The 72089-nt window shown below is 40.4% G+C and overlaps 1 protein-coding gene, 1 long non-coding RNA gene and 1 pseudogene across 6 annotated transcripts in view; 2 read left to right on the forward strand and 1 right to left on the reverse strand.

Annotated features, from left to right (window-relative positions):
* Positions 23033-55284, forward strand: PAPOLG (poly(A) polymerase gamma). Of its 4 annotated transcripts, none has more exons than XM_005686632.3 (23): positions 23033-23279; positions 25219-25380; positions 26820-26886; positions 33098-33179; positions 33407-33516; positions 35586-35639; positions 37483-37594; positions 39770-39859; positions 40474-40612; positions 41151-41223; positions 41920-42040; positions 42380-42464; positions 42845-42898; positions 44649-44768; positions 45350-45459; positions 47141-47262; positions 47502-47677; positions 48087-48175; positions 48257-48474; positions 49039-49104; positions 49278-49334; positions 50965-51059; positions 51229-55284. In XM_005686632.3, exons 1-23 carry the CDS (start codon positions 23263-23265, stop codon positions 51437-51439), a joined length of 2430 nt encoding a protein of 809 aa, XP_005686689.1. In that variant the 5' UTR covers positions 23033-23262; the 3' UTR covers positions 51440-55284. The 4 variants fall into 4 exon arrangements, with proteins under 4 accessions (XP_005686689.1, XP_017910770.1, XP_017910769.1 ...); XM_018055281.1 differs by having other exon boundaries at positions 54094-55284; XM_018055280.1 differs by having other exon boundaries at positions 26820-26871.
* LOC102168358 lies at positions 29843-30220 on the forward strand (annotated as a pseudogene). Its single transcript, XR_001296266.2, has one exon. The product of XR_001296266.2 is annotated as a 60S ribosomal protein L39 pseudogene (transcript).
* LOC102169110 overlaps positions 71455-72089 on the reverse strand; it is a 3565-nt gene continuing 2930 nt past the window's right edge. Inside the window, exon 3 of the long non-coding RNA XR_310376.3 lies at positions 71455-72063. This is a non-coding gene — a long non-coding RNA (uncharacterized LOC102169110). The remainder of the gene's footprint in view (positions 72064-72089) is intronic.

The following is a 72089-nucleotide window of genomic DNA, read 5'->3' on the forward strand; positions in this document are numbered from 1 at the left end:
GGGTTGCCATTTCCTTCTCCAATGCATGAAAGTGAAAAGTGCAAGTGAAGTCACTCAGTGTCCGACTCTTCGTGACCCCATGGACTGCAGCCTACCTGGCTCCTCCATCCATGGGATTTTCCAGGCAAGAGTACTGGAGTGGGTTGCCATTGCCTTCTCCGGCATTATCTCTATATTAAAGTAAATCTATCCATTTTCCTCACTGTCAAGAACAATGCATACCCAGTGGCACTGTGCTTACAAGTCTCCATTTCACTGTATTGGGCTGGAGGGAGATTTCTTTGATATGAAGCCTCTTTTAAGAGAGCATCTTCCAGGCCTTGCTTGTTTTTACACCCACGCAGAAGCACACATTGAAGAAAACCTACAGTGGAATGGAGTTTGTTTTTCTCAGTTCAGAAGACAGAATTCAGAATTATAATAGCAACTACTTTCCCTTTTTTTTGCCTTGCCACGTGGCTTGCAGGATCTCAGTTCCCCAACCAAAGATTGAACCTTGGCCACAGCAGTGAAAGCCTGGAATCCTAACCGCTATATCACCAGGGAACTCCCAATCTGCTAAAGAATTTACTCCCAATCTAGAGTTTTCACCATCCCAACAGATAAAGGCTAATTCGATTCACTAGCTATGAAAAATAGGCATAGCAACATCCTTTTAAAAATACTTGGGTCTGTTAAAAATGCCAGGGATACATTCAGCAAGAAAATCCTATGAAAAGTCATTACAAAGGTTCTGTTTTCCGCATCGCCTTTTGTCGAATCCAGAGTGGCAGCAGCAATTCCTGGTAGGACTGTCTTTTCCTGCACCATAACCTATATTGGACAAGGAAACTGTATATCTGAATGATTCAGGAAATCAAAGTAATAAAACTGCCAGCAACAATGCAGCCAAGTGATTAGAAGAAGGCTGGTTGAAAATTGAAACACCCTTTCACTCATTAATCTCCAACTGCTAAAGACAAACAAAAAGCAAAATTAACATGATTGTAAACTAAGCACTTGCGTCCTGTGGCTACCGTGTTGGCCTGCTGAGAGGGAATGAGCTGATCAAAGCCAGTGCGTCCACAGAGAACTGTAGGATGAATGCTGCTTGGGGGAGCACACAGCTGGGATCCATTACCGGGCCTGTTGCAGGAACAGGTGAATACCGTAATTAATCTTGGCTTCAATTTGGAGGGAAGCGGGGAACCTACCTGCCCTGTCCACTGAGTTTATATATTAATCCCCCCCAGCTCTGGGGAAAAGTTTTTAAATTGGTGTAAAGACTTCTTCTGCCCTTCCGAAAGTGTAGAGAGAAGAAACAGTTGGGGTGGGTTGCTGAGATCCCTAACTTCAAACAGTTAAGACATTTTCCAGGAAAGCTGTTGATTGCTACCATCCTTGGTTTGATGCATCTAAGCACACAGAGCCAAGGCTTTCCAATGAAGCTCTCGGGGTTTTAATGCACGAAAATACTTGAAGATGCAGGGGGCCTCACCCCACAAACAGAAACCAGGAAATTCAGGTACTTGGAATTGGAGTTGCTATCAGGGCAAACATCAGACCAATGGGTTCTTGAATTGCCTAAAGCCTGTCCAGGACTTTATATATTATTCTAGATAGAGAAAAATGAATAGGCACCTGCCTTGCCCCTCCTTTGCACCAAATTCTCTTTTTTTAATGCAATAAATTGTGCAAACAAAATATCTGCATCAACAATAGAAATTTCACAGTAAAAACACAGAAATTTCACAGTAAAATTCATTGCAGAATGAACTGGGTAGCAAAATAAAACCAGCGCACAGAAGCAATCCTTCTTTGAGACAACAAATTAGGATGTAAGCAAAAGATACTGAACGGTGCCCTCTGACACCCCTAACGTGGGGCAGTAGAGACTGCTCTGTCACAGAGAACTGAAGAAAAGCCAGTTGAGAGGCCTGCTAGGAACTGTAATACATGGATGCCCCTCCTTCAACATGGCCTCTGTGGCAATAGGCTGAGGTCCCACTGAGACACAAACTAGTCAGCCAAGCACAAAAACTTGAAGAGTAGGGTCCTTTTCCCAGAGACACTACACATATGGATAGAAACGTAGCTTCACTGTGACTGCCTCCCCCATTCCACTCTCTCTTCCCCCACAATTCAATAATCAAATAGTACTACAGTTCTGAAATGTCATTGTTGCCAGCTTTTTTTCCTTTTAATTTCATTTGGATCTGATGCCCTACTATTAAAATTTTGTTTGGGGATCTGCTTGATTCAGTCTGTTACAACAAGACACCATAAACTTGCTGTCTTAAACCACAGAAATTTTTATCATAGTCCTGAAAGCTGAGAAGTATAAGTTCAGGGTGCCAGCAGATTTGGTGTCTTCTTTGCAGGGAATGATGCTAAAGCTGAAACTTCAGTACTTTGGCCACCTCATGCGAAGAGTTCACTCACTGGAAAAGACTCTGATGCTAGTAGGGACTGGGGGCAGGAGGAGAGGGGACGACAGAGGATGAGATGGCTGGATGGCATCACTGACTCGATGGACGTGAGTCTGAGTGAACTCCGGGAGTTGGTGATGGACAGGGAGGCCTGGCGTGCTGTGATTCATGGGGTAGCAGAGTCGGACACAACTGAGCGACTGAACTGAACTGAACTGATGTTAGGAGAAACACTGAAACCGTCCACCCTGACCAGTCCCATTTGCAAGAGTTATTTTATGACAGGAGGTCCTGGTGAGGAACATGGAACTAACAAGCCATCACCAACCAGAATTCCAGAAAGGTCAAAAGGAAACACTAACCTATATGTCCTACCAACATGCCAGAATCCTGCTTGCTGGAATCCATCTTGGCTCAGTGATGCGTGTGCCACCAGGAAGGACCCTGAATCAGAATGATTGGCCAATGACAACTCAGAAACTAATCCTATTACCTAAAATCTGCAAGCCACCTAGCAGAGTAGCCCTCCTGGGTTCCCTTCAGTTCAATTTGGTTCAGTCACTCAGTCGTGTCCAACTCTTTGCGACCCCATGGACTGCAGCACACCAGGCTTCCCTGTCCCATCACCATCTCCCAGACCTTACTCAAACTCATGTCCATCAAGTCAGTGATGCCATCCAACCATCTCATTCTCTGTCGTCCCCTTCTCCTCCTGACTTCAATCTTTCCCAGCATCAAGGTCTTTTCCAATGAGTCAGTTCTTCGTATGACGTGGCCAAAATATTGGAGTTTCAACTTCAGGTGCTCAGCTTTCTTTAAGGTCCAACTCTCACATCCATACATGACTCTCCATGCATAACATAGCAAAGCTCTAAGATGGTGGAGTAGGACATGCCTTCATCTTCTTCTATAAGAACTCCAAAACTGCAACTCACTGCTAAACAACCATCGACAGGAGAATGTTGGATCCCACCAAAAAAAAAGATACCCCATGTCCAGGGGCAAAGCCCCAGCAAGACGGTAGAAGGGACAGAATCATGTTTAGAATTAAACCCCACACCCACCAGAGAGGCTAGGAGGGCTCAAACAAAACCTTGTGTGCACCAGGACCCAGAGAACCCTGGGTTCCCTTACCCTCCTGCTTTCTGCTCCTCCCCTCCCTGGGGGCGGGGGGCGGGGGTGGGGGGTGTCCTTTCCCCAATAGTCTCTTTGTCAGCACATGTGTCTCCTCTAACAACTTATTTCTGAGTGTTAGCCCACTCTTGAGCCCTAGAAGGGATCCCCTTTCCTACAACAGTGAGAGCTCTCTTACTAGTTTGCAGATGTCAATCTTCTCATTGTATCCTCATAAAGCAGAGAGAAAAGAGAGAAGAAGCTTTTTCCTGTTTCTTCTAAGGATACTAATCCCATCATGAGGGCTCCACCCATATGATCCAGTTACCTCCTAAAAGTTCCATTTCCAGATAGCATTACAATGGGGATTAAAGTTTTAACATATGAATTGAGGAGTGTGTCCAACTCTGCAACCAATGGACTCTAGCCTGCCAGGCTTCTCTGCCCATGGAATTTTCCAGGGAAGAATCCTGGAGTGGTTGTCATTTCTTACTCCACAAGGAGTAACAGGCACAAACAATCAGAACCCATATCAACTTCCAACAGCATCCAACACCTATTTTTTCAAAATTAGCCGAGTGAGACGACATGAATGCATGAAGAACAAATTTAACCATATATTTTGTTGTTGTTGTTCAAAGTAGGGAGGGAGTCTGTGCATGATTCACCTATCATGGTACAGGCCTCGAGGTGAATTCCACATGGTCATGCACCTTGAGTTAAGAACCACTCTGGTGGCTCAGAGGTTAAAGTGTCTGCCTGGAATGCAGGAGACCAGGGTTCGATCCCTGGGTCGGGAAGATCCCCTGGAGAAGGAAATGGCAACCCACTCCAGTACTCTTGCCTGGAGAATCCCATGGAGGGAGGAGCCTGGTAGGCTACAGTCCATGGGGTCGCAAAGAGTAGGACACGACTGAGCGACTTCACTTTCACTTTAATGGGAAAACACACAAGCTGAGGGTCAGGAAGAGAAGATGGCATGGCCTCAGGTCTTCCCATTATCCTAGAGAGAGAGAGATGCTGTGGCTAGGTGCTGTTGCATTTCAGTAGAGGGGCATGTACCCTGAGATGATACTTTCTTGGAGTAAAATTGTGAGAAATCAGCCTTGTCCAAATGTGGAAACAGAGACTGGAGCCAGTGTGACTATGTTTAGGTGCCAGCTGCCCAATACCTGGGGATTTCAGGGGTCCTTAGGAAGTTGCAACCCCTTTTGTTAGGGGTAGAAAGTTATCCTGGGAAGCTAAGTTTGGGCACAGCCCATCCTGCTGGCAGAAGGGGAGACTCTTGTCCTTCCTGGCATGACACATAAGGCATCAGGGCTAACTCTCACAGACTCGAGGCACCATACTCATCTATTCATTTTTCAAGAAGTGCTAGTCATAAGCTGCTAATGGCCAGTGTGAACAATACTGTGCTACAACAATCTGCTAGGTAAAGAAAATGTTTAGAGTTAATGGAAGACTGCTCAGAGGTGGAAAAGTTTCAGTGGCATACCTGTATTACATTCAGACACCTCAGAATATTAAGTTACAGAAAGAAGGCAATTTTGAAAATGAATAACCAACAAGGACCTATTGTATAGCACACGGAACTCTACTCAATGTGATGTGCCAGCCTGGATGGGAAGGGTTTTGGGGGGAGAGTGGATACATGAGTATTTATGGCTGAGTCTCTTCAATGTTCACCTGAAACAAACACAACATTGTTAATCGGCTAAGTGTTAGTGTTGGTCGCTCGGTGAACAGGGAAAAGGTCAGTAGCTCAGTGAACAGTGAAAATGTCAGTCTCTCAGTTGTGTCTGACTCTTTGTGCCCCCATGGACTGTACCCTGACAGGTCCTCTACGTGTGGAATTCTCCAGGCAAGAATACTGGAGTGGGTAGCCATTCCCTTCTCCAGGGGATCGTCCTGATCCAGGGATCAAACTGGGTCTCCTTCATTGCAGGCATTCTGCTCAGTCGTGTATAACTCTTTGCGACCCCAAGCAGATTCTTGACCATTTGAGCCACCAGGGAAGCACTAACCAGCTATACCCTAATACAAAATAAAAAGTTTTAAGTTTGAAAAAAAAAAGAAAGAAGGCAAAATGGAAGTCTATTAGGGCTAAAAGATGAAGATATAATAAGAAAAAGGAAGATATGCTAAATAATACTTGAAATAAATTAATTCAACAAATATTTATTGAACACCTGTGCTAAGTTCTGAGGATAAGCTGATGAATAAGGCAGATATAGTCCCTACTTGTCCTACGGACAAGTAAAGTGAAGTGAAATGAAATGAAGTTGCTCAGTCATGTCTGACTCTTTATGACCCCATGGACTGTAGCCTGCCAGGTTCCTCCATCCATGGGATTTTCCAGGCAAGAATATTGGAGTGGGCTGCCATTTCCTTTCCCAGAGGATCTTTCTGACCCAGGGGACGAACCTGGGTCTCCTGCATTGCAGGCAGACTCTTTTACCATCTGAGCCATCAGGGAATCCCATAGATGAGTAAACAGCCCAGTACAATCTTAAAAAGCTAAAATATTAATTTTTAAAGTTTTTTTCCTGAAATACTTGTACTAACAAAACTCTCTCAAGGTGAAATCCTATTTACGTGAATGAACTGGAAAAAAAAAAACTGATGGATAAACAGAGGCAATGATAAATTTTAAAGTAAAAATAAATTTTATGTAATCTTTAAAAATGATTCAGAAATTATTTGAATGTTTATTTTGTGCTAAACTTATTTTAGGAAAAGACTGCCTTGTTGTTGTTAAGTCACTAAGTTGTGTCTAATTCTTTGCAACTCCATGGACAGCAGCACACCAGGTTTTCCTTAACTATCTTCCAGAATTTGCTCAAACTCATGTATATTGAGTCAGTGATGCCATTCAACCATCTTATCCTCTGTTAATGTCATCTCCTCCTGCCCTAAATCTTTCCCAATATCAGGATCTTTTCCAGTGAGTCATTTCTTCACATCAGGTGGCCAAAGTGTTGGAGCTTCAGCTTCAGCATCAGTCCTTCCAATGAATAACCAGGGTTGATTTCCTTTAGGATGGACTGGTTGGATCTCCTTGCAGTCCAAGTGACTCTCAAGAATCTTCTCCATTACCACAGTTCAAAAGCATCAGCTCTTGGGGGGCTCAGCCTTCTTGATAGTCCAATTCCCACATCCATACATGACTACTGGAAAATCCATAGCTTTGACTATATGGACTTCTGTCAGCAAAGTGACGTCTCTGCTTCTTAATATGCTGTCTAGGTTGGTCATAGCTTTTCTTCCAAGGAGTAAGCGTCTTCTAAATTTCATGGCTGCAGTCACTGTCCACAGTTGCAGTGGAGTCCAGGAAAATAAAATCTGCCACTTTTTCCCCATCTATTTGCCATGAAGTAATGGGACTGGACGCCATGTTCCTAGTTTTTTGAATGTTGAGTTTTAGATTTTCATAGAAAAGCCTATTTGGGGAAAATTTTTAAGATTTAAAAATAAGAATCTTATAAGTACCCAAGACTCTTCAGGTAACAATAAAGCAACATTCACCAAGCTTTTAAGGACATGTTATTATTTAATAGAAGGGCATTTTTCAAATATGCCAGAACTAATGAAATGTAGCCGCTCTATGAATAAGCTATTTCAAGACACATTCTAGAGCAAGAGATGATCAAAAGAAAAAATTCAAACATAAGGAAGTTGCAGTTGGAAGAGACTGGCAATAAGTACTGAAAACATTTCATTTGTAGAGATGAGACTTGGTAATTGGTGTAAATACATTTATACCAAGAAAAAATAGACAAAAATATGAATAAACAAGCCCCAAAGAAATACAAATGGCTGATAAAACATGAAAGATGATCACCTTCACCACTGATCAGAGAGATAAAAGTTAAAACCACAAAGAAATACCACTTTCCATGGATAAACAACAAGGTCCTAATGTATAGCACAGAAAATTATATTAACCATATATAAACCATAATGGAAAAAAATATAAAAACAGAATGTATATATGTATATAACCAAGTCACTTTGCTGTACAGCAGAGATTGGCACAACATTGTAAATCAATTATACTTTAAATTTTTCTAATTTAATAAAAAGAAATACCACTATCCAACCTATAATATTAACTTAAAAGGACACTTTTTAAATACTGACAGAAGAACCAGCTTGACAGAGGAAACTACTGGCCAAAGTTGGAACAGTTTTAGTATCAAAATAACAATGACTGTAATTAACTGAAAAACACTGACTATACAAGATCTTGAGTTCATATGATACTCAAGAAAAATAAAGTAAGGGAATGAAACAAGCAAGCAAGCAAAGAAGATAAATTTTGCAGGTAACCATTACACCAAGTTCTTTCTCTGAAAGGGACAGGAACATTTTTCCTTTGCAACAGTAATTACATCTCAGTGTACCTAATATTCCCAGTTGATGAGGAAAAGCACTTCTTTCAAGAAAAATGTCAGTTATAAAAGTAGACAGAATTGGAAAATCACAATTTACAGTCCCTTGGTGGCTGAGACGGTAAAGCGTCTGCCTGCAATACAGGAGACCTGGATTCGATCCCTGGGTCGGGAAGATCCTCTGGAGAAGGAGATGGCAACGCACTCCGGTATTCTTGCCTGGAAAATCCCATGGATGGAGCCTGGTAGGCTACAGTCCCTGTGGTCGCAAAGAGTCGGACACGACTGAGCAGCTTCACTTCACTTCAAGGACACAATTAAGCCCAAGAATTACCAACAGATGCTAAAAACACCAGGTAAAAGGTTGGATAGTCACCTGGTGGCAAAATTATCACCTCACAGATCATTAGCTGGTTCCAAGGTGATAGTCACTACAAACACCCTGTGATCAATCTCAACATCACAAACAATGGAATAACCCCAGAGCTTCATTATGTGGCTCCTAGTTACATCATTATGTGATACAGTGTTCAACCTGAATTTAACTAAGCCTTTAGATTCAACTTCCAATAACAGAAAATTATCAGGGTTATTTTTAAATGATAATAAGAAAAATCCAGAAATTAGGACATTCTAGGGAAGAAGCACAATCTGGAATCAAGATTGCCAGGAGAAATATCAATCACCTCAGATATGCAGATGACACCACCCTTATGGCAGAAAGTGAAGAGGAACTAAAAAGCCTCTTGATGAAAGTGAAAGAGGAGAGTGAAAAAGTTGACTTAAAACTCTACATTCAGAAAATGAAGATCATGGCATTTGGTCCCATCATTTCATGGGAAATAGACGGGGAAACAGTAGAAACAGTGTCAGACTTTATTTTGGGGGGCTCCAAAATCACTGCAGATGGTGATTGCAGCCATGAAATTAAAAGACGCTTACTACTTGGAAGGAAAGTTATGACCAACTTAGATAGTATATTCAAAAGCAGAGACATTATTTTGCCAACAAAGGTCTGTCTAGTCAAGGCTATGATTTTTCCAGTGGTCATGTATGGATGTGAGAGTTGGACTGTGAAGAAGGCTGAACGCCAAAGAATTGATGCTTTTGAACTGAGGTGTTGGAGAAGACTTTTGAGAGTCCCTTGGACTGCAAGGAGATCCAACCAGTCCATTCTAAAGAAGATCAGTCCTGGGTGTTCTTTGGAAGGAATGATGCTAAAGCTGAAACTCCAATACTTTGGCCACCTCATGTGAAGACTTGACTCATTGGAAAAGACTCTGATGCTGGCAGGGAATGGGGGCAGGAGAAGGGGATGACAGAGGATGAGATGGCTGGATGGCATCACCGACTCGATGGACGTGAGTTTGAGTGAACTCCAGGAGTTGGTGATGGACAGGGAGGCCAGGTGTGCTGCGATTCATGGGGTCTCAAAGAGTTGGACATGACTGAGTGACTGAACTGAATTGAGGGAACAACTGCGGAGAAGGCAAAGGCAACACACTCCAGCCGTCCATGGGGTCGCTAAGAGCCAGACACGACTGAGTGACTTCACTTTCACTTTTTACTTTCATGCATTGGAGAAGGAAATGTCAACCCACTCCAGTATTCTTGCCTGGAGGATCCCAGGGACAGGGGAGCCTGGTGGGCTGCCATCTATTGGGGTCACACAGAGTCGGACACAACTGAAGTGACTTAGCAGCAGTGGCAGCAGGGAGCAACTGACCTGTCTTTCCAAGTGGTGTCATAGGAAAATAAAAAGCTGGAGGGAAGACTTCCTAGTGGTCTAGTGGTTAAGAGTTCATGTGCTAATGCAGAGGAAGTGGGTTCAATCCCTGGACAGGGAACCAAGATTCCACATGCCTGACACAGTCAAATGAATGTGTGTGTGTGTGTGTGTGTGTGTTTTAATTGGGGGTATGAGAAAGATAAAGAGGGACAGGAAAAGGAGTGTCTGTTTTAGATTAAAGTACACTTCAGAAGCCCAACAAACAAATGCAATCAGAGTTCCTGATTGGATTCTAATATGAACAAAGTTGCTGCAAAGACATTTTGGGGCCAAGTTTGTGTTGATATTAACTGTGGTTCTGTAGGGAAGAATTCCTATTTAGATACGCATATCGAAAAAAAAGATCTTCACGACCCAGATAATCATGATGATGTGGTCACTAATCTAGAGCCAGACATCTTGGAAAGTGAAGTCAAGTGGGCCTTAGAAAGCATCACTATGAACAAAGCTAGTGGAGGTGATGGAATTCCAGTGGAGCTATTTCAAATCCTGAAAGATGATGCTGTAAAAGTGCATCACTCAATACACCAGCAAATTTGGACAACTCAGCAGTGGCCACAGGACTGGAAAAGGTCAGTTTTCATTCCAATTCCAAAGAAAGGCAATGCCAAAGAATGCTCAAACTACCACACAATTGCACTCATCTCACATGCTAATAAAGTAATGCTCAAAATTCTCCAAGGCAGGCTTCAGCAATACGTGAACTCCCTGATGTTCAAGCTGGTTTTAGAAAAGGCAGAGGAACCAGAGATCAAATTGCCAACATCCACTGGATCATGGAAAAAGCAAGAGAGTTCCAGAAAAACATTTATTTCTGCTTTATTGACTATGCCAAAGCCTTTGACTGTGTGGATCACAATCAACTGTGGAAAATTCTTCAAAAGATGGGAATACCAGACCACCTGACCTGCCTCTTGAGAAATCTCTATGCAGGTCAGGAAGCAACAGTAAGAACTGGACATGGAACAACAGACTGGTTCCAAATATGAAAAGGAGTGCATCAAGGCTATATATTGTCACCAAGCTTATTTAACTTATATGCAGAGTACATCATGAGAAACTCTGGACTGGAGGAAACACAAGCTGGAATCAAGATTGCCAGGAGAAATATCAATAACCTCAGATATGCAGATGACACCACCTGGAGAAAGATATGGCAGAAAGTGAAGAGGAACTAAAAAGCCTCTTGATGAAAGTGAAAAAGGAGAGCGAAAAAGTTGGCTTAAAGCTCAACATTCAGAAAACGAAGATCATGGCATCTGGTCCCATCACTTCATGGGAAATAGATGGGGAAACAGTGGAAACAGTGTCAGACTTAATTTTTTTGGACTCCAAAATCACTGCAGATGGTGATTGCAGCCATGAAATTAAAAGACACTTACTCCTTGGAAGAAAAGTTATGACCAACCTAGATAGTATATTCAAAAGCAGAGACATTGCTTTGCCGACTAAGGTCCGTCTAATCAAGGCTATGGTTTTTCCAGTAGTCATGTATGGATGTGAGAGTTGGACTGTGAAGAAGGCTGAGCGCTGAAGAATTGATGCTTTTGAACTGAGGTGTTGGAGAAGACTCTTGCGAGTCCCTTGGACTGCAAGGAGATCCAATCAGTCCAGTCTGAAGGAGATCACCCTGGGATTTCTTTGGAAGGAATGATGCTAAAGCTGAAGATCCAGTACTTTGGCCACCTCATGAGAAGACTTGACTCATTGGAAAAGACTCTGATGCTGGGGAGGGATTGGGGGCAGGAGGAGAAGGGGACAACCGAGGATGAGATGGCTGGATGGCATCACGGACTCGATGGACGTGAGTCTGAGTGAACTCCGGGAGATGGTGAACAGGGAGGCCTGGCGTGCTGCGATTCATAGAGTGGCAAAGAGTCGGAAACGACTGAGCAACTGAACTGAACTGATATCGAAACATTTAGGAGTGAGGTGGGGATGGGGGGGAGGGAATTGGAGGAAGGCAGTCAAAAGTTACAAACTTCCAGTTACAAGATAACAAAGTACTAGAGAAGTAATGTACAACGTGATAACTACAATTAATACTGCTGCATGTTATATATGAAAGTTGCTAAGAAAGTAAATCCTGAGTTCTCACCAAAAGAAAATTTATTTTCTATTTTATAAAATTTGTTTAAATGTGAGATCATAGATGGTTAATAACCTTATTCTAATAATCACTTCATAATGTATGTAAATCAAATCATGCTGTACATCTTAAACTTACAGTGCTATTTATCAATTGTATTTCAACAAAACTGGAAGAAAAAATAATAGGAGTGAGATATTTAGGAGTCTATATTTATTTTTAAAAACTTCTACTTAAAAAAAGTGAAACATGACAAATGTTAAAATAATTATTAAATCTAAGTGGTAAGTTTATGGCATCTGCTACTCTATTCTCTCTACTTTCCTGTACATTTATAATTTTCATAGTAAGGATAAAAAGTATTTTCAATATCTAGCATTTGTGAGAGTTTAACGAAATAGACCATCCCATACACATTACTTGGAGAAGGCAATGGCAACCCACCCCAGTGTTCTTGCCTGGAGAATCCCAGGGACGGGGTAGCCTGGTGGGCTGCCATCTATGGGGTTGCACAGAGTCGGACACGGCTGAAGTGACTTAGCAGCAGCAGCAGCATACACATTATTGGTTAGAGTATAAACTGGTATAACATTCTTAGGGGACAACTTGGAACACATAAATTTATTTATTTGTTACTGAAGTATAGATGTTTTCAGTTCAGTCACTCAGTTCAGTTCAGTCGTTCAGTCATGTCCAACTCTTTGCGACCCCATGAATCGCAGCACACCAGGCCTCCCTGTCCATCACCAACTCCCGGAGTCACTCAAACTCACGTCCAGCAAGTCGGTGATGCCATCCAGCCATCTCATCCTCTGTCATCCCCTTCTCCTCCTGCCCCCAATCCCTCCCAGCATCAGAGTCTTTTCCAATGAGTCAAGTCTTCTCATGAGGTGGCCAAAGTATTGGAGTTTCAGCTTTAGCATCATTCTTTCCAAAGAAATCCCAGGACTGATCTCCTTCAGACTGGACTGGTTGGATCTCCTTGCAGTCCAAGGGACTCTCAAGAGTCTTCTCCAACACCACAGTTCAAAAGCAGCAATTCTTCGGCACTCAGCTTTCTTCACAGTCCAACTCTCACATCCATACATGACCACTGGAAAAATCATAGCCTTGACTAGACAGACCTTTGCTGGCAAATTAATGTCTCTGCTTTTGAATATGCTGTCTAGGTTGGTCATAACTTTCCTTCCAAAGAGTAAGCGTCTTTTAATTTCATGGCTGCAGTCACCATCTGCAGTGATTTTGGAACCCCCCGAAATAAAGTCTGACACTGTTTCCACTGTTTCCCCATCTATTTCCCATGAAGTGATGGGACCAGATGCTATGATCTTCGTTTTCTGAACGTTGAGCTTTAAGCCAACTTTTTCACTCTCCTCTTTCACTTTCATCAAGAGGCTTTTTAGTTCCTCTTCACTTTCTGCCATAAGGGTGGTGTCATCTACATATCTGAGGTTATTGATATTTCTCCCAGCAATCTTGATTCCAGCTTGTGCTTCTTCCAGCCCAGAGTTTCTCATGATGTACTCTGCATAGAAGTTTAATAAGCAGGGTGACAATATACAGCCTTGACATACTCCTTTTCCTATTTGGAACCAGTCTGTTGTTCCATGTCCAGTTCTAACTGTTGCTTCCTGACCTGCATATAGGTTTCTCAAGAGGCAGGTCAGGTGGTCTGGTATGCCCATCTCTTTCAGAATTTTCCACAGTTGATTGTGATCCACACAGTCAAAGGCTTTGGCATAGTCAATAAAGCAGAAATAGATGTTTTTCTGGAACTCTCTTGCTTTTCTGATGATCCAGCAGATGTTGGCAATTTGATCTCTGGTTCCTCTGCCTTTTCTAAAACCAGTGTGAACATCTGGAAGTTCATGGTTCACGTATTGCCGAAGCCTGGCTTGGAGAATTTTGAGCATTACTTTACTAGCATGTGAGATGAGTGCCACTGTGCGGTAGTTTGAGCATTCTTTTGCATTGCCTTTCTTTGGAATTGGAATGAAAACTGACCTTTTCCAGTCCTGTGGCCACTACTGAGTTTTCCAAATTTGCTGGCATATTGAGTGTAGCACTTTCACAGCATCATCTTTCAGGATTTGAAATAGCTCCACTGGAATTCCATCACCTCCACTAGCTTTGTTCGTAGTGATGCTTTCTAAGGCCCACTTGACTTCACTTTCCAAGATGTCTGGCTCTAGATTAGTGATCACATCATCATGATTATCTTAGTCGTGAAGATCTTTTTTGTACAGTTCTTCTGTGTATTCTTGCCACCTCTTCTTAATAATTTTGGCTTCTGTTAGGTCCATACCATTTCTGTCCTTTATTGAGCCCATTTTTGCATGAAATGTTCCCTTGGTATCTCTAATTTTCTTGAAGAGATCTCTAGTCTTTCCCATTCTGTTCTTTTCCTCTATTGCTTTGCATTGATCACTGAGGAAGACTTTCTTGTCTCTCCTTGCTCTTCTTTGGAATTCTGCATTCAGATGCTTATATCTTTCCTTTTCTCCTTTGCTTTCCACTTCTCTTCTTTTCACAGCTATTTGTAAGGCCTCCTCAGACAGCCATTTTGCTTTTTTGCATTTCTTTTCCACGGGGATGGTCTTGATCCCTGTCTCCTGTACAATGTCACAAACCTCCGTCCATAGTTCTTCAGGCACTCAATCTATCAGATCTAAGCCCTTAAGTCTATTTCTCACTTCCACTGTATAATCATAAAGGATTTGATTTAGGTCATACCTGAATGATCTAGCAGTTTTCCCTACTTTCTTCAATTTCAGTCTGAATTTGGCAATAAGGAGTTCATGATCTGAGCCACAGTCAGCTACTGGTCTTGTTTTTGTTGACTGTATAGAGCTTCTCCATCTTGGCTGCAAAGAATATAATCAGTCTGATTTCAGTGTTGACCATCTGGTGATGTCCATGTGTAGAGTCTTCTCCTGTGTTGTTGGAAGAGGCTGTTTGCTATGACCAGTGTGTTCTCTTGGCAAAACTCTATTAGCCTTTGCCCTGCTTCATTCCGCATTCCAAGGCCAAATTTGCCTGTTACTCCAGGTGTTTCTTGACTTCCTACATTTGCATTCCTGTCCCCTATAATGAAAAGGCCATCTTTTTGGGTGTTAGTTCTAACAGTGTTGTATTACTTTCATGTGTACAACAAAGTGATTCAGTTATACATATATGTATAGATTAGATTATTTTTCTAGATTTTTTTCCATTATAGGTTATTAGAAGATATTGAGTATAGTTCCCTGTGTTATACAATAGCTTATTGTTGGCTATCTATTTCATCTATAGTAGTTTGTATCTGCTAATCTCAAACTCCTAATTTATCTCTTCCCCCTTTCCTCTTTGGTAACCATAAGCGTGTTTTTAATGTCTGTGAGTCTACTTCTGTTTTGTAAACAAGTTCATTTGTATACTTTTTTTTAGATTCCACATATAAGTGATATCATATTTGTCTTTATCTGATAAATTTAACTTTTAAATATACATACCTTTTGACATAGTAATCCCATCTTTAAGAATTTATTAATAACTAGTGATACAAGTATAGAGGATATAGGTATAAGGGTATTTATTATAAGCATTATTTATAACATAAACATATTTGTGACAACAGTGAAGTGGTTAAATATATTCTGACAAATATTACATACTATTTATGATAAAGAATGCCATATTACTGTTAAAAAGAACAAAGTAGGTGCATATTTACTATATTGGTTTGCTAGGGCTGCCTTAAAAAAGTAACAGATTAAGTGGGAGGCTTAAAGAATAGAGGTTTATTTTCTTGCAGTTCTGGAGGCTAGAAACCTGAAACAGCGTGTCAACAAGGCCTCTCTCCTTGGCTTGTAAATGGCTGTCTTTTCATGTGCCTTCATGTGGTCTTTCCTCTGTATCATCTGTGTCCAAATTTTCTCTTCTTATAAGGACATCAGTCATATTGGAGTAGGGACCACACTAACAACTTTATTCGCACTTAACTTTGTCTTTAAACTCTATTTCCTGGACCTTCCTGGTGGTACAGTGGATAAGAATTTGCCTGCCAATGCAAGAAACAAGGGTTCAATCCCTGGTCTAGGAAGATTCCACATGCTACGGGGCAACTAAGTCCATGTGCCACAACTACTGAGCCTGCTCTTTAGGACCTGCGAGCTGCAGCTGCTGAGTCCATATGCTGCCCATGCAACTCGAGCCTGTGCCCCACAGCCAAAAAAAGCCATTGCAATGAGAAGCCCGTGCACCACAAGGAAGAGAAGCCCCCACTCGCCGCAACTAGAGAAAAGCCGTGCACAGCAACACTCAGAGCAACCAAAAATAAAAACAAACAAACAAATAAAAACAGCCTATCTCCCAACACAGTCACATTCTTAGGTGCTGGAAACTAGAACTTCAACATATAAAATCTGGGAGACACAATTCAGTCCATAACATTAGTAACATAGAAAGATGTTCATGATTTTTTAGGTTAAAAAAAAATTTGAGCAGAATAGCACATGCGGTACAATCCTGCTTTTTTCAAACTTAAACACTAAAAACAAACCTCTGGTACATGCTTATATGCAGTTTGGGGTACATTGCAAACATTCTGGAAGGATGGATACCCAGCTGTTAATAATGGTGCCTGGAGAATAAAACTTGAGTTAGGAATGGGCAGGAGGGACAGATTTTCACTCTCTCTCTCTCTCTCTCTCTCTCTCTCTTTTTTTTTTTTTTACAAACATGGGTTACATTTGTAATTGGAAAATTTGAGTTTAAAAAATAGAGATACAGGGTAGACCCCTGATCAAAGGAAAACATGTTTCCTTGAAAGAAAGTGTCCTTATTGAAATGAGGGTTGGGGACTGGCATTCAATCCAAGGTAGATTGACAAAGACAGGAAAATGGGAAGAAAAACAACTAAAACTGAGGTGAATTTAAAATAACAACATAAAAGAGAATTGAAAAGTATTTTTCTGATATTGACTTTGATAATTACATAAAGGTTTAAAGCTGTGTTTGAAACACTGTAGGATTTCATTGAACTAGTAGAATTAAAAGCAGAGTTTTCCTTTCTTCCGAAGTACTGCAGTAGATAAGAGCAAACAAAGCACTCTATAAGAGGGAAAAAAAAAAGGAAAGAAGGAAAATAAGTACTTGAAAATTAAATACATAAACAAAGAAGAAAATTAAGAGATAAGAGTTTTGGTAATCAATGTGAATAAGAGTTAAATTTACTGACTCCTATGCGCCTGGCTCTGAGCTAAGGACTTTGCCCTGTGAAGATGACAGAATCTGCCTGCAATTCTTTTCTGGCTTTTTTATTTGAAACAAAGCTGAGCCTTAAAGAGAATTCTATGCAGCCAGCAACAAGTATCTTGGTAAGAAAACTTGAGGAAAGGAGATTTTCTATATCCCAGCCTGGCAAGATTCCCTAAACTGTTGGGAAGATGTAGGAAGAGGTAGGAAGAATGAGCTCCGTGGTGCTTCTGGGATGAGACCACCAGCCCGCCCAATGAGCCTGAGATGAGAACTGGAGGTAGGAGAAACCCTTGAGGCACAGGTGCCAAAAGGACCAGAAGGTGTATTTACCACAGCCCAGGGCCAGATGTACACAGTCTGCCATAACTCCCTGAATCCTTAAGTCTCAAGAAGTGGGAAGAGAGAGACTCAGGATGCCCAAGATTGACTTTACCTGCCAGCTCAGAGGAATGAGGGGCTCAGGGTCAGAAATTCTGTCTTAGAAAATAAAGTGACATTTCTTGCATATCTGAACTTTTGGATAGAGATTCATACTGGCTATACATGCTCTTCTCATTTAATTCTCTTGTAATTCTATTAACTTCATTTTACAGATGAGGAAAGGGCTTTTTAAGGTTAATTTCTCTCTGGTCACAAAACTAGTAAGTAGCAAAACTAGAATTCAAATTTGGGTTTCCCTCACACTGAAACCAATGCTCGCTATTACCATATGCTGCTTTGGATAGGTTTTGCCTTCTCTCTCCCACCTGGACCCAATGCCTACTTCCAAATCTTGCTCATTTAATTAAGGGCATTCTCTATTCCAAGAAGTCACTTTTGAGCATTCCTGCCCTCAAGTTTAGGCAGCCTGCTGTAGGCCTCCCTAAATCCCCTGACCCCATCTTATCACAGACCATACCACATTTGATCTTGTGTAAGTGTGTTCTCCTTCAGGAGACTGTGAACTCTCCAGAGAGGAATGAAATAGTTCCTGTGCCTGACACATAGTAGACTTTTTAGTTCTATAACACGAGAATATCACTTCTTTTTGATTGTTTCCTCACTAAACTTTGAAATTCATAAAATTAAAGAATACATCTGGTTTTATGCATGATTAAATCACTGGAGTCTGACACAGAGTTTGGCAGAGTCAGTTCAGTTCAGTTCATCAGCTATGTCCAACTCTTTGCGACCCCATGGACTGCAGTATGCCAGGCTTCCCTGTTTATCACCAACTCCCGGAGCCTGCTCAAACTCATGTCCATTGAGTTGGTGATGCCATCCAACCATCTCATCCTCTGTTGTCCCCTTCTCCTCCCACCTTCAATCTTTCCCAGCATCAGGGTCTTTTCAAATGTGTCAGTTCTTTGCATTAGGTGGCTGAAGTATTGGAGTTTCAGCATCAGTCATTCCAATGAATATTCAGGACTGATTTCCTTTACGATGGACAGGTTGGATCTCCTCACTGTCCAAGGGACTCTCAAGAGTCTTCTCCAACACCACAGTTCAAAAACATCGATTCTTCAGTGCTCAGCTTTCTTTATAGTCCAACTCTCACATCCATACGTCACTACTGGAGAAACAATAGCTTTGACTAGACGGACCTTTGTTGACAAAGTAATGTCTCTGTTTTTTAATATACTGTCTGGGCTGGCCATAACTTTTCTTCCAAGGAGTAAGCATCTTTTAATCTCATGGCTGCAGTGACCATCTGCAGTGATTTTGGAGCCCCAAAAAATAAAGTCTGTCACTGTTTCCATTGTTTCCCCATCTATTTGCCATGAAGTGATGAGACTAGATGCCATGATCTTAGTTTTCTGAATGTTGAGCTTTACGCCAGCATTTTCACTCTCCTCTTTCATTTTCATCAAGAGACTCTTTAGTTCTTCTTCACTTTCTTCCATAAGTGTGGTGTCATCTGCATATCTGAGGTTATTGATATTTCCCCTGGCAATCTTGATTCTAGCTGTGCTTCATCCAGTCCAGCATATCCTTTTTTTTAAAGAGGGAAATAAAGTTTATTAGAGTGGGAGATGCTGTTAGAACATTGGGCCAGCTCAAGGGAGAACCAATCTCGAATAGGGGTCCTTAGTTCACTTTTATACTCAGGGTACAAGGAGTGGGATAGGGGTCTTGTGGGTCATTTGCTAATTGGATGAGGCATGCATACCAGGTGGAGGGAAGAGTAAAGCACCTTCTCCCTATGAGGTAGGAGGGGAGACAAGTTATACTGCTCAGGAAGACCTGAAATCCGTTAATAGTTAGAACATGGGGGAGAGAAGGACAGTGAGCATCTGGTTTATCTGTTCCTGCATTCCAAGACCCTCCTTGGTTTCATCTGCTCTTTTGCCCTTGGGTCACCACATTCTGTCCTCTCTTTATTTTTAGGGCCAACTCTTTGGCCCCTGTTGATACCCTGCTCATGTCTAACTATCTACCTATTTACCTTCTCAGACATTTGAGAACCCAGTCTCAAAGAAAAAGGGACGATGACCACTCTGTCAGTCCAGCATTTCTCATGATGTACTCTGCATATAAGTTAAATAAGAAGGGTGACAATATACAGCCTTGACATACTCCTTTACCTCTTTGGAACCAGTCTATTGTTCCATGTCCAGTTCTTTGCTTCCTGACTTGCATACAGATTTCCCAGGAGGCAGGTCAGGTGGTCTGCTATTCCCATCTCTTGAAGAATTTTCTACAGTTTGTGGTGATCCACACAGTCAAAGGCTTTGGCATAGTCAATAAAGCAGAAATAGATGTTTTTCTGGAACTCTCTTGCTTTTTTGATGATCCAGCAAATGTTGGCAATTTGATCTCTGGTTCCTCTGCCTTTACTAAATCCAGCTTGAACATCTGGAGGTTCACATACTGTTGAAGCCTGGCTTGGAGAAGTTTGAGCATTACTTTACTAGCATGTGAGATGAGTGCAATTGTGCGGTAGTTTGAACATTCTTTGGCATTGCCTTTCTTTGGGATTGGAATAAAAACTGACCTCCTCTAGTCCTGTGGCCACTGCTGAGTTTTCCAAATTTGCTGGCATATTGAGTGCAGCACTTTCACAGCATCATCTTTTAGGATTTGAAATAGCTCAACTGGAATTCCATCACCTCCACTGGCTTTGTTCACAGTGATGCTTCCTAAGGCCCACTTGACTCTGCATTCCAGGATGTCTGGCTCTAGGTAAGTGATCACACCATCATGGTTATCTGGGTCATGAAAATCTTTTTTGTATAGTTCTTCTGTGTATTCTTGCCACCTCTTCTTAATATCTTCTGCTTCTGTTAGGTCCATACCATTTCTGTCCTTTTTTGTGCCCATTTTTGCATGAAATGTTCCCTTGGTATCTCTAATTTTCTTGAAGAGATCTCTAGTCTTTCCCATTCTATTGTTTTCCTTTATTTCTTTGCATTGATCATGGAGGAAGGCTTTCTGCTCTCTCCTTGCTATTCTTTGGAACTCTGCATTCAAATGGGTATATCTTTCCTTTTCTCCTTTGCCTTTCACTTCTCTTCTTTTCACAGCTATTTGTAAGGCCTCCTCAGACAACCGTTTTGCCTTTTGCATTTCTTTCTCTTGGGGATGGTCTTGATCACTGCCTCCTGTACAATGTCACACACCTCCGTCTATAGTTCTTCAGGCACTCTGTCTATCAGATCCTTTGAATCTATTTGTCACTTTCACTGTATAATTCTAAGGGATTTGATTTAGGTCATACCTGAATGGTCTAGTGGTTTTCCCTACTTTCCTCAATTTCAGTCTGAATTTGGCAATAAGGAGTTCATGATCTGAGCCACAGTCAGCTCCTGGACTTGTTTTTGCTGATTGTATAGAGCTTCTCCATCTTTGGGTGCAAAAAATATAATCAATCTGATTTCGGTGTTGACCATCTGGTGATGTCCATGTGTAGTGTCTTCTTGTGTTGTTGGAAGAGGATGTTTGCTACGACCAGTGCATTCTCTCGGTGAAACTCTATTAGCCTTTGCCCTGCTTCATTTTGTACTCCAAGGCCAAATGTGCCTGTTACTCCAGGTATTTCTTGACTCCTACTTTTGCATTCCAGTCCCTTATAATGAAAAGGACATGTTTTTGGGGTGTTAGTTCTAGAAGGTCTTATGGGTCTTCATAGAACCATTCAACTTCAGCTTCTCCAGCATTACTGGTTGGGCGACAGACTTGGATTACTCTGATATTGAATGGTTTGACTGAGATCATTCTGTCATTTTTGAGATTGCATCCAAGTAGTGCATTTTGGACTCTTTTGTTGACTATGAGGGCTACTCATTTCTTCTGAGGGATTCTTGCCCACAGTAGTAGAGATAATGGTCATGTGAGTTAAATTCACCCATTCTAGTCCATTTTAGTTCACTGATTCCTACAATGTTGATGTTCACTCTTGCCATCCCCTGTCTGATCACTTCCAATTTGGCTTGATTTCATGGCCCTAACGTTCTAGCTTCCTATGTAATATTGTTCTTTACAGCATCGGACTTTACTTCTATCACCAGTCACATCCACAACTGGTGTTTTTGTTTTGGCTCTGTCTCTTCATTCTTTCTGGAGTGATTTCTCCACTGATCTCCAGTAGCATATTAGGCACCTACCAACCTGGGGAGTTCATCTTTCAGTGTCCTATCTTTTTGCCTTTTCATACTGTTCAAGGCAAGAATACTGAAGTGGTTTGCCATTCCCTTCTCCAGTGGACCACGTTTTGTCAGAACTCTCCACCATGACCTATCTAACTTGCGGTGGCACGGATTAGGTTTTCAATAAATAGTTTTTAATAAATGAGTCTATCTTCTCTATGTATTGTTACATTCCAAGAAAAAGCAGCTTCTTAACATTCCTTTCCTTGTAACCAATTTAGTGTTTTAAATTAACTTTTTAAAATTTGTCATCATTTTCCCATTTTCATCCTCATTCGCATGAAACATGATCTCCACTGTTTGAACACATGTGATTTTGATTCAGCTGTGTATTTATCCCTATATTGCAGGCTACCAGCCTACCAATTTCCCATACCTGACTGCTGTGCTGTGCTGTGTTTAGTCGCTCAGTCGTACCTCTTTGTGACCCCACGGACTGTAGCCCACCAGGCTCCTCTGTTCATGGGATTCTCCAGGCAAGAATACTGGAGCAGGTTGCCATGCCCTCCTCTACAGAATCTTCCCAACCCAAAGATTGAACCCAGGTCTCCCTCGTTGCAGAAGGATTCTTTACCATCTGAGCCACCAGGGAAGCCCTACCTGATTGCTAGAAGGTCATAAATCAGGGGGAGGTACTTCGAGGTGAACAGTTAGTCTCCAATTTACAAGCTCGCTTCACTCCCAGGTAATTATAAAGGCACACGTTCGTAGGTGTGACCTTCTCACAGCATAATCGCCTCAAGGAATAGATTGATTACATATAAGTGATTAAAATAAAGGTGTGGTATAATGGAAGAGTTAAAATAATATTTGCTAGGCAAGGTTGTGTAGTTTTTTAAAAATATATGACATAGGCTTTCACAAGATAAACAAGGAATACATGTTCCAAGTTACCTTCCAAGCAGTTAGCCTGGATAGCAGTTAGCCTGGATAGACAGTCCCACGGACAATGAAGGGAACCAAGCACTATTCCAGACCGGCGTTTGCAGCCCAAGCCTGCGCCTCTCTGTGCGGGGCCACTGAGCCTGCTGCAGCTGCTAAGTCGCCTCAGTCGAGTCCGACTCTGTGCGACCCCATAGACGGCAGCCCAACAGGCTCCTCCGTCCCTGGGATTCTCCAGGCAAGAATACTGGAGTGGGTTGCCATTTCCTTCTCCAATGCATGAAAATGAAAAGTGAAAGTGAAGTCGCTCAGTCGTGTCCGACTCTTAGCGACCCCATGGACTGCAGCCTACCAGGCTCTTCCGTCCACGGGATTCTCTAGGCTAGAGTACTGGAGTGGGATGCCATTGCCTCTTATCCGGACCTAAAGCAGGAGGGGGCGGGGTCGAGGGCGGGCCCAGGCCCCCCATGGGCGGGGCCGCAGCGGCCGAGGGGCAGGCTGGGAAGCGGCGCCATATTGGCGTCGGCCGCGCTGTATTGTCATAAATAGAGCCGGTTTTGTGGTGTTTTCACTACTCGGTTGGATGCCTCGGCTGTAGTAAGTGAGAGAGTGAGCGTGCAAGCGAGTTACAAGCAAGCGGAGGAAACTGGACAGGAGGAGAAGGGAAGAGCAAGAACAGGACTCCAGAGCGAAAGACAACTCGCCGGTGAGGGAGACGCAGGAAGCGATGAAAGAGATGTCTGCGTAAGTGGTGGGGGGCGGCGGTTGGGGGTGAGGCAGAACTGGGTGGGCTGCGGTGGCCTGCACGGACCCTGTTTCCGTTCCCTGCCTCTCGCGTCCTGCCCAGAGCTCTCGTGTAGTCTCCTTTCTCCCTCCCGACCGGTCGGCAAGGGCACCTCCCCTACACCCGGCGGCTCACCTGGCCAGACTCGGGGACTCTAGAAGTCCCCATCTGTTCCCTGGCTGCCCTGTCTCCGAGGACGCCCCCAGACTAGGTTGCGGCGGGAGAAAGGCCCGTGTGTCTGTGGGGAAAAATTGTCGGTCACTCTCCTGCCCCCAGCGCTGTCTGAGCCGGTCTCAGCTCCTGTCTGCATTGGCGCAAATACCATCCCCCTACCTCCCCCGCCTCCCTTCCTGACCGGCTGTCTCCAGGTCTTCTGGAGTGCATTCACCCCTATCCCAGCCCATGGGTTTCTCTTTTTAGTCAAGCTTTGGTTTTTTCACCCTTCCCTCATCTCCCCACCTATCCACAGTACATCTGCCAGTCTATACCTCCTGGTCATACTTTGATAAGTCAGAAACAGTGTCGGTGCTTGGCAAGATTTTGTTGTAACTTCTTACATTTTGGTTTATTAGGAAATAATTTAAACATACAGAAAAATGCCGAAAATAACATAACAGCATCATTTACGTAGCCATCTCCCAAAGCATAACGTTCCGTGTGTGTGTGTGTGTGTGTGTGTGTGTGTACACATATCTTTAGTTAAAAGAAACTGAACATACTGAATACATATGAAGGAATTCTGTTATCTCCTCCTCTAGACCCACTCACCTCCCTGCCTGGAGTTCCCCACAGTTCTGAATTTGATGCTTATGCGGCATATTTTTTTTTAAATGCTATTACTGCATATGTGTATGTCCATAATCTGCATTGTTTTACCTGTTTTTAAACTTTATATGACTAGTACCACACTTGTTATTCAACAACTTCTTTAGCACAACATATCTTTTGAGATTTGTCCATGATAGTATTTTTCAGCTCTAATTAATTCACACTAATACTGTATTGTTTTCTTTTGTAGAGATACATTCTGATTTAGTCCATTTCCTGTTAGTGAGTGTTTTAGGTTTTTTCTAAGTTTTCTTTATTTTTTTTAATGTCACAGTGTGGTAGTGAACATTTTTGTACATGTCTCTTTGTGCACTTATCCTAGAATTTTTCGAGTGTTTACTTCTCCAGGGATTGTGTCACTTGCTTTTGTTTTCCTGTCTAGATGAGAGAGGTTCAGAACCGTGGATTTGGAATTTTAATGCTAGTAGGGACCTTGATAGCCAGCATTTTCAGCACAGAGATAAGAAAGTGGGACTCAAGATCATAGTTGGTATCATAGACTTCACTTAGTGAAGAGAACAATTCAACTAGAGTCACAGAATGTTAGGACTATAAACTCTGATGGAAACAACGGATGTTAATAAGTTTCTCTGGAACACATCTAGTGATTTCTTTTTAAAAGCTAGAGTATTTCATAAGGACCTTCTAATGAAATAATTTGTTTTTTAATGAGGTTGGGGGCATTGTTTTTTACGTAGAGCTTTCTTTCAAGTGGCTGACTGCTTTTCAAAGGTGGTACTTGACTTAAGTCTGCAGGGTGTAGTCAAGGTGGCCCTGGCCCAGCTCCCATTCAGGCTCTTTGCATTTGAGCTGAGTGGTGTTGGCACAGTTGTCCTGATGCCAACACAGGCTGCTTTTGACTTGAAAACGCATCCTAACCATGAAAGCTTGAAGTAGAATGAATCTCCATAAGCACAAAATATCCTTTTTTTCCTTAAAAAAGGGGTGGGGGGCAACCAGTAGTACTGAGTAAACTTTTAAAGTAGCTAAATTAATGAGTGGATTGAGAGATTTAATGTATCAGTAAATGAGACGTTAAATTTTTTCTGCTCTTTCATTTTTCTTGAACAGAAACACTGTGCTGGACAGCCAGCGTCAACAAAAGCATTATGGAATCACCTCTCCAATTAGCTTGGCATGCCCTAAAGAAATTGATCATATTTACACACAGAAATTAATTGATGCCATGAAACCATTTGGAGTGTTTGAAGATGAGGAAGAATTGAACCATAGGTATGTCATTTAAAAATGCAAAGTATTTTATAGTACATTCTTTAATAATTACTTCTATAAACATATATTCATGTACCAGTGATATCCCTGTGTAGGGATATAAAAATGACAAAATGAAGAGAAAACTTGGCCTTCCTAGAGCTTAGAGGAGGAAACTTAACAATTAGCCAAGTAAGTAAAATAAACACAGTGTTACATGACAGTTGCCGGCTGAGAAAAATGAAGCTGGGAGTGGAGGTTGTCAAGGAAGTCTTCATTGACATTTGAGGGAAATTTTGAAAGTGAGGAAAGAGCTATGTGGATTTGATGGAAGAGCAGTCTAGGCAGAGGCTTGCGTCAGGACTGAACCTGGTATATTTTAAAAAGATAGCAAGATAACCTAGGTATATGACAGAGTGAATAAGAAGGGGAATGTGGGCTTAAAGAAAATGAGATGGGAAGGAGCTTGGAGGGAAAGGTCATTTAGGACCTGAAAACCATTATAAAGGTTTTGGCTTTTACTCTGAGATGGAAAGCTGTTAGGGTTTTGAGCAGCAGATTGACATGATTGATTCATGTTTAACACGGTCACTCTGGCTGCTTTACTGAGAGTAGTCTGCAGAGGGGTCAAAGTCAGAAACAGGGAAACTAATTAGGAGACTGTTCTAATAACCCAAGGAAGAAATGGTGACCGGAACTAGGGGGATGGCAGTGGAGGTGATAAGAGATAGTAGAATTCTGGATGTCTTGTTTAATAACTGGAATGGGGGTTGGTGGGGGGCATCAAGGATGATGCCAAGATTTTTGGTCTCAGCATCTGGAAGGATGGGGTTCCATTACTTGAGAAAGGCTGAGGGAGAAGCAAGTTTGGACAGATCGGGAATTCAGTTTCTCATGTGTTATCTTTGAGATGCCTAAACTTTTTTTTTTAATTTGGATTTGGATATTACGTTGGTTGCAAGTTTGTTTTAATATCAAATTGCTTTTATTAAGTTAAATTTTATAAAAAATTAGCCAATAAATAATTTGCCTGTTTTTATTATCCAAAAACTTGTAACTGTCAATGAGAGTGCTGACTTCTACTGTTACCACACTGAATTGATTTTATTCCATAGTAAGGCCAAGAAAGTTGACAGTTCAGTTGGCCTCTGCAGCCTTATTGAAGGTAATTTTGATTTTTTTTTTAACTAGGCTTTTTGAATTTTGAAAAAATAGCTCAAAAACCAAAATACTATCATCACATTTATCGTCTCTTTGGAACTCTTAGGAACCTAAGAATGCCAAAGAGATGTGCCTTGTGTCAACAGATGTGATAGCATTAGCACGTGTATAATATGCTTTTACTCTAGCACCAACATAAAGGTACTGCCTATAAGTTTAATTACTTTTAAAAATACTGTTTGTTTTTGGTGGGGGTTTTTTGTTTGTTTTCATCTAAAGCATTTTATTTTTTGTTATAGGCTGGTTGTTCTTGGTAAACTGAACAATCTAGTAAAAGAATGGATTTCTGAGGTCAGTGAGAGTAAGGTAAGACTCTGAATTGAATTCATAGTTTCATTGTGTCCTGGTAACAAAATGCAGAGTTAGAATAATCAAAAACAGACGAAACGTTTTTAGTATACTTGGAGATGAATTGTTCTAGACAGTTGAAGTGAAGAGAAAGTCACTCAGTCATGTCCAGCTCTTTTTCACCCTGTGTACTATATAGTCCATGGAATTCTCCAGGCCAGAATACTGGAGTGGGTAGCCGTTACCTTCTCCAGGGGATCTTCCCAACCCAGAGATCAAACCCAGGTCTCCTGCATTGCACGTGGATTCTTTACCGGCTGAGCCATCGGGGAAGCCCTCTAGACAGTTGAGTCCTAAATAAATGAGGATTTACCCCAGAGGTAGCCAGTGTCTGACCACATTTCCACATAAATGTCTTCCTTGACTCACATGTAGTAAACCAAACTTTAAATACTGAAATTTTAAAAGCCAGATTTCAGAAATCTGGTGAAATAACAGGTGTGACAGCATTGGGCCTTTCTTTGGGCAAGGCCAGAAGAGGCTTGAATGGAATTGGGCTACTCCCCTCTGGTGCCTCATGGTCCCCATTACTCCCTGCTCTCTCAGACATAGCAACTGTCAATTATTAGTTTCTGTGTTTCTTATGTGTATACTTTCCTCATTTGCCTACCTGCCTGGCCTGTGAGACGTTGGAGTTTGCAAACCCTAATTTATAATTAAACTGCTTATTTCCCCTCTAGTAGCTTAACTTTTTTCCTTCTAAAATCAATTACATATCTCTTTGCTTTCTTAGAATCTTTTGAATTCATTTGTTTGGGAATCTTCATTGGCTGTAGTAAAATGAGATAGGGCATGTTCAACTGGATAATACTGTTTGTTCCTTTACTAAGTGGCTCAAACTGTTGTATTTTAAATTTTTAGTTTTAGTTGTGTGTGGTTTTTTAAATAGTTTTCCCATCTCTTAACAGCTATCAGCTGAAAGTTAATGGCTCACAGCAGTAGTGTCTCTGTAAAATCCCTTTCTGCCCATTAATTTTCATCAGTTTAGAAATTACACACCTGTTAGAATTCTTTTACAACTTTTATTTCCTTTTATAACCTTTAATATGTGTATAAAATTGGTTCTTTCAAGCAGTGGGCTCTCAATAAGGTTATGAGGGACTGTGCTAAGTCTATAGTCATTGAGTTTATATAAATGGTCTTTACACTATTGACTTTTTCTGCCAAATGACTATCTGGCTCATGTTTGAGCTCACAGCAAGGTTATCAATAGTTAAAGTTTTCTGTTAAGTTGAATTCTGAGCAGATGAAATGCTAGTCATGAGTAATTAAAAAAATCATGCTTGTTTCTCTGCTACTAGCTGATCAACTCTTTAATAATCTTGTCTTATTCACTTGCACAACCTCAGGACAGAGCTCAGGCATTGAATGAATGTTGGGGAACCTGTTGTCTCTGTCTATAATCAGCCCATAATTGCTGTGGGTATGCAAACCAGATACACAACTTGCTAGAACTGATTTAAAATCAGAGTAACAAGCTTTTTGACTTCTTGTGTTGTCTTTATGTCATGTAATGTGGTTATACTGAGGTCTTTGCTCTCATACATATTCCAGGATACATCAAGGGAAGTCAAGTGTTAACTATTCACAAAAAAGGGCTAGATACTTTATTCAGAGATGCACCTAACTAATTTTCTTACTGGGTGGATTTTTTGCACCTAAAAGAAAAATTAGTAGAATCTGTTTCAAGGTCAAAGGTTTTTTTAAATTTTTAAAAATTGCTTTCCCCTCATTTTATTTACATCAGTACTTTAATTTACAAATTTCACTAGCTGGTTTCCATTTAATTCCTAGGCATAAAACCATTGTTTAAAATTTGAGGCATTACCACTATTTGATCTTTTTTTTTAAGCAAATAAAACAGTTTTTTTTAAAAATTTAATTGGTTTTAGCATCTTCCTTTGCATAGACATAGTGATTAGTCATTTTCAACATCATAATTCTGTCATTTATACCTATTTTATATGGGAAATATCCAAAGGATTTGAGTTAGATCAAATATCATTTTAATATTCTGTGCATAGTTGCAATATTTAAACAATCTAGAACTCCAAATCATTTTAGTTAAATACTGTGGTTTGTGGTGAAAATGTTTTGCTCTGTTTATCACTTTCTCATAAATCATGAAAGAATCATGCTTTTCAAAGTGGGAAGGTAAACTCAACAGGGCTTCTCTATCCTTTTGTTTCATGTTAGTCATTAATAATTTTATTAACTCCTTTCTAGCTATAAAATTTGTGGTACTCTTGAAACATACCTGTTAAACAGAGAAAGTAACAAACATAATATCCTGTTATACAGATGTTTTAATCTAATTAGCATATACTAACTACTCTTTGGAACTTGGACTAGGCATTTGGGGGAAATGCCTAGAAATAGTAGATATAGTTCTCACCTTCAAGGAATGTAAATATAGTTGAAGTGATGGAACTAACATACAGGGAAGAAGAAAAGTAAATGTAGTACGAAAGAGCACATGGGAAAAGAGCTTCTTATAAAGAGGTGGATAATCAAAGAATGCTTCATGAGGAACATGGGATTTGAAGTGAACTTTGAAAAATAGGTGGAATTGAGATAGCAGAAAGGAGAGCAATCATTTGAGGCAAAAGTGAAAGTGTTAGTCACTCAGTCATGTCTGACTCTTTGCAACCCTGTGGACTGTATGTAGCCCGCCAGGCTCCTCTGTCCATAGGATTTTCCAGGCAAGAATACTGGAGTGGGTTGCCATTCCCTTCTCCAGGGGATCTTCCCAACCCAGGGATCAAACCCAGGTCTGCTGCATTACAGGCAAATTCTTTACCAGCTGAGCCACCAAACGGTTGGCCCATTTGAGGCAAGGAAAATGGCAAATGCAATGGGAAGGAGACTAGGTTATGTAACATGTTGGCAGTTGGAGCTTCAGAAGGGAAGATCAAGAAACAAGGCAAGAAAGATCCTACTTTTCTCTTCTCCGCCATCCTATGTGCGGTTGAGTTCTCTCCTCACCATGTCTTCTCACAAGACTTTCAGGATCAAGCAATTCCTGGCCAAGAAACAAAAGCAGAATCGTCCCATTCCTCAGTGGATTCGAATGGAAACTGGCAATAAAATCAGGTACAACTCCAAGAGAAGACATTGGAGAAGAACCAAGCTGGGTCTGTAAGAAGTGGTCTTAACGTGTGGCACACATGTTAAGACCACTTTTTTAAGCAGCCAAATCACAGTGAGAACATCACTACTGTAATGCTTGGCTCCTGATGTTTCTTATTTCCTCGCTATCAGTCTGAGACTCAGTAATAAATATGAAATATTGGGAAAAAAATGAAAGATCCTTAAGAGCATACCATCGAAGTCCTTGGGATCCAAGGATCAGTATCCAGAAAAGAATGCATTGGCAAGTTTTGAGCAAAAGAGTTATGTGATAGAGTTAAAAATATCAGCCAATGAACTTTTTACAAAATGGGATTTAGAAATAAAGACTAATGGCAAGAGAGTAACTTATGATACTATTAAATAGCACAGAATGGAGGTGGGTGGGGAGGAAGTGACATGTAAGGGATATAATTTAAGACTTAGTAATCCAGGAAAAACAATAATGACTTATAGGTACGGTCAGTAAGGAAAATGAGGAACAGCAAAAGTGAACTCAGAAGGAGGGATACCTGGTTTATCATAGGATGTTTTTTGTTAGGTATCAGTCATGGTTACTGAAGTGAATCAGAAAGTGTGAGTGAAAGTATCTGATGGGCAGTTAGAACTGGCTCTACAGAGAGATGAAAAGTAGCATTGTAATTCTGATACACCCCAAAATATGTAAAGTTGTTAGATTACGTCTCATGAGGAGATCATTTTAAGAATGACCCCACTTTCTTGCAGAAATATTATGGAGCTAGAATCAAGAAATTAAGCATATCTGTCACAAAAACTAAAGGGAAGATGGAATTAGTCAACTATGGTAACTAGAGAGCTGAAAGTGCATTAATTTAGTAGTTGAGGGTTCTACTGTTGAGAGTCACCAAGGAGTCAAAGACAGGCAGTTGAAGGGGACAAGTAAGGTCAAATGATAGGAAACATTTTTCTTAAGATAGGGATATATGCATCTGTGTGTGTGTGATATATGCATCTGTGTGTGTCCCCTCAGTCGTGTCTGACTCTGTGACTCCATGGACTGTAGCATGTCAGACTCTTCTGTACATGGGATTTACCCAGCAAGAATACTGCGATGGGTTACCACTTCCTCCTCCAGGGGATCTTCTTGACCCAGGGATCTTGTATCTCCTGCATTGGTAGGCAGATTCTTTACCACTGTGCCACCAAAGAAGCCCATGTATGCATGTATACTAGAGACAAATCTGTTTTGTCTGTCCTCTGAGCATACCTTCACTACTTCAAGCTACAATCAAAAAACTATAAATCTCAGCTCACTAAATTTGACAGATGTAGTTTGTATCAGTAGCATTTAGGCAGTTTTTTTTAAAAAATTGAGGTGTAGTTTATTTACAATATATCAGTGTTAGGTGTACAACATAGTGGTTTGCAATTTTTAGAGGTATACTCCACTTAAAATTGTTTTACAGTATGGCTATGTTCCCTGTGCTGTACAGCATGTCCCTGCACTTTATTTTATACACAGTAGTTTGTACCTCTTAGTCCTCTACCCCTGTTGTGCCCCTCTCCCCACTGGTAACCACTCTTAGTTCTCTGTATCTACAAGTCTGTTTCTTGCTGTTATAGTCACTTGTTTTTTTACATTCGCATGTAAGGAATAACATACAATATTTGTCTTTCTCTGTCTGACTTACATAAGCATAGTACCCTTGAAATCCATCCATGTTGTTGCACATGGCAAAATTTTATTTTTTTATGGCTGAGTAGTATTCCATTATACACGCATTACATCTTTATCCATTCTTCTGTTGATGGACATTTAGGTTGCTTCCATGTCTTGGCTACTGTAAATAATGCTGCTCTGATCATGAGGGTAGTCAGTCTTGTTTGACTCTGCAACCCTATGGGCTGTAGCACGCCAGGCTTCCCTGTTCATCACCAGCTCCCACAGCTTGCTCAAACTCATGTCCATCAAGTCAGTTATGCCATCCAACCATCTCATCCTCTGCTGTCCCCTTCTCCTCCCACCTTCAGTCTTTCCCAGCATCAGCGTCTTTTCAAATGAGTCAGTTCTTCCTATTAGGTGGCTGAAGTATTGGAGTTTCAGCATCAGTCTTTCCAATGAATATTCAGGACTGATTCCCTTTACTATGGACAGGTTGGATATCCTTGCTGTCCAAGGGAGTCTCAAGAGTCTTCTCCATCACCACAGTTCAAAAGCATCAATTCTTTGGCGCTCAGCATTCTTTATAGTCCCACTCTCACATCCATACATGACCACTGGAAAAACCACAGCCTTGACTGTACAGACCTTTGTCAGCAAAGTGATGGCTCTACTTTTTAATATGCTGTCTAGGTTGGTCGTAGCTTTTCTTCCAAGGAGCAAGTGTCTTTTGATTTCATGGCTGCAGTCACCATTTGCAGTGATTCTGGAGGCCAAGAAAATACGGTCTATCACTGTTTCCATTGTTTCCCCATCAACTTGCCATGAAGTGATGGGACCAGATGCCATGATCTTCATTTTTTGAATGTTGAGTTTTAGGCCAGCATTTTCACTCCCCTCTTTCACCTTCATCAAGAGGCTCTTAGTTCCGCTTCGCTTTCTGCCATTAGGGTGGTATCATCTGCATATCTGAGATTGTTGATATTTCTCACAGCAATTTTGATTCCAGCTTGTGCTTCATCCAGCCCCACACTTATGATATATTCTGCACAGGAGCTAAATAAGCAGGTGACAATATATAGCCTTGACATACTCCTTTCCCAATTTATATATGTTACAATTTAGATATGTACCCAATATGAGGGTATATATCTTTTTGAATTAATGTTTTTATTTTCTTCCAATATATTCCCAGGAGTGTGATCCAGTAATTGCTGGATCATATGGTAGCTCTAATTTAGTTTTTTTAAGGAACCTTCCAATTGTTTTCTACAGTGATTGCGCCAATATATTGATAGATTCTCATAAATAGTTTATAAGGATTATTTTTTCACATCCTCACCAGTGTTTATTAGAGCACTTTTAAAGCTAAATAATTTGAATGATTGAATGCCTTTTATATTTTTTATTTTATTTTAGAATCTTCCACCTTCTGTTGTGGCTACTGTTGGTGGAAAGATTTTTACTTTTGGCTCCTATAGACTTGGAGTACACACCAAAGGTAATTCCTTTTCTGTGTTTTACTGGTAAGAACTTTGAATAACAAACTTATTTATTGTTTATAATTAGAAAATACAGGGGGGGAAATTCCCATTATCTCATCACTCAGAGTTCATCAGTGTTAACATTTTCCTATACTCATCTTACATAGTTTCTTCTGTATGTTTTTGTTTATAAAAATGTAACACATACTCAATATACTGTTTTTAATAATACTTTGATTTGCAGGAGCTGACATTGATGCACTTTGTGTAGCCCCAAGACATGTAGAGAGATCTGATTTTTTTCAGTCTTTTTTTGAAAAGTTGAAACATCAAGATGGCATTAGAAACTTAAGAGTAAGTATCCTCTGTTATTTAACATTTTGAATCTATTAACAAATAACAGCAAAAGCTGGGGCTTGTGATGACTGATACATTTAAGAAGTTGCTGTATCTTAAAACGTGGGCTTTTTTTTTTAATTGGAGGATAATTGCTTAAAATGTTGTATTGATCTCTGTCATACAATGTGAATTGGCCATAAGTATAGATATGTATCTTCTCCCTCCCTCCCCATCCCCACCCCATTCCTCTGGGTTGTCATAGAACGCCAGAGTGAAGTCCCTGTGTTACACAGCAGCTCGTGTAGTGTATATATGCCAGGGTTACTGTCTCGGTTTCTCCCCCACCTCTTCCCCACTCTCTGTCCACCACAAGTCCGTTCTCTGTGTCTGCCCTGCAGATAAGTTCACCAGTACCGTTTTTCTAGGTTCCATATTTGAGTTAACATAGGATATTTGTTTCTGTTTTTCTGACTGACTTCACTCTTCACTCACTTAATGGGCTCTAGGTTCATCCACCTAAGTTCAGCTGACTCAGATTTGTTCCTTTTAAAGATTAATATTCCATTATATATAAAAACATGACCTTTTTAGTTCTATAGATCTTGATTGAGTCTAAAATCTGCTGCTGCTGCTGCTAAGTCGCTTCAGTCATGTCCGACTCTGTGCGACCCCATAGACGGAAGCCCACCAGGCTCCCCCGTCCCTGGGATTCTCCAGGCAAGAACACTGGAGTGGGTTGCCATTTCCTGCTCCAATACATGAAAGTGAAAAGGGAAAGTGTAGTCGCTCAGTCGTGTCCAGCTCTTCTCGACCACATGGACTGCAGCCTACCAGGCTCCTTCGTCCATGGGATTCTCCAGGCAAGAGCACTGGAGTGGGGTACCATTGCCTTCTCCAGTCTAAAATCTACCACATATTAAATAGTGGATTTTGGTCAAGTTACCTATTCTCTCTGAGTCTGTTTCCTTAGCTGTAAAATGACAATCTAGTGATAACTTTCTTATAAAGTTTTTTGGAGGATTGATGAGATAATTTACATAAATCAGTTACTGTAATATCTGGTAAATGGTTGTTGCCTATAAAATTGTGGCTCCTATTATGTGTAAGGTTCTATTAGTAACTCTTTAGTGTGTATAGCTAGCTATTCATTCAGCAAATAAAATTTCAGCAGTGATTCATCCGATATGGCCTTGGTCCCACAAATACAAGAGTAAACAAAATATAGTTTATGGGATGGAGGGATTGGGGCAACTAAACATTTTATTTAGTTATTTATTTTTTATTTTTGCCGTGCTGGGTTTTCATTGCTGCTCATGGGCTTTCTCCGTTGTGGCGAGCTGAGGGGCTACTCCTCATTGCAGCCCTCGGCTTCTCACTGCAGTGGCTTGTCTTGTTGCAGAGCACAGGCTCTAGGCACCTGGTCCCAGTAGTTGTGGGGCACAGGCTTTGTTGCTCCAAAGCATGTGGAATCTTCTCCAGCCAGGGGTCGAATGTGTGTCCCCTGCATTGACAGGCAGATTCTTAACCACTGGACCACCAGGCAAGTCCAACAAACGGTTTTGATGTAATTTCAAGTGCTTGGATAAGGTGAAGCTCAGAGGATCTTGTTATTTGGGTTTCTGGGAATGGAGGAGGAGGTTAAGAATTCATTAGGTGGAGGAATTAGGAGGGCTTAGAGAAACATTCCTACTAAATCCAAACTGTATAGATTTTTTTGCTAAATTAGTGATGAGATCTGATACTTTAACTTTTTACACTAGTGCTCTTGGTAAATAATCAGTTTTCAATTTAAGTTCCAACAAATAGTAAATACCCAAATGATAGCATTTTTCCCTGCCAGTTTCTGATGAGTATTTTTGGAAGGATAATAACTTAGATAACTACTCTGATGGATATCTTGCATATCTTAGATAACACAGTCACAATGTAGAAGTGCTTGCCTACCTAGAATGAGAAACCAAGAAAATTTTCATATTTTCTACTGAGTTAGAAATTGGGAGAAAAAGTATTCACATTATTGGCATTTGGAAAGAACAGAGAAAAGATTACACCTTATTTGTTGTAATTGTTTTCTTCTTTTGCAGGCTGTAGAAGATGCCTTTGTTCCTGTTATAAAATTTGAATTTGATGGAATTGAAGTAAGTGTTATCTATTTTTCTGACTTTACAGTTGAACTATTTAACTTGTATGGGGTGTTTTTTCGGTACTGTTTTGTATTTTTTAAAAATCAGATTTACATAGGCCCATATTTTAAGGAATCAAATAGTCTAGTCATGGTGAATCCTTCCTCACCATGGAAGATGAACCAACTTCTATCCCTGCTCCCGTTATTTTTATACACATCCGTCTCATTCCGATAATCTCCTAAAATAATTATATTATTATAGTTTTAGTTAGAGCAGTATTGATTGTTTTTGTTATTATCATCTTATAATACTGTTCAAAACTAAGCACAAAATGTACTAAGGTTACCATTCTTTGCTATGTGACTTGTTTTCTTGGAAGTTAATGTTCTGTGTTTTGTTTCCTTGATTTTTATACTTTTACTAATTCAAACTTAGTCTCTCCTGGTTGTCTAAATCTCCATTAAATAGGTTTGGATTTCTCAGGTGTTCTGTCATTAATATCTTGGGAAAATGTCTCACTGATTGTTCTCATCTATTCAGATGTACTCTGACTGGTCTCCATTAGTGATACACAGCTGTCACCCTGACTTCTCTCTTCACTGATCCTGGGGTTTCCTTTTGCTTCTCTAGTTTTCTTTTCTCTTGACTTGCTCTCATTTTAGAGGCACTCATCCACCAGCTTCCCTAAAAAGAGCACATATTTTTGAGATCTTGCATGTTTAAAAATGTCTTTATTCTATTCTCACACCAAATTGATATGTTGGCTAAGTATAGAGTTCTAGGTGGGAAATAATTTTACTTAGGATTTTGAAGGCATTGTTTGCTTCCTTGTCATCTAGTTCCCATACTCTGTTGAGGAATGTGAAACCAATTTGATTCCTCATCCTTTTTATGTGACCTGTTCTGTCTTTTTGGCCACTGTGTGGTTTTCTTTTTGCCACCTGGTCTTCATCATTATAAAATTCATGGTAATACACTTTGTTTTGCCACGTGTCTTTACAAACAAATGTGCTAAGGCACTCAGTTCCTTTGATTTGGAAATACCTGTCCTTCAGCTCTTGGAAATTGTATTGAATTCTGTTGTGTTTCCTGCCTTTGTTTTCTTTCCTCCTGGAACTCCTAACATTTTTGCACCCCCAGGATTGCCTTTTTTTAAAAAAAAACAAAACAAAAAAACTTCTTACTTCCTACTTATAACTGTGTCTTCATATTTTGTTCTCCTTTTTGGGCTTGTCTCATCTTTTAAACTTTCCTTTTGTTCATTTCTGCCATCATACTTTATTTTCTAAGAATGCTTTTTTATTCTTTTAGTGTTCCTTTTTATTTATGAGTTTATTTACAGCTTCTTGTCCTTATTTCCTAGATAAACGTTTTTTGTGCTTTCTTAGATCTGCTCAGTCTGTTACATTTGTCCAACAACATTTGTTTTCCAGCTTTCATAGTTTTTGCTGTTGTCTCCTACTGTGTTCTTTGACCTAGTAGGTTATGCCTTTAAAAACAATAACACTAGAACACAACAAAACAAAATTTTGCCAGTATTTTAGTGGGCTTTCAAGAGGGAATGAAAGTAAATGTGTTGAATCTGCCATCTTTATCTAGAAATTTCACTCATATGGTTTTGATTTTTTGTTTTTTAAATGCTTGGCAAAATTAAAATGCTTTCCCTTCATTTGAAAACTGTTCTCCCAAAATGTTGCAGTGATTTTCCAATGTGGTGTTGCCTGCATAGGCCTTTGGAAATTTTGGTAGAACTTACCAAACTAGTAATTAGAACTTTTTACATTTTTGAGATGGGAAAGACAGGAAGAATGGACTAGGAGAAAAAGTAATATTTCTCTTTTTCATTTTTCCAAAGATTGATTTAGTCTTTGCAAGATTGGCAATACAGACCATATCAGAAAATTTAGATCTAAGAGATGACTCTCGACTGAGAAGCCTTGATATAAGGTGTATTCGCAGCCTAAATGGTAAGCTTCTAAAAAGAAATTTCAGAAACCTGCTTGAAAATAGTTGGACAAATAGAGATCTTTTTGCAAAACTATTGCAAGAATTAGCCTTAGTTTAAAATGATGTACGTTTCTTTATACAAGTAATCTGATCACATTTAACCATCATAAAACACAGATTTGAAATGTTTATAGCAGTGGTTCTCAGGCTTATTCGTGTCAGGACCCCTTTACACTCTAAACATTTTTTGAGGACCTACCCCCAGATCTTCCATTTACGTGAATTATATTTATCAATATATCATGTTAGAAATAAAAACTGAGAAATTTTTAAGGTATTTACTTAGTCCATTTAAAAATAGCTGTGATAAATTTATAAGTGAATATAGATATATTTTTGTGTGAGAATGGCAGGCTTTTGGCATTTTTGTGACTAATATTTTCTCATATCTGCTTTTACTGTCAGAATCATAAAATTTTACTTTGACTGAAGCATAGGGAGAAATTCTGACTTGTTAAATATATGTAATTGGAAAAGGGAGTATTTTAATAGCCTTTCACATAATTGTGGATATTTAATACTACACCAAAACTTGACCAGTGACAGTTTTTTTTCTTTTTAACAGCTTTATTCACGTATAATTATATACTATAAAATCTATCTTTTTTAGGTGTATAATTTAGTAGTCTTAGTATATTCACAGTTGTATACTACAGTAGAATTTTAGAACATTTCTTATCATTCTCAAATGATCCCTCTTACCCATTTGCAGTTATTCCCCTTTTCAACCTCCAGTTGCCGGCAACCACTTCTATCTCTGTAGATTTGCCTTTTCTGAATATTTCATATGAATGGGATCATATAATACGTGGTCTTTTGTGTCTGGCTTCTTTTACTTTGCGTAATGTTTTTGAGGTTTATCCATGTTTGTAGCATACATCAGTAATTTGTTCCCTTTTCTGATGAATTAAAAGTGATCTTTTTTACGTGTTGATTAGAATATAGAACCTGAAACTGTTATCAGTTAACTTTTGTACACTGTTATAAAAGGTCTGCTTGTTACATTAAAATATATTGGTGTGTCTGATTCTTTGAATGGATCTTTTACCCATGCATGATTCTGTCTTATCATGCCTTAGGTATGTGGAAAATACTGGCTCACAAAGTTAATTTGAGTCTTCTAAATATTAACACACATTTTACTATAAAATAATTTTTTAAAAATCACATTCATCACTATCACCACCAATCTCATCAGAAAAGCCTAGGTCTTAGAAAGCTGTCACGCTCATAGTAGCAAATACTAGTTGTCCAAAATTCTGATTTTTACTTGAAAGCTCAAGTTTTATTTCAATAAATTTCATCATTTGTGAGGGGCTCATTTTTTTCATTTTTCTAAAAGTGAGGGGCTCATTTTGTTCATTTTTTTATGAAATGTCTGCTAAATACCCAAAAATGAATAACCACAGTTGTCTGTCAGTCATTCTTCCTACTAAAACTGATGTTCCCTGAATAAAAGAACATAGTTAGCTTACCTTGAACACGTTCAGACATCACCACACAAGTTCCTCTCCTGTTTTCTAACTGCAAACTTGTGGTGAAGATAATATTGTCTACTAGTACACTTTGTTGGCACAGCTTTGATTCACTGCTTAGATCCCAGAAGTTTTACCCAACACTGGTTTCACACCATGAGTGCAAATTTAACATGGTGAAACAGTCAAAGGACACATTAATATTACAAAAATAGATTTGACCTAACAGTCCCCAGAGTCCACTGACCACACCTTAAGAACTACTGGTTTATAGTATCTTCTTTAACTTAATCATTGTGTTTTGCTATATTTCCAGAGAGCAGCAATAGATTACAGTATTTGTGGACAAGGTTTGCATTAAAGCAATAATAGTTTTCTAACCTAGAGGCATTTGACTAACAGTAAAGCCAGATGTGGAAAAAAATAATATATTTCAGATTCATCTCTTATTTTAATATTAGATTGCATTACCCATGTGCTGTGTGATTCTTTATAAGCAAAGTGATTTCTGTTATATAAGGGCTAAATTTACATGGAGAAATTAAACTTCATATTTTATTATCTTTGATATTTTTAGCATTTGAGAGTTGAAGTTAAAAGGCTGTTTGAATTAACTGGAATTTGTTGCATAATGAAAAATGAATGCTTTATGTTTTTCAGGATGTAGAGTTACTGATGAAATTTTGCATTTAGTGCCAAATAAAGAAACTTTCAGACTCACCCTAAGAGCAGTTAAACTATGGGCAAAACGTAAGTATCCAGAGTCTTTAATTTTACCTTAAGTTATAAAATTATAATTTTCAGTTGTTCATGGTAGACAGACATAGGAAACTACTCTGGGGGATTGAGGTACAGTACGTTTTGGAGGGGCTGTTTCTTTTTCAGATGTGACTCTTCTTTTCTTCCATAGATGAAAACTAAAAGCCCCTGACTCTACATCTTAGGTTTCAACTAGGGAGTTAGAATGAGTTAGAACTTGAAGAGTAAAATCCTTACTTATCTTCAAGTTCTCTGTAGGCAGAACCATCTTAATCATCTTTATCGCCATCGTCAGCAGTCTAGTAGATAATAGGTGTGCAGTAAATTTTTTAAAGGAAGAACCTACAGTGATAGTTTTAACATTTTGTTTTTACCTTACAGCACTCTGTATTGGAGGGCAAAGTAGGAGATAAGATGAGTGACTTAGGGTTACTAATAAGAATGAGCCTGTCATGAAGGTCTGCTTGTTGATTTTAATGTTTCTACGATAGAAAAGAGTTCCAAGCAAATCTTAGGAGAGCAGTTAAACTTTAAACTGTTCCTTAGATGTGAATGTCATGGATAGCAGGTCCTAACAATAATTAACAACTATATTAATTTTCTAGGACGTGGTATTTATTCCAACATGCTGGGATTCCTTGGTGGTGTTTCCTGGGCAATGCTGGTTGCAAGAACTTGCCAATTATATCCAAATGCAGCAGCTTCTACTTTAGTTCATAAGTTCTTCTTAGTTTTTTCCAAATGGTAAGTAGTCATGTACATATTTTCTCTGCTTACTAACTTCTGCCTATGTGTATACTCATTTGGAAATTAAGAGTTATGCATATCCTTTTTCTGTTGTCTTACATTTCTTTTTAAAAGTTAAATTTTAAACATCAAATTTGAGGAAATGATGGGATACCAGATGGTGCTTTCTTCTTGGGGGTCTGTAAATGTGGGCCTGTAGCTAGTGAGAGTGGTCTTTGCTCTGCCAGTTACTAGCTCTATATAGGTTAAAATCTCCTCCTCTGTAAAACAGAGGTGATAACCATAGCTGCTCCATGTATTTGTTAGGAGTATTCTCAATAAATGTTAGCTGTTGCTGTTACTAAATTATCAGAGTTAAGTCCATGAAAGCAAATGAGAAGGAAAGAAAAAATTCAGGTTTAAATTAGTTAAAGTTAATGGGCAAAGCAGTATTTGCCCTTTCAGACATCACTGCTTTAAAATAAGCAGCTTTTAACATTTCATGTAGTTCCTGAAATGAGGTCTTACATGAGTTTATTTTCCTATTTCATGTTAGGGAATGGCCAAATCCTGTGCTGCTGAAGCAACCGGAAGAAAGCAATTTGAATTTGCCAGTTTGGGATCCTCGGGTATGTAACTTATTAAAGCTTTCTAGGAAAAGGACACTTTTGTAAAGTGAAATCTAGTTAAGGATAATTCCCCTTGTTCCTGTTCATCTTCCTTCTATGTGACTATAGTCCTTTCCCTCCCTCTGCTGTGTTTTTTGGTGCAGATAATTTGTGTCTCCAATGCTGATCCAAATGTTACAGCATTAAAAATCACCTGTATAAGTCTTGATGAGTCAGGATGTCATCATCAGTTGTTTAAAGCTGTCTTACAAGTATTTAGTTACTAATAATAAAATACTGACATATATAAAACATGTACTTTGCAGTACAGTTTAAAGCAGATTCATGGTCTCACAATAGCAGAACTCTACCCTTGCATTTTAATTTGCTTTTAGAGTACTCATTCCTGGGTAACCAAGGGGAAGGTGTGGAAAGAGGATAGAGGACCATTGGACCAGATAATCCTCTTTGCACTTACTATTATATTTCCTTGGTTCTAAAAGACCATTGTTTATAAAGTGTACCATCAATTTAAGTTTGACTGTCATACACATCTGACTTCAGAAATTAATGTAGTTGGGGAGGGGAAATGTTTTTCTTAGAATTGAGGAAATGTAGTATTAAAATATATTTCATATTCTTCAGACTTGTGGGGAAATGAAGTGAGGACAACTGAAATAGGAGACTAGATCAGTTATTCTGCTTCTAATTTCACAGGTAAATCCATCAGATAGGTATCATCTCATGCCCATAATCACCCCTGCCTACCCACAACAGAATTCTACGTATAATGTGTCCACATCAACTCGAACAGTAATGGTAGAAGAATTTAAACAAGGTAAACCTGTTAGCCCTGTTGCCCTATACATATTCCCACAAGTTTTGGTTGACAACAATTTTATTCTATTGCAGTTATGCCTTTTATTTCTAAAAATTCTTTCAAATGTGTATTTTTTCAGTAATTGGTTTTGCAGAGTATGTGATAATATTAAAAGGCCAAAAATGGAGCCACTCCAGTCTGGTTGAAATTGACTTTTGTGTTCTAAGAAAGAATATAATAAATTTATACTTTTTTTTTTTAACTTAGTGATTTGGTGGGGTTAGAGCTTTTGAGGGAAGGGTAATACAGGATCTATGATGCTGAGTTTTCAGAATCTGTGTTTCTTTCTCTATTTAGGTCTTGCAGTCACAGATGAAATTCTTCAGGGGAAATCAGATTGGTCCAAACTACTTGAGCCACCAAATTTTTTCCAAAAGTATAGGTATTTGAAATTTTGCATTTTGTGTGTGTGTAAGAGAGAATATTAAACTTACAAAGTTAATACATAATAGGTGACAGTTGTCACTTGAATAGTTCAAGTGAGATAGAGAATAGGTTAGCAGAAACTGGGTGATAAAGTCTATACTCTAGTAGTATCAACCCAGTATTTGTGGGGTTTTGGTTTTAGTGAATTGTTTTTAATTAGAGGGTCTAGAATTAATTTTGTGAAAATCAGAGCATGTTTTAATTTTCATAAATGTGTGCCTGTGTTAGCTTTTTTGTTCATTGGGAGGGAGAAAGAAAAAGTAATGATGGAAAGGCAGACTCTAACAGTAATTTCTGGCTTTTCCCCCCTCGATTGTCACTGAAAATTCTTCACAGACATTATATAGTATTGACTGCCAGTGCATCAACAGAAGAAAATCATCTAGAGTGGTAAGGCATTTCAAGTTCTCTGCCTACTATGTAATGATAACATATTTATATGATGCTTTATCATTTCTAAAACACTTTCTTACTTTTCAGTTATTAAATATTATAGTGACTGTTGTACTTGACCATGGAGTATCAGTGTTTAAGAAATGCTATCAAATTAATGTTTCAGAATTGAAAATGACATAAGGATATATGCACAGACTTTTGCTATTTGTCACTTCTCAGAGTCAGATTTAAGCAAAATTGTGAGGCATTTGAATGATTCTGATACCTAGTATATAACCATAATGTCTATACAGACACATATATATACACACATGCTCCAGTCATGACTATTTTATGGCCCTAAAAGGCAGTATTTTAGATCAAGAATGCATGAAATAGATCTGTCCTTCTTGAAAAAGAAAGGGGAGGAAACAGAATTCACTAAGTAACTTTTCATTTACTTGAATGGTATTCTCAACAGGGTTTAATACATTGGACTGAATTTTTTTAATGAACATGTAAAGCTAGATTTAGAAAATGCAGAGGAACCAGTGATCCAGTTGCCAAAAATCATTTGGATCATAGAAAAAGCAAGGGAATTCCACAAGAATATCTACTTCTGCTTCATTGACCATGCTAAAGCCTTTGACTGTTGTGTGGATCACAACAAACTGGAAAATTCTGAAAGAGATGGAAATACCAGACCACTTTACCTGCCTCCTGAGAAACCTGTATACAGGTCAAGAAGCAACAGTTAGTACTGGACATGGAACAACAGACTGGTTCAAAATTGAGAAAGAGAGTATTCAAGGCTGTATATTGTCACCCTGCTTATTTAATTTATATGCAGAATACACCATAAGTGCTTGCCTGGATGAATCACAAGCTGGAATCAAGATAGCTGTGAGAAATATCAACAACCTCAGATATGCAGATGATACCACCCTAATGGCAGAAAGCAAAGAGAAACTAAAGAGCCTCTTGATGAAAGTGAAAGAGGAGAGTGAAAAAGCTGGCTGAAAACTCATCATTCAAAAAATGAAGATCATGGCCCCATCACTTCATGGGAAATAGATGGGGAAACAATGGAAACAGTGATAGACTGTATTTTCTTGGGCTCCAGAAACACTGCAGATGATGACTGCAGCCATGAAATCAAAAGACGCTTGCTCCTTGGAAGAAAAGCTAGACAGCATATTAAAAAGTAGAAACGTCACTTTGCTGACAAAGGCCTGTATAGTCAAGGCTGTGGTTTTTCCAGTGATCGTGTATGGATGTGAAGTTGGACCATAAAGAAGGGTGAGCACCAAATAATTGATGGTTTCAAACTGTGGTGCTGGAGATGACTCTTGAGAATCCCTTGGATAGCAGGGAGATCCAAGCAGTCAGTCCCAAAGGAAATCAGTCCTGAATATTTACTGGAAGGACTAAAGCTGAAACTCCAATACTTTGGCCACCTGATGCGAAGAGCCAACTCATTGGAAAAGACACAGATGATGGGGAAGATTGAAGGCAGGAGGAGAAGGGGACAGCAGAGGATAAGATGGTTAGATGGCATACTGACTCAATGGACATGAGTTTGCTCAAACTCTGGTAGATAGTAAAGGACAGGGAAGCCTAGTGTGCTGCAGTCCATGGAGTCACAGAGTCAGACACGACTTAGCAACTGAACAACAAAATCGTCATAGCTAATATGCTATTTGGTTTACTTGGATATAGCTTCCACATTTAACATTGAAAATTCTTGTCTGTGTTTTTATTTTAGGGTTGGCTTAGTAGAATCTAAAATACGTGTACTTGTGGGAAATTTGGAACGGAATGAATTTATTACTCTTGCCCATGTAAATCCCCAGTCATTCCCAGGAAATAAGGAACATCATAAAGAGTAAGTTAATTATTTTTTAATATTTTATTTCTTAAATAATGTTACCTGACATATGTATATTTAAGATCACTTATAAGATTCCCATGTTACATAGCAGTTATTGCTATGTAACAGGCACTGATGGAGGATGATAAATTGTATACTTGAGCATAAGTGATCATGCATTAAAACTAAGTACATGTTGGGAATTCCATGGTGGCTCAGTGGTTAGGACTCTGACTCTCACTGCCCAGGGCCCAGGTTCAATCCCTGGTCAGGGAACTAAAATCTCACAAGCCACATGATGAGGCCAAAAAAAACCCCAACCAAGTACTTGCTATGTTGGTAGCCCACAGACTTCAACAAAATCTCCATCACAGTCAGTATTTGGAGCATCCTTAAATACATAGTTAGTTAGTCATTTTCAAAGCATTTAATCTGCTTTATAATAACACAGGATAACTTAACTTTTTTTTTTTTAAGAATTTGGCCAAACCATTGAAATTTGTATTTGTGCTTCCATAGAGACCAAGTTTTAATTATCAAAAAGCATCTGTAAAATTATTAAAAATTAATGGAAATTCTTAAATTTTATTTTATAGCAACAATTATGTATCAATGTGGTTCCTTGGAATAATTTTTCGGAGAGTAGAAAATGCAGAAAGTGTTAATATAGACTTGACATACGACATACAGTCATTTACTGACACAGGTAAGACTTTGTCATCATAGAGCTGTGGCACTCAACCTTGGCTGTGATACAGTGTCCTCTGTCTCGGATCTGGCTAGCTATATTTTCATAAAGTTCCACAATTGGTTAAATGAACATGAAACATCTATATTATGAAACTATGCGCTGCCCTTAAAAAAGTAAAGGCATGATGAGACAATTTACCTGACTTCTTGTGGGAGGTGGGAGGTGCAGACCAGTAGGTACGGTATAGTATCATTTATATAAATCAGTAAAGAAATGCATGCATTTTTGCTTAAAAATTATCTCTGGAAGGATATATAGTTTTTAATAAAAAACTGGTAGAATTGCTTTTAGGTCAAGGAACTAACTGGGTGTGTCTAACAGAGGCAACTTGACGGTATACTCATGAACCCTTTGAGTTTTGTACCATGTGAATATATTAACTTTTAAAACAAAAAGACTAAAGAAACTCTATAGGTGATTTTTAGTGTGTACAGCCAGTATTTATAACCAAAGTCATAAAGATTACTTGTTTTTTGAGTTTTATTTTACATGAAATAAGTATCAGTCAATACAGGCTTACTGAATATGTTTCAAAATCAGTGAAAAGAATCTTTCACATCTTCTAAGACTATCTCTGTAGAATATCTTAATATATTTGTTATAAATGTGAGGTTGTCTTAATAATGTGGAAACTACATTTATACTATTAATATTCTTGGTTAGCTCATCTGAGTTTTTCTTTTGAACTAGCACTCATATTTATCATGAAAATGCAGGTTTCTCTGCATCACCTTACAACTACTGAATCATAGGCTCTGGGAGTGGAGCCAGAAGTCTGCACATTGAACATGCACTCCTGAGGGTTTTATAAGCAATCTGGAATGAAAACATAGATATAAATTTTTCCATTCTAATTTGGACTCATTTTTTTCCAAAAGGAAGGGGTTGGGAATCTCTGTTTATTACAGATATATAAAATGTTCTCCAGATAGAGATATTGAGGCCCTAAGAGATTATATAATTTGCATTTCACAGTAGATACTGTGCAGAAGAAACCCTTCTCTTCAGTTAGCGTATCATATGAGTATTCACAGTTAACATACACTAAATAATATATATAATAGTTAATAAAACTGACTTTTTTACAAGGGGTGAGAAGTACTAGAGTGGGAATCTGGGGCTATGTGTATTTCAGTATTGGCAGGGCATTCAAGGCTGTTGAGTCTTGTTTACCTACCTGGATGATAAAGATGTACTTGTAGATGGTTTCCCATGTCTGACAGTCTGTGACTCGTACAGTAAAAGAAGCTTCGTGGAGGAGGAGAGCTTAAATTGCATCTTGTATATATGGCATTAGGGTTAGCTCAGATTTGGGCAGGTAGTAATGAGAAGAGATTGCCCTTAGGGAAAATAGCAGAAAACAAGATTTAGGAAAACTTTTTTCCATACATTAATTTTGTTAGTGAGATTTGATTTGATTATGGGAAAGTCTTAGAAGTTGGACATGAGGAAACTAGTCAGTACTTGAAAAGGATTGTGATGATGTGAAAATGTTTTGGAAGTATTTGTTCTGTAAGAAGAATGTGTTTTTGTGTAGTAATATGGAGTTACTGAAGGTTTGTATTTTAGAAAAAGAAAATAGCACTTTTTCTTTAGAAAGGAGTTTCCCATTTTAACATACTGATTTTTGTTACAGTGTACAGACAGGCAAACAATATAAACATGCTAAAGGAGGGAATGAAAATTGAAGCAACTCATGTTAAAAAAAAACAACTTCATCACTACCTTCCCGCAGAAATTCTTCAGAAGAAGAAAAAGGTGAGTTTGTACTCACCTCTCCAGTCTGAACCCAGACGCACGATCCTGGGCCCAAACCTGCATTTTTACAGCATCCAACCCTATTGAGAAGGTTTGGGAAAGTACAGGCAATTCAATCTAGGACTAAAATCTTAACCTTCATTAATCACAAAATATCTTTTGTTTTATATGTACTTCAGAATTGAAACCATTTTTTTCATTTACATTTTGAAATCCTAAAAGCTTTTCCCCTGTTTCAGCAAAGTCTGTCTGATGTCACCCGAAGTTCAAGTGGACCTCAATCCAAAAGATCATCTCTGGATAGCAATTGTTTGGACAGCTCCAGAGACACTGATAATGAAACACCTTTTAATTCCCCAATGTCTGCAAACAAGCCTTCCAAGCCTGATATTCCTCCTTCAGGGGAGACAGAGAGGTCTGCATTTCAAAATTTTCCTTTCAGTCTTCAGTTTATTTGAGGATAATGTAAACTTGTGTACTTTTGCTAAATACCTTTAACTGTAAAAAAAAAATTTATTTTGTGAGTTACTAGTCAGTTTCTTATTTAGAATTAGTTGACAGTTCGTGGTAATCCTGTGGGAAGTGGTCTAGGTTTATGAATATATGGGAATATTAATAGGTAAGTAAACAGAAATGTCCAGGTTTTCTCTTTAATTTTTGCTGTTAATTCTCACTGGGTCCTCTTCCTTTCCCCACTGTTTTTTCTTCCTTTGGTGAAATGTGAAAGTAGGAGTACTTGAAAGAAGTAATTTAAACATTTAGTTAAGGTTTTAAATACATACTATTTAAATAATTTAATAATGATAATTTAACACTTTTTATAGGAATAATGCTGAGCCTGCTGCTGTAATCGTGGAAAAGCCACTGAGTGTCCCGCCAGCTCAAGGGCTATCTATTCCTGTCATTGGTGCAAGTAGGTATCTATACTTTTCTTAGTTAACGATTCTATTATATCTGTATTTAATTACTAAAACCTTTCTTTTTTCCTTTTCAGAAGTCGACGCTGCATTAAAAGCTGTATCACCCCCAGCTGTGTGTACCATTCCTACGGTAGTAGGACGAAATGTCATTCCTAGGGTCACACCTCACAACCCTGTCCAGGGGCAGCCACATCTAAATGGGATCTCAAATGTAACTAAGAATGTTACGCCTAAAAGACCCCACTCCCCATCCGTAGATGGGTCCTCTAAGAGGTTGAAAGACATAGAAAAGGTAGGATTACAGAGTCAGTGGTGATTCTGTAGTGAATTTTTTTTTTCGAAGTAAACTTAAAATAGTGCTAAAGAAGCTCACAGTTCTTCATAGTTACCTTAGTATTCCATTAGGATTTGACTGTTTAAAAAGAATATTTACCTAACCCTAATAGGATAATACTAATTGTTAATTCTGAATTCGAATTAATAATGTGTCTAAAAATTTGAATGATTAGTCTGAGTTTCTCCTTGGCTTACGTAAAAGTCATTATTGGTAACTAAATATTTATTGAGTTATAATGGTGATCTCCTCTGCCTCCAGTAGGTGGTGGTATAAGTATTTTATTATCATCTCGGTAGATCAAACTGTAGAAATTAAGAGTGTCAATTAAATTCAATCTGATTTAAATTATCTTTGCTCACCAAAGCTGTTTGTAAAAGTTTTGACATTAGCCTGGTCACTAATTAGTTTCTCATTTTATATAGACTCATACGGTTTTATAGGTAATAAATAGCACCTATAAATAAATAGTACCTATTTAATAGGTAATAATAGCACCTTATTTTAATGTTTATATTTTAGTTTATTCGACTTGAATCAACGTTTAAGGAATCACGTGCTGCTGAAGACAGAAAAAGAAAATCAGTGGTAAGTATATTAATACTGTGCTTAAAAATGCTTAAAGAGCCATGTATCAGGGAAAGTACTGTATTCAAAAGTAGATCAGATTTATCTTTTAACTTTTAGTTATGGCTTATATCATGTAGAAATAAATATTTGCATATAGGAACATCTTCACTTGCATGTAATTCTGTTTTTAGGATGCCATTGGAGGAGAATGTATGCCTATTCCAACTATTGATACGTCACGCAAAAAGGTAACAGTCTAGTTTGTAAGTAAAATACACAAGTACGAGTTCATAGGTAATCTACAGGTACAAAAAGCTCATTAAGAAGAGCCTAGCACTAGGTGAAGGAAAGCGTTAGTAAGATTTTGTCTGTGTCCTCCACATCAGCAGTGTAGTTGGAAGTTGGGGATGGAAATAGCAGAGTATATGAGCCTAAATGTGTATGTATCTCAAAAGTCTAGAAAAGAGGGAGTTGTTCAACATTTCATGATTTATTCAAGGTATGTTCAACTTTTGTTTTTATTTTTAAAGAAGCAGTTTAGTGCTCAGCACAGTAATTCCTACCAACACTTGATAGTCTTTTGTTGAACTCCATTGCTTACTGATAAAAATCAGGCTTGATAGTTGGAGACCATACTTACTAATATTTTGGAGGAACCAAATATACTGGTGTATAGAGTGAGTATCTTTGAAACATGACCTAAAGAGCCCCTAAATCTTAATTTAAACATTTTAGCTAATAATATAGGTTCTCGTGTTTCTCATTGTAGTCAACTGTCACCCTGCCAGATTCTTCAGGATGTATTGACAATTCTAAAGCAAAATAGAAAATGTCCTCATACTTTCTATTAGTTGTAGAATTTGTACAGTTTAACATAAGAGCGAGTTACGAAAAATAGAGGTGTATAATTATGTAATGTATGGTAATGGAAGAAAAAATTTGAGGTGGATATTAAAGTGTGAAATGAAATGTCTGAGTTTTACTTTAAAAGATTTCAAGCATAAAGGGCAAGGGGTATAAGCCAAAGAACTATGGCAAAATTTTAATAATGTCTGAGTCTTCATTGTGGCATCTTCATCAACCTTTTTATTCTTTTATGCATGTCTGAAATTTTTTGTGTTTTTTTAATGGATGCCTGTATGATGTAATGGTTTAGCCGAGGTAACGTGAAAGGAGAATTACTTCTTACAGTCTTCTCATAATGACTTGAAGCTAACATACTGTTTCCATCACACAACTATCTGTATTTTAGGTTTCTATCTTTGTTTCTCAGTTTCATAGACTTGCCTTCATTATGTAATCATCTTCAGTGTCTTCAAAAGCCTTCATAGAGATGTTGCTGAATTGTACCATGACTAAAGTTACCTACCCTGACTGCAAAGTCAGTTTTCCTAAAAACTTAATTACTTCACAAGTTGGGTTATTCTTTATGAATATTGTACAGAAACTAATTGAGGGATATAACTCGATATCAAGTTTCCCTCTGTATCACACACTCATTTCTCACCTTGCACCCTGAGAATTTCGTGTTTAGTGACTGTAGTCTTCCTGTTTCTCTTTACCATTGACTCTGAGGAGGATTTTGTTCTTTGTGCTTTTCTCAATGTAGAAGTGTCGATTGATCTTACACAGCCCTCTTTTTTATTCATACAGCCCTCCCACTTCTGCCCTTTCCCTGTCCCTTTGCTTTTCACCTATTTTTAATTCCCCCAAACAAGAAGTACCTATGAACGTTGGGAAAAAGTATTCAACGCATACTTGAGTGTATAGGAACTTAGAGCTCTTGGCAAAAAACGCAGACTTTTGTTACTGTTCACTCAGTGGACCTTTATAATATGTATTTGTTTTTCCTTCTTTGTTTCTATTTCTTTCTAACAGAGACTGCCCAGCAAAGAACTACCAGATTCATCATCTCCAGTTCCAGCAAATAACATCCGTGTCATCAAAAATTCCATTCGGCTGACCCTAAATCGGTAAAAGCAGTGCCTCCTTACTAAAGTGAATATGCAATCATTTAGTGGCATAGATGCAGCCACTCTTAAAAATAGAGTGAGCTGTCACACATAAGATAAGGTGAAAGTTACAGTCATCCGCCTAACGACCTTGAAGTGTTTTTTTGAACTCTCACACTTTGACCTGCAGATGCTGTAGCATTCTCTCATTGATTGCTACATACACTTCTCTGAGGATCACCTGCTATCAAATTGTCATCTGCAGTCTTATGGCTTTGCGTTGGAGGTTTTACTGCCTTAACTTTCGATGCTTGTTTCTCTGTTATGGGAACCAGTTCTTGGCTCTTTGGACACTCATAAAACAAGTCCTGAAATATCCACCGCCCCCCCCCTTTTTTTAAGTCTTATGTTGTAATCATTGTATAGAACTGAAAAAATTGAAGAAAAAAAAAAGTCTTGTAATTTTCCAAATGTTAACACATTTACTTTAGCATTGAAGCCACTTTGTGAAACCTGAGATAAATGAATGTGAGGTATCTTTTCTGCTTTCCTCATTTGTGTAGATGTACTTTTTGTCTGTTCTGTTGATTTAAATTATTTTTTCTCAGATTGGCACATGAAATATTTAAATTTTATTTTTTTGTGCCTTTCTGTCCAAATGTTGCATAGTTACCAGGGAGGATTAGTCCAGTGATTACATAAGAGTTGGGCACCATAAATTCTCTATATTTTGCCTCCTGTGGAGGCCTTTGAAATGCATCTTTATTAAGAATCAAAATATAACCAGAATACTGAAAGTCAGTATATGAACGGTGAAATTGTTACATAACCTATCTCATGCCATTCTTGTTAGTTGACTGGTATTTTTTACTGAGGAGCAACTCAATCCGGCATCAACAATAAAGATACTTTAAGTATGGCAAATTTGTATTTTTGACGTGTACAATTTAACTTGGCATGATAATTCCTGACCATTACGTACCCCCACAACTTCAGTTTCTTCACGGACTAGGCATGCAGAAATAAGCAGTGGATTTTATTGAGACCTAAAGGCATTTTTGATGACATTGTTACCAACCATTAATTGGCTCAGGACCTTTGTAATTTTTATTTAAATATGAGTTGTCTTTTTTTACACTGCTTTTTTCAGTCCTTTTCTTAATATTTTTTAAGTTTCATGAATGCATGCTCCATTTATTGAAATCCATAACCATGTAATTCTTGTAATATGTTGATTCAGTGTTTTGTAAATGAAGTCGTATGTATTTTCAGAGTATTTTTGTATGTACTGTAAGATACCATCTTTTCAAAGAGAAAACTTTAAAACCTTTACTGTCTCTCTTTAGTCTAATTTTTTAAATATGGATTATGCTTGAATTAAAATGAAAATATATAGATTACACAGCCAGGAATGCTGGTATATATTACCTTCCTCAGCTTGCACTCACCATTTAGCAGGTCTAGTAGGAAAAACAAAATGGTATATTTGAATAGTGCAGGGAGAAGCCCTTAGTTGTATAGTTTACAGGACACACGGGATGCCATTTAGCCATTGGAGTCATAGTCCATTTTTTCTTGCAAGCCCTTTACCATTGAGCTGAAATAACTTGAATTCTGATTGTCAGAAAGCAGTATCCTTCTCCCCTCCTGTTCCTGACCCCTGCCTACATCTCTGAAATGGAAATTCTAGTGTTTACTTCTAAGTTTTCCTTTGTGAAAGTTAAAGAATAGCAAGGAGAAAACAATGGTTGTTCCTTTATTTATTTTTTATGTAGGAAAAGACAAGAATGAAATCCCATGACCAAATAGTAGCTTCCTTGGCAAAACTTTTTTTAGCTGACCCTTTTCCTTTATTCAGGTATTTTGAGCTTTGTTTTATAAATATTCTGTTTGAGCAAAAGTACATGATTAGGAAAAGACTGAATAATTGTCATGTGACTCAAAACATTAAAAACTTCTTTAAGGGCTTTAAGAATTCTTCATACATACATCCAAGTTTCACCTGCTATGTAACCAATTCTTTGGAGTAACTAGTGGAGTTTCTCTTTAATAAGAAAGCAACAGGCCTAACCTTTGTACTGTAGTATAGTCATATCTCTTGGTTTAAGTATCCATTCAACATGGGGTTAAAGACATAGCCGAGTGTTTAACTCCTCAGAGACAGCATTCTTCAACCTGTTTGCTGACTGGTTCGGGGAATTGATGAGATGCTTTTGAGATGGTGGGTTTGGTCAGAAATGAAGTGTTTTCTATCCCAAACAGTGTGTAGAACAATCAGTACAGTTGACCCTTGAACAACACAGATTTGAACTACACAGGTCCTATATGTATGAACTACACAGGTCCTATATGTTACCTATACATATTTTTTCAATAAATATAGTACTTGTATTTTTATCTTACAGATCTTTAAGTAGGTGGAGATCACAATAGGTAGAATCAAATGAACTAGGGTTTGAGTCCTGATTCTATCCAAACTCTTTCATCTTCCTGCCCTTGGGTGAGTCATGTATCAGTTCCTATGTTTTTGAGACGGAGTTAGCAGCACAGGTGTTTTCAACTGGGATGAGGGGTTCAGCACCCCTACCTCCTGCATTGTGCAAGGGTCAGCTGTACATTTTGTTATCATGGTAGGAGATGGGGTTCCAAGTAAGTTAAGAGGTGGGGAAGGAATGGTCTGTGATTATGTGCTGTGTTCAGAGGCACTAGGTGAATGTGTTTGATTCTAGGATGTGTTTTATTTCAAGTATAACTAGAAATATATTTTATGAAGTCAAATAACCTGTTCTGTATGTGGACAACACATTCATTTTCATGACGGTATTAAATTTTAATCTTACTTTTCAGTGACTGGCTCTAAAGAATAATATATATCAAAGAAACGATTATCTGCTAGTTTAAACCTTAGGGATTTAACTAATTTGAGAGACCGGATACATGACTTAAAACCTTGTAAAATTAGGGGAAGAGGATTTTACAAGACTGTGTTTACAATAAGAGTTTTTGTCTTAAGACAGCAATTTGGTAACATTAAAATGCTTACTGTCCTATATAGGCACAGAGAAGTGAAGACGAACAGTGTCAAAATGGGCTAAACTTATTTTCCACGGTGTCCACCACTTCAAAATAGGAACTCCCAACTTGCAAGATCATGGACTGTAGGGAATCCCTTGCAAATATATAGAAGTTTTTGTTCATACGCATATTTTTGAGGGGAAGTTCATACTTTCATCAGTTCTCAAAATGGTTCATGACACTAAGAAAAAAAAAGTTAGGGACCACAGCTTTACAGGATTGAATAATCCCAAACTTTGGAATTTTCTTAAGGTTTTTCTGTGGTATATTTCTGAAAATGTACTGTGGCTCTTAACTAGTAAAGTGGGCTAATGAAAGACTGAAATACTGAATTTCTGTTTTCAAGTTTTCTTTATATATCTCAGATGAAACTTTATCAGTATTTAGAAAAAGCCTTATGATTGGATTTATAAATGTCTTCATGTTAACTTCAATTCATTAACAGGGTCAAACCAACAAATTTCAATGTAGGAATGATCAGAGTAGAATAGCTTAGAATAATCATTAGAAATGGTAAAAAGCAGAATTAATAATTAAAGATCCTAAAATAATAATTAAAGATGCTAATCCTTTGATTTGGTAGCCTTAAATTTCTTATTCCTCCATTGGTTCAGACTGAACAGACCAAGAAATAGAACTTTAGTGTAAAAAAATTTTTTAATAAATTATATGAATGCATAAATAAGTACCTATTAAACCTTCCAAAGCTTGGAATTTAAGTCATGATAATAGTGATGAATATAGTGCAAGCAATAGAAAAAAGCCAGTCTCAAAAATGGTAACTATTTCCTTAGGATTTTTTAAAAGAATTGTACAAGGTCAGAGCCTTCCCAGATTTCCTATTTTTTTCTGGAGTTTTATATTTGAAGTTAGTTGAACATAAGATCATCAGGCTTGCTCTAATTTTTTAATGTACTGCTGCATTTTTTAGCAAGGACCCAAGTAATTACCTTAAAAAGTACTTAGGATATATTTGAGGTAAATGGTGCTACATCACTTCACAGTATTAATGTAAAATGAATGCAGCTGCTGCTCCTTTCTAGTTAGCTGTTTGTGTAATTCATATTAATTTTCCTGCCTTTTATTTGGATTGTCTTAATTTCTTAGTTGTACACACAAGCCTCATTATCTGTCTGGAATAAGTAATATAATAAACTTGCTTTGATAAATAGGTATTGGTGATTGACTGATATTATTTGGAAGTAAGTTAAAAGTACCAGACGTCTTTACTTATATTTCAAACTGACAGCCAGTTAGTTGGTCATTTACCTCTCAGACTCTGGCAGATAATGGGATCCACTACTTGCTTAATACAAAAACAAAGCTCATACTCAGTTTGCCTTACACGGAATATCTGATTAAACATTAGCAAGCAGTAGCGTCTGCCTCAAACGTTGGGGGCAAAATACTATCACCCTTTTGGTCAGCATCAGGCAAGCAGACTTCTCTGCTAATAGCTGAACAGCAGTGCATTTAGCAGTCAGATCTTGGGTACTGTCCACAGAAGTACAAGCTACAGATCTTGTCACCGTCTTGTTAATGAACTGTGACTTGTTTGTAGTCAGCACACCTATCTTGAATCTAGTACTGAACAAATAAGAATCTGTGTCTGCATCAAGATATTAGCAAGCCACGGCACCAGTGGAAACACACTTGACATTTACTAAGCTAATTAGCAACGCCTTTTGTATGGATTGAGCCGTGGATAACAGAAGGACTTCTAATAGTCGCTTGTAAAGTACACTGATTGGAGTGCCGCCTAACCATACCCAGAGCGGGAGTTCCTGATGAGGGCAGCTCATTGCTCCTAGGATCTAACGCAGTTATCATACTATGCTTCATGTGTTACATTAACATTATAACAGGTTCTTCGTGGATCTGACTGCATGCATTAAGCTATTATGGGCAGGATAGAATCTGATGCTTTTAAAAGCACATGTCCTAAAAACTATCTTTCAAACCATATGAGCCAGCCTAACTATTACTTATTAGTCCTTAAAAACCCTTCCTTTCCAATCTATGATTACTAACATTTTGAGCCTAATGGCCACATAAAACCTTCCATGATAACCTGACCACAGTCTATCATCCTACCTCTGTATCGTGTTACTTTTCAACATTTCAGTTATTTAACTTACATAATTTTTCTGTTTACCTACTTGCTTTCCCCTGAGAGGTTGCAAGTTGGGAGTAGGGGCCTCTATCCAAGAATCTTTGTGTAGTGAGTGCCCAGAAAATTCCTGAAGAAGAAACTGAGTTAGTCCTGTTTAGTTGGTTGGTTTTTGATAATTTTCTTCTTAAATTGAAGAGGCTTATCTAGAATAGAGAGGCCTGATGAAGAAACTAAGAAACAAAACTTTGTGAAAATCATTAAAGTATGTTTCTCAACTTTTTTTTACTCTGAAGATCGTTAAGATACATTTTCAAGCTCTTTCAACTGTAATGCTTGGTTTTAAACGTTTTATATTGTAAGCCAGCACATGTATACATATATGAATATGTGTAATTTATATATGTATATACACATACATAATTGAAGCAAGTTTCACAAAATGCTTTCCTTACTGTGACAAGATGCAGGTGGCTATTTTAAGCACTAGCTATAATTTGACTAAGGTGCTTTCACTACCTCTCCTGAGTTGTGACCTGTTAATACAATTTGGAATACACTACATTGAAAGTTTTCTTCCCCAAAGTTCATGTTAAATTTGGATCATCTTCATACAGTCTGTTGTAGAATGCAAACTATTAAAGGAAATAGTACCAGAAAGACCAATAGTATAAACTGTGAAAGAGAAGTAGGTGAAATATAGCTATGCCTTTCTCCTAAGGAAAAAGGTTAACCAAAAACATATTTGCATCAACTGATAGCAAAAGGGGGGAAGAATATGAAAGCCGAAAAATCAGCAAAGGGCAAAAATTGGAACATTCAAATGATCTTTATTTTAGTATTGGTCAGTTGACTTTAGCTGGCCAAGGGGTGTCATCAACCCCTGGATGGTGGACTAGGGGATAAACTAAGGAATGACAGGTTTATCTTGTTAACCGAAAGTCACTCTGGTGAGATGTATCAATTACTCATTGAGAAAATTCTGTTGTACACACAGAGCTTTCATACAACATCCCAACATAGTTGGCGTCCAACAGTGAAAGTATCAACATTCCCATCTCCTGTGAAATTCTAGAGCATAATTTTAGATGTTTAACATTTCCTAAGCACTTGGGATGTGCCTTGTAAAACATTATGGCGCTTAATCTTTACAGTGATCTTAATGAGGCAGCTCTGTTGTCCTTATTTTAGAAATGAGGAAATTGAGGCTTAGAGGGTTTATGTGATCAGCTCCTAATTGCGTAACTGTTACCCGGCAGACTAGCACTCAATTGTATCTCCCATTAATGAGAGAACTTAGATGAAGGTGTGGATCAAATTCCTGCCACACAGCATTCTCCTGTGGAGTCTGGAACTTTTGAGGGATGCCTGGTCAACAGCAGTGATTTGTGCCAGGCTGCAGGGGACACTGGCCTCCTCCAGGGAGCCTGGGGCTAAGACTCAGGAAAACCCATCTCTGCCCAGGCTCAGCCATTTATATCTGTGTACCTTCCACAGACACTCGACCCCCTTGTGCTTTGTTTTCTCCCACTTGAAACACTTGCCTTTCAAACCTCATTGGGAAACTGTGATATGAAACTATTCCCAAAGATTGGCAGGTTCTACAAATAGGATGGACACACAGACCATTAATCTCCCAGAATAAGAGTTCTAGGATTCCTTAGCCATCAGTCTAAGAGCAGGAAGAAAAGGGATCCAGGAGGAATTTAGCAAAGAAAAGTGAAAATGAAGTTTTGCTTGATACGTTTTATCATAGAGGATATTAACACTTCTCTCAGGGTTTGAGAACAAATAATTTTTTTAATGACATAATTTCAGAGCAATCAAACAGGAAGTGTATCTACAATCTATCACATGGATGAGCTATAAATATTGACAGTCGTAATAGGTAGAGAACATTGAACAAGCCACAAGTTGTAACTATATGAGAAGGGGTGGAGGAGGGAGGGGGGAGGATAAGGGTGTAAGAGAATGAAATCTTCAGTGGTAGTAAGTAGAAAATATCTAAAACCATAAAGTCCAGAATAGGGTAAGCATGTTATTTAGAAATAGCAAAAATATAAATAGTAACTAGGAATAAATAATAGGAGAAAAGTCTTAAAAGACAAATGGCTCTAGGGAGCAGAAATCAAGCCTGAAGAATAGGAAAGGAAGTGATGTTTTGTTGTTTTTTAAGACTTGTAGAATGTGTTGCCTTTTAAACTAGTGTATCCACTACCTGAAGAGTACGCAGTCAGAGAATGTGCTAGACTTTGGGACAGAGAGCTGTGCGTTCCACCTCTACTACCTGTGGGACCTTGGGTTCCAGGTCCTAATGTGTAAAGTGAGACTGTCAATACCTGTGTCACCAGAGCAGCATCAAAAAATGACTTAGAGCAGCAATCCCCAACCTCTTATGCATCAGGGACCAGTTTCGTGGAAGACCATTTTTCCGCAGCACAGGCGAGGGGTGGTGGTCCAGGTAGTAACGCGAGTGATGGGGAACGATGGGGAGCCTCAGGTGAAGCTTCACTCACCCACCACTCACCTCTTGCTGTGCGGCCCAGGTCCTAACAGGCAGCAGACCCAGGGGTTGGGGCCACTGGTTTAGGGACTCTGCAGTCGGACTACCTAGACTCAGACTGCAGCTCCACTTAACCAGTAGAAGTTGTGGAAATTATTTCCCTGTGCCTCAGTTTTCTCTTCTGAAAATGATGGTTATGATAACAGAACCTACCTCAAGGAGCTGCTCAGAGGATTAAAAGATTCAGAAGCTCCTGGGACATAGCGAGGTTCAAGAAGTAACGGAGGCGTGAAAAGGTTACACACGACAGCGCATCATGCACTGTGCATGGTGCTTCCCCCTGAATGGGCATCGGCTTCTCCTAAACCACATCCGAAGAATCAGGGAAGAAGCCACCTCTGTCTCCCCAGCAAGACCAAAGGAGTAGGCTGCTACCTCCCCTGCAGTGATGGAAAGATAAGTGGTCCTTGCCCTGCCACCAAGCCCCTCGAAACATACTTTCGAGGGTGGATCCCCTGGAGAAGGGAATGGCAGCCCACTCCAGTATTCTTGCCTGAAGAATCCCCATGAACGGAGGAGCCTGACGGGCTAGAGTTCATGGGGCTGCAAAGAGTTGGACACAACTGAGTGACTAACACTTTCATATAAGACTAATTCTTAAAGCATTTCACTGGCTTGTTCTTCGGTCTGCTTAAAGGTTGCAAAAGGTTAGGCTAAGAGGAGAATGTCTATTGATCCCTATTGGGATCCTCCTGACCCAGGGATCCAACCTGGGTCTTTCACGTTGCAGGCAGATTCTTTATACTGTCTGAGCCACCAGGGAAGCCCCAAACAGTTACCTTCTCCAAATAACTCTCCCAGAAAGTATGTTTCGAGGGGCTTGGTGGCAGGGCAAGGACCACTTATCTCTCCATCACTGCAGGGGAGGTAGCAACCTACTCCTTCGGTCTTGCTGGGGAAACAGAGGTCTCTGCCCTCCAGGACTCATGGAGCACCTAGCAGGGCAGCTACACCCCCAATGTGCAGTAGACATGCTCCAGCTTAAACAAGCATCCTCTGATTTCAGGTAAGACTACAGCTGGGAAACCTGTCACGCATGGAGAGGTGGCCACGGCCACCCCCAGACATACAGCTTTACACCTGCCTCTCCCAGGACTGAGACAAGACTTTCTAACCCAGATCCCAAGTCACTTCCTGCCTGGGCTTCAGGGCAATTCAAAGAACTGCTAAGTGCAGGTTCTTTCCAAATAGATTGGCTTCTTGAAACTCACAAGAAGTCAAACACCAGAAAGGAGGGGATTTCTGAAAGCCACCCACTAGGATGGCAACTGGTGTTCTGTAGTTTCAAATATTAAGAAAACATCGGTGTTGATTAGGCAGTATCTAATCTCCCTGAGCACAGGAAGTGAAGGCGATTGAGCCTGATCCGCAGGAGGCCCTGAGGATGTACAAAGCAGCCACTCCTCTAGCAGGGCCCACTCACCGCCTGCAGGCACGCCTGCTTTTCCTGCCTCCAGCTGAGAACCCCAGAGGGAAAGCACCATTAAATTCCCTGTGTGCTGGAGCCCATTAGCTGCACCAAGGTCACCAGGTGAAGGGGTGGGGAAGGAGGGAAGAAAGGATGGGGTCAGCTTGTCAGGCTAAGTTGATGGTCTCAGTGGGAGACAAGAGCCACAAAGACATTCATTCCACGAAAGTTTATGGAGCCCCCAACATTCCCCCCAGCAGTAACTTAGGCACCCGGGTCACAAAGATGAAACATGTCTGCACAGAAGGACCCCTCAGGCTGGCAGGAGGTTGTCTGATATCTTGGTTCCATCCCTTGGTCAGGGATGGTGCTGGGAAGAATAACCTTAGGGTTAAAGTTGTAGGACAAGTTGAAGCTTTTCAGGCAGACAAACAGCTGGGGGAGTTGGGAGGGTGAAAAGCAAGGCAGAGGAAGAAACCACATGTGTGAAGGATGGAGGCTCTGGACATTAGATGGTGGAGTAGGGCTGTGGGGAAGGAGCGCTAGAGGAATTTGGGGAAAGGTGTGAGAAGAGGTCAGAAAGGTTAGCAGTTCTATTACCTGTGGATGAGAGTGGGGTGGCGGGGTGGGCAGGCAGATGGCGAGGTTCTTGCTGTTGGTCTAGCTAAGAAATGGGGAGAGCAGGAACCCACAGCCACAGAGAGGGGACAGGTTTCAAGAGGGTTTTGGGGTAGAATGGATGGGCTCTGCTGACAAACCAGATCAGGAACAGAGTAGAGGATAGTTTCTACTTCCCCTTGGGTTGGAAGATATTGTTCTGTCATTAATCAATTCTGAGAATGGTGAGAGGGTCATGAATTCAGACCTGGCAGTGTCGAATCCGCGCTGCCTCAAGCCCGTCCCCATGGAGATGTGCAGTAGACAGTGGGAAATACAGACATAGCTCATTTTATCATACTTTGCAGATATCATTTTAAAAAAATGAAAAAAACAAATTGAAGGTTTGTGGCAACGCTGCTTTGAGCAAGTTCATCAGCACTGTTTTTCCAACAGCATTTGCTCACATCCTGTCTCTGTTATATTTTGGTCATTTTCACAATATTTCAAACCCTCCACTGGCATAAAAATTACAACTCATTGAAGGTGCAGATGATGGTCAGCAGTTTTTAGCAGTAAAGTATTTTTAATCGAAGTATGTCCTTTTTTTAAGACAATACTATTGCACATTTAACAGGCTAGAGTATAAACGTGCCTTTTATATGCATGGGGAAATTTAAAAAAAAAAAACTTGTTTGGACTTACTTTATTGCAGTGGTCTGGAACAGAAACCCCCAAATCTCCCAGGTGTTCCCATCCTGGTCTGGAGCCCAGGAGAGAGGCCTTGCCTGCAGGTTCAGACAGCACAGCTGGTAGGGTTAACTCTACAGACATTTTGTTAGTGGGGAACTAGCCTCAGGGATTCTAGTAGGGACACGGGGAGAGGACAACTTCTCTGACTGGTCAGTTGGGAAAGGAACAAAGCCAGTGCAGCCCTGGGGGCTCCACACTCTAGATCTACCCCATGCGTACTGATTGGTTCTCTGGGGACTGTAGTGGGGTGGTTTGTAGAGCAGGCCACTTGGGGCAGACCCAGAGCAATGGTCTCCATCAGCGTTATCAGTAATAAGTGAATGTCTTTGATCTCCATCTCTCTCCTACAAACTCATGAGGGAAAGGGTGCATACCAATGCACAGAAGGACCCCTCAGACTGCAGCCTGGACTTGAAGAGCTATAAGGGAAGAGAGGAGATTGGACTCTGGACTGGCATCATTGACTTGATGCACATGAGTTTGAGCAAGCTCTTGGAGTTGGCAATGGACAGGGAAGCCTGGCGTGCTGCAGTCCATGGGGTCACAAAGAGTTGGACATGACTGAGCAACTGAACTGACTGACTGGGAAGAGAGGGAAATGTCAGCAGGTCCGCAGGACTGGGCTCTGCATGCTGCTCTGAGTCAACTTGCCAGAGAGGTGACAAGTCCTCAGTGAAGGCAGTTAATCAGTGTAGTTGAAAAGACTGGACCCCGGGCCCAGCAGCACTCCCTTGCTCCAAGCAGCCAGGTCACTGCTTTGAGGAACCACAGGCCCAGACTAGGGAACATCTCAACAATTATCAGCCAGAACCAAAGACCAATGAATGGCTTTGCCTAGAGGGGCCCTTCCAGGAGGAGCCAACATTGACATACTCCTGGATGGAATGGGGGACATTTACGGAGACTTAATTTCCTGCCAACACAGTAGAATGGGGACTCTCTGTGAGACTGAAGTTGATTTAAACAAAGTCAAAAAGTGTGTTAATTACTTCACCTCAGAGTTGGAAAACTAAGATTCACAGGTCTGACCACAGTTATCAGAACACAGAGGTGCTGGGAGTACTGAACACGGGATTCAGAGGGAGTAAAACCAAGGAGTGTGGGCAAAAGCCTGGACAATCTCAGAGCTTGGAGTAAGGGAAGAAAGAAGGGCTTCCCAGGTGGCATGGTGGCAAAGAATCCGCTTGCCAAAGGAGGAGAGACGAGATGTGGGTTCAATCCCTGGGTCGGGAAGACCCCCTGGAGAATGAAATGGCAACCCGTTCCAGTATTCCTGTCTGGAAAATCACATGGACAGAGGAGCCTGGAGGGCTACAGTCCAGGGGGTCGCGAAGAATCATGACTGAGCACCCACAACAAAAGACAGAGCTGAAAAAGTGCAATCAGCAAGGCAAGATATGCTACAGTGTGGAGCTAATAGCATTAAATCCTGCACAAGTCCACCAAGACAGGGATTGAAATGTAGCCACATGATCTGGCATTTAGGATGACCTTAGTAGAGCAGTGCTGTGGAGGTGGACCTGAATGCAAGGAATAAATGTCACATTCTCAAGAATAGCAACAGAGGAAGGAGGGAGAAATCCGGGGTCATACATAGATGGAAGTGGAGGGAAGGTTTCTTTTTAATTTAAGAGACTTCTGGAACTTCCCTGGTGGTCCAGAGGTGAGGAATCCACCTGTCAATTCAGGAGACACGGGTTCAATGGTCCAAGAAGATCCCACATGCCTCGGAACAACCAAGCACATGCACCATGCTACTGAACCTGTGAGCCTACAGTCTATGCTCTGCAACAGGAGAAGCCGCTGTGACGAGAAGCCCTCGCCCCGCTACAAAGAGTAGCCCCCACTCACTGCAACTGGAGGAAGCCCACATGCAGCCAAAAATAAATATGAATTAAAAGAAGAGGGATTCCTGAAAGTGCCTCAAGTTAGAGGAGATGAAGGCAATGGGACAACTGTGGAAACTTGATACAGCTGGATCCAGAGGTCAGGAATATCGGCGCATGTTGAGGAACTAGCCCAGGTAGGGAGCAGGAATATGGAAAGGGGGGCAGAAGGGAGTAGGCGGCTTCTAAGATGGTGCCTGGGGCTCTCTGCCTCCTGGTACTCACGCCCTTGTGTAATCCCCTCCCTTTAAGTGCGGCCCAGACTTACTGGCTCAGTTCTGACAGAATGCAGTAGAAGTGATGGTAAGCCACTTAGGATGTTCAGTTTTATAAACAGACTGTGGCTTCTATCTTGGGCACTCTTAAACTGCTGTCTCTTGGATTGCTCCCCCTTAGTGGGTATCAGCTGCCATGTGTAGGCAGCCCTATGTAAAGGCCCACATTAGGGACCCCAGAAGAGGGTCTTTCAGCACCAGCTAATAGTGTGATTGCCCTCTTATGAGAGACCTTGAAGGAGAGGCACCCAACTAAACCACAGCCAGAGTGCACAAACTGTATGATAATAAATGTATGTTATTATTTAAGCCACCAAGTTTTGAATGCGGCAGTGAATATCAAGAAGTAGATATGTTTGCATGCAGTGAAGGCAAACGTTTGAAGGAGCACGTGCCTGAAACCCTCCCATCTTCTGTGCTGAGAGCAAGTTGAAAAAAAGAACAAAATTTTGGGGTGGGTACAGTGGAAGATGGGAAATTTAGCTGCCTAAGCACACATGAAAGAGTGGACCCCTATTTTTAAGAGCCCAACGGAGATGACTGATTAAAAAAAAAAAGTTAAAGCTACTGCAAAATGCAGTTAAGGAATTATTGTCCAAAATAATAGGATTTACATTTGACCTGTAATAGGACATACATTTACTATGTCCCTGACACCATGAAATAGAAGAGAAAGAGGTTATTGAAATGACCAGGATTGGGAGTTTATAGGAGAAGGCAATGGCAACCCACTCCAGTACACTTGCCTAGAAAATCCCATGGATGGAGGAGCCTGGTAAGCTGCAGTACATGGGGTCGCAAGGAGTCGGACGCAACTGAGTGACTTCACTTTCAATTTTCACTTTCATGCACCGGAGAAGGAAATGGCAACCCACTCCAGTGTTCTTGCCTGGAGAATCCCAGGGACAGGGGAGCCTGGTGAGCTGCCGTCTATGGGGTCGCACAGAGTCGGACACAACTGAAGCAACTTAGCAGCAGCAGCAGCAGGGAGTTTATAAGATGATGGAGTAGAAAGCCAAAGAACCCAATCAGTTGAAGATGCCAGCAAGGGATGAGCTACAGTGACGGAGCAGAGGAGGAAAACAGGTGGTGGTCAGAAGGTCACAACTGGCTGAGTAGAAAATGGAAGGTAGCCTCAATGAAGCTGATGAGCTGGTTAATGGGTTTAAGATTGAGAAGAGTCCAACGCCCTAGGTCTATGCTCAGAGGTGAGCAGTTCTGGGTAACCAAATGACTCAAGGTGTGCCCTTGGGTGCAGGTTTATTAAATGAGTGCCTTCTGCCAACACCTCCAGTTTGGCTCAAGCCAGAGTGAGCTTCCTCCATCCCATCACCATGAACACAGTGCTTTGGCCACAAAAGACTCCTGTGGGGACTTCCCTGGTGGTCTAGTGGTTGAGAATCTGCCTTGCAATGCAGAGGACATGGGTTCCATCCCTGGTCTGGGAACTAAGATCCCACATGCCGTGGAACAACTAAGCGCATGCACAGCAACTACTGAGACTGCACGCTGAACCCATAGGCCACAACTAGAGAGCCCATGCACCGCAAAGAAAGACTCTGCACGGCACACAAAGATCCGGTGTGCCACAATTAGGACTGATGCAGCCGAACAAACACATTGTTTTGCTTTGTTTTGTTTAAAAAGACTCCTGTGGTTCGGTTCTTGACACGTCAACCTGGGTTGCCCTCCCTTCTACCCCCATCTCTCTCCCATAGATTCGTTTTTAAGCTCCAGCTCATGTTCTGCGTCCTTAGTGAGACTCTCACAAATGTCTCCCATCTGAATTAATGCCTCCCACCTCCAGCCTAAAGGAAAACAGTCCTGAATATTCATTGGAAAGACTGATAATGAAGCTGAAACCTCAATACTTTGGCCACCTGATGGGAAGAACTGACTGATTGGAAAAGACCCTCATACTGGGAAAGATTGAAGGCAGGAGGAGAAGGGGATAACAGAGGATGAGATGGTTGGATGGCATCACCAACTCGATGGACATGAGTTTGAGCAAACTCTGGGAGCTGGTGATGGACAGGGAGGCCATCCAACCACCGCAGGGAAGCTGCAGTCCAAGGGGTCGCAAAGTCGGACATGACTGAATGACTGAACTGAAGCTCCAGTCTGGGGGCGCATCTGTTACCGCCCGCCTTGAGTTTGCCATACATTATGATGGGGTTTTCTGTTTTCTCCACTGGAAGGTACATCCTTGGAGGGTAGGCAGTGGAAGGATCTTTAGGCAGCTGGTGTTCCCAGCAGGGAGGCTGAGTCAGTGCTCAGGACTGAACTGGATAAAGTAATAAAATAAGGCTCTAAGCAGACGGAAGTGTATCTGAGGAACTCTGAGATCAAAGAGGTCGCGGGAGAGAGCACTGTACTCATTGTGCTCCTGCCAACACTCACAACAGCTGTGCCAGGGAGATCGTCCAAGTTTGGAAAACTAAAGCTCAAAGGTTCAGTCTTGGCCATCACTTGTGTTTTTACTCCTCCCTAAGGTCTCAACCAGTATCAAGACTAAAATCCATCGGTATGCTGGTAACTCCCAGAATCCCTCTCCAGCCCAGAGGCACCCGTGCTGGACTCTAGACACAACTCACACCACCTCTAGCATCTCTCACGGGTCTCTGAAACTCACATAGTCACAGACTCGTGATTCCACCCAAAATGTGTTTTTCCCACAGCCGCCTTCATTCTAGTAAATGGCCACTCGACTCTACCAGTTAGGACTAAAAAAAGTGACTCTGCTCTTTCACAACCTTCTCCCAGCAGTTCTATGGACACCATCCGTAGGTGTCTAAATTCGACTACCCACTCCCCTGCCATGCCACTTCTAGTACCTGCCACCTGGGTTATTGCCTTTCCTAGCCACCTCTCAGCTTCCCTCCCTGCCCCCTTCAGCCTGTTGTCAGCGCAGCAGCAGAGCAGAGAGGTTCTCTTCAAGTGTGAATCCTATTATTCTGCCCTCCCGCTTAAAGCCTTCCAGGGGCGCCCCATCTCAGACCCTCAAGATGGCACGTCAGGTCATACCTGATCCGCTGCTTCTATTTTTAAAATAGCTCTTTCAGATATAATTCACATACCATACAGTTTGCCTACTTACAGTGCACAACGGTGTGGCTTTTAGCACATTCTCAGAGTTGTGCAGTTACCATCTCAATGGATATTAGACCATTTCCATCGTTTCATACAGAAACTGCATGCCCCTGGGCATCACTCCCCAGTCTTCCCCCCTCTTCCAGCCCCAGGCAACCTGCTTTCTGTCTCTACATTTCCCTTTTGTGGATATTGCCTAGAAACCTTTCTGAGTTTCTCTCCTCCTGAAACCCCTCCCTTCCCCTCTTCCATTTTCCTCCTCCTATTCCACCCAACACCTTGGCCTCCTGGTGCTCCCTGATCACTCCCTTCAAAGGGCCTTTGCACAGCTGTTCCTTTCACCTGAACTCCTCACTCCCTGATCTCTGTACAGCCACACCTCCTGTCTCAGCTCAAATGTCACCTCCTCAGGGAAGGAAGCCTTCCTGACCTCTGCACAAACCAAGCCTCCCACATTCCCTCACCCCCACACCCTTCTCACATTCTCCATGTCACTGATCATTATATATAATGCATAGAGTTTATACAATATATATCAAATATATATTTGATATGAAGTGTACATGTGTGTGTGTGCATTCCTTTTTTAAACTGCCTGTGCCTCCCTGCCACACATGGAATATAAGCTCCAGAGAGAAGGGGTTACTACTTTTGTACCCATAGTGCATTGAACAGCACCTGAAATATACACTATAAATATTGCCAAATGAATAGTAGAAACAGGACTTGAACTTGAGTCCCCTGAAGTCTATACCTTCAGTCATTGTACTCTGTAGCTCTTAGAAAATGAGAAGGATTTGGACAGCGGCAAGAGGTAGGCTTCCCTGGTGGTTCAGATGGTAAAGAATCTGCCTGCAGTGGGTACGGAAGATCACCTGGAGAAAGAAATGTCAACCCACTCTGGTTTTCTGGCCTGGAGAATTCCATGGACTGCATAGAATTCCATGGGATTGCAAAGAGCTGGACACAATTGAGCGACTAACATACACACAAGAGGTAGAAAGGTCTACCACCCATGCTTAGTGTGCTGGACACTGAGGTGCACTGCCCAGGTCTTGCCCCGGGTTGAGGGGTTCTTTAACCCAGCTTTGGGAAGTGTTGGTAGGATCCTTAGAGCTGGCCCTGGTCTACAGCGAGCCGCCTACCCCAAGGCCTCTCTGCACCTTCCTAGAGAAGCCTGTATCCAGTGGTCAGTGGGGATATAAAGCCTGCCCTGGGTTCCAACTGTAAAGGGCCATCCTAGCTCCAGAGCTCCTCATGACATCAGCTGAAGCCTCTGTTGGGACAGCATCAAAGTTCAGCTTTTCCTTCCATCCGTCCTGCTCCTTCGCCTCTCGCTACAGGTGTTGGTTCACTCCCCAGGAAACTTTGTGCAGGCAAACCTCTGTTGCAGAGCCTACTTCCTGGAGAGCTCAGCCTGTGATACGCAGAACAAATCATTGAACAACCTTCCAGAAAAGTCAGAGGATCTTTTGGAAACTGGACATAGAACAAAGAAGCTGGGCCTCTGAAAGCTATGCCAATAACCAGATGAACCCATCCAACCTGCATTTATACCAGCCAGGCTCATCATTCCATGTGATGAGCGTGGAAAGGAAGAGGACATGGTGCACAGGGCCCACAACTACCACCTCGGCAGGGAGCAGCCCTCACGTGAAAGCAGCTCTACTTCTTAGACCAGCAGACCTCGGCTTGAGTCCCTGTCTGTGCCGTGACCTCACCCCAGTGGGCCAAATCCACAGCAAGTCATGAGTCATCAGGCTCCATCATAATTTCCTCTTAGCTACGTACCCCGCCCCCACCCCAAGGACAGTGGTTATCCCCACCTCCTCTTCTGGAGCCTGGCTGTTGAGTGGGAGAAAAGAGGGGAGGGAAAAAGGAGTCAATCAAGAAATGACAGCCCCAAGGGGGCAGCAATACCCCTGCATGAAGTCTAGAGAGGAGTTGGGAAAATTATTAAAATAACACTTGCCTCTCAGTCTTGCAGTTGAATAAGAAGTTAGAAGGTGGTCTCCTCCCTAGTGTGGATGCAGCTTGGGGACAGGCATCTGTTTTCATAAGTAACAGTGCAGCCATTCATAGGACTGCGAGTTATCCTCAGGCCACTGCTCATAGAGGAAACTGTGCCGAGCTCTATTCTGAGCTCCTGACACATGTTCACTAGTCTCGCCCTCATAACGATGAGGGAGGGGCCAGCATTGCCACCCTCATCCTGCAGACGAGGAGACAGAGGCCCAGAGAGCTTAAGAAAGGGAAAGAAACTCACTAAGGCTGCACAGGTTACAAGTGGGTTTGGCCACTGTACCTATCACACTGCCACTGTGTGTAATTCGGGGCTGAAGTCAGTGCTGGGATTTAGTGGGATTGGGATTAGGAGTTACACTGCCCCCAGGGGTACTCCTCACAGCTACTCACATACCCCTCAGAAGCAAGTCGGGGTGAGTGGCACCCCCCGCCCCGAGAAACCTGGGCAAAAGAGAACATGGGTTAAGGAGAAGCACAGGGGCTTCCTTCCCTCCAAGCCCCCTTTCTTCCTGTCTACTGTAGGGGCTAACATCGCAGCTTGATGCATGGTGTCCGCTTGCTCTCTGATGCGCTCATTCTTTCCAGATTTTTTATTTTCTTTCCATTTGCTCACCAGGGAAGGCCTGCTGGGGCGGAAACATCACGCATGAGCTAAAGGAGAACAATGGGTGCCGGCTGCCGAGGAAGCCTCGACTGTGGTGGCTATATTGTGGTTCCAGAGCTTCCTCCAGGCAAGATCTGATCTTACAAGACACCCAGCGGGCTGGTGGAGACATTCATCACTTCCTTCCTCAGCAGAGGTGCTAATAAAATAAACTTTTCCTCTCACGGGCCAGTTAGCTGCTGTGTTGATTACAGCAAGATCTTCATGGACTCTGGTTCTTCACTTGTCCTTTCAGAGTGTTATCTTCCTTGTACCTACAAGTCCCAGGCCCTCCCAACACACACACAAAGAATTTAGCTGTGTTTCTCCATGAACATCTGTAGGTACCGCTACTTATTCCCAAATTCCCCTCCTGGACCAAAAAGAGTGATAATCTCCTTAGAATCCAGATGTTGGAGCCAGGAGAATGTATTCATTCAGCTAGACTAGTGTTTCCCAAGCTGTTTTCATTACCTCCTCTTAAAGAACCCTGTCAGGCAATTTTTTTCCTAATTGCCCTTCTTCCCATGATATGACTGTATATCAACATATATCAGGGCATGAACCATTGCAATATATAAGATTTTTTTTTCACATACCTTTGCCCCTCGCCCCCCTCCACCTAAGAAACACCTTGGGAGCAGTATTGCCTGTTAAGAATACATGAGCTGCAGGGGACTTCCCTGGCAGTCCAGCGGTTAAGAATCCGCCTTCCAATGCAGGGGGTGCAGGTTCAAACCCTGATTGGGGAGCTAAGATCCCACATGCCTCATGGTCAAGAAACCAAAACATAAAACAGAAGCAATACATTGTAACAAATTCAATAAAGACTTTAAAAAATGGTCCACATTTTAAAAAAAAAGGAAAAAAGAATATATGAGCTAGAATCAGCAACCGAGATCCCACCCTGGCACTCTGTTCCTTTTTGATGGTGATTGCCAACATCCTGCCCAGTGCTGCACTTCTTGCTCCTAGTTATAAATCAACTCCCATCTGCCTCTCACAGTCAAACCTTAAGCCTGAAGTAGTTTCAATCCTATGCAGTTACCTAAAAAGAGAAATGAGTGACTGCGTTCATCAAAAGACTAAGTACAAGAATGCTCCTAATCCTTCTACATTGTTGGTGGGAATGCAAATTGGTACAACCATTCTGGAAAACAGCATGCAGGGGCCTTAGAAAACTAAAATAGAGCTACCACATGACCCTGCAATCTGCTCCTGGGCATATATCCACAGAAAAATATGTTATGAAAAGATACATGCACCTCAATGTTCACTGTAGCACTTTTAAAAATAGGCAAGACACGGAAGCAACCTAATTGCCCTCAGCAGAGGAATGGATATAAAGAAGATATGGTACAAATATACAATGGAATATTACTCAGCCATTAAAAAGAACAAAATAATGCTATTTGTAGCAACATGGATAGACTTAGAGATTGTCATCCTGAGTGAAGTAAGTCAGACAGAAGGAGGATTATCATATGACATCCCTTATACGTGGAACCCAAAAAGGAATGATACAAATGAACTCGCAAAACAGAAATAGACTCACAGACTTACTGAGAACGAACTGATGTTTGGCAGGGGGATTGAGGTGGAGGATGGGGGAAGGGATAGTTAGGGAGTTTGGGATGGACACCTATACACTGCTATATTTAAAATGGATAACCAACAAGGAACGACTGTAGAGCACATGGAACCCTACTCAGTGTTATGTGGCAGCCTGGATGGGAGAGGAGTTTGGGGAGGAATGAATACATGTGTATGTATGGCTGAGTCCCATCGCTGTTCACCCGAAACTATCAAAACACTGTTTGTTAATTGGCTATATCCTGATATAAAAAGTTAAAAAAATGAAACACCTAAAAAAAAAAAAAGAAAGAAAGAAAGAATGCTCCTAGCAACTTTAATCATAATAGCCCTAAACTGGAAACAATGTAAGTGATCTTTAATAAGAGAAAAGATAAATAAATTAGGATATACTCATACAATAGAATATTACCAACAATAAAAACTGGCACATACAGTAACATGGATAAATTGCAAAAACAATGTAATTGAAAGAAAACAGGCACAACAGCAGAACAGTATGATTCCACATCTGTGAGGTTCAAAACCAGGCAAAACGAGTCCATGGTAATATTCAGAATAGCAGTTACCTCTGGGATGACGCAGAGGGAAACTTCCTCCTCCTCTATCTTGATCTGACTGATTGCTACATAGGTTTACTCAGGTTAAAATGTGCGTACTTTATAATAATTCTAGCTCTACACTCGAGATTTGTGGGCTTATCTCTGCCAATTATAAGGTAAAGTTTTAAACAGGTCCTTGAAAGCTCCTAAACAAAATTAACCAGAGGTGCCTGGTTGTCGATTTCCCACACAGAGACCTACTATGGAGCATAGTTGAGAAACTGACCCTTATCCAACCCCCCAGGTATTTCTGGTGCATGTTGTCCTGGCATTCCACTCTAAGACACAATGGTTAAGAGTTTTAGCAGAAGGAATTTACTGGCTCCAACAGCATATTGTTGCATGTTCCTTCTCCATAAACCTAAAGGACTTGGAGTGAATGGAATAAATGTAGCAAAAGGTTCCCTGAAAAAAAAAAAAAAAAAAACTGT

This window comes from Capra hircus, chromosome 11 (assembly GCF_001704415.2).
Source record: "Capra hircus breed San Clemente chromosome 11, ASM170441v1, whole genome shotgun sequence".
In the NCBI taxonomy this organism is placed as follows: Eukaryota; Metazoa; Chordata; class Mammalia; order Artiodactyla; family Bovidae; genus Capra; species Capra hircus.

Coding starts and splice junctions, on each gene's coding strand:
- PAPOLG (XM_005686632.3), top strand. Junction 41,224..41,919: donor TGCCAGTTTGGGATCCTCGG/GTATGTAACTTA, acceptor CTAATTTCACAG/GTAAATCCATCAGATAGGTA. Junction 47,678..48,086: donor CCTTCAGGGGAGACAGAGAG/GTCTGCATTTCA, acceptor CACTTTTTATAG/GAATAATGCTGAGCCTGCTG.